Consider the following 72,089-nt stretch of genomic DNA (forward strand, 5'->3'; position numbering starts at 1 on the left):
GAAGTGCTGCCGGATCGAGAACTGATTGAAATCTTTGTCAAATCAATACAGAAATAGTTTAAAGTGATTACGAGCTATTCCTACGTTGATTACTTGTTTTCCGCACCTGTAATTGACGAAAACACCTCTGAACGACTCGTCTAGGTCGAAATACGATCCTACAATTGGTATCAGAGCTTCAGGAGGAGGAGTTTTGCAGAGAATAGCTGAAATTCATCAAAATTTCTGATTTCTACACCTTCTTTCTTCATTTCAGACACTTTTAACGGTCAGAATCAGCTGAAAATTTCACAGATCGTGCGTAATACTACATAGACAAACCCTTGAAAGTTTGGTGCAAAAATTCGAAGAAAAATGAGGTCCGATTGGCGATTCGCTTATTCAACCGAGTTACATCTGGTTCGCTCATTTGACCCATCTGGTCCGCTCATCTGATCATTTTGGTTCGCTCATTTGACCCATCTGGTCCGCTCATCTGATCATTTTGGTTCGCTCATTTGACCCATCCGGTCCGCTCATCTGATCAATCTGGTCCGCTTTTGAGTCCGAATTACTGATTGGTCCGCTTTTGTGTCTGTTTGGTATTCCGGTTCGCTTTTAAGGCTGATTATTGAACTTTTCGAAAATTTTGAAAATGGACGAGGAATTTTTCAACGCGTTCGCTACGCTGGTGACTCCGATTACCTTCGCACAAAATACGATGCTCGAGAACGAAACGGGAACGATGCAAAAACCTCCCAAACTAATGAATATTGAGGAATTTAAAAATTGGGAAGGTCGGTTTGAGAATTGGGTGCAAGCTAATTATCTTGATGCTTGGGAATGCGTCGAGACAAAGTATATTCGACCTTTGAATGATGATGAAGAACCCGTTCCAATCAAAGATCTTACTGCTGATGCTAAGAAAAAGTATAAAGACGAGAAAATGATGCTTAGTCTTCTTCAGCAGGCAGTGAAAGAAGATATCATGGTTCTTCTACAGCATAATGGAACTTCGTACTCGATTTGGAAAGCATTACGGTCGAAGTTTAGAGGAAGTGAGGAGATGGTCAAGAGTAAAAAGTCACTTCTGAAGAAAGAGTTTGATTTATTCAGAGGGTTGAAAAATGAGAGTACGAGAGAAATTGTTGAACGTTATTGTAATCTGCTTGCTAACATGAAAAGGTTGAGTATTGAAAAGAGTACTGATGAACTGATAGAAAAACTTGCTGATGCTTTACCGTATGAGACTTGGGGCACATATCTGATGATGCTCAGAAACAAGAAAGGTTTTAGTAACCTGACGCTTAGTAAATTCATCGAAAAGATAGAGGCTCAAGAGATGGAACAGAGAAAAGTGATCAGGATGAAAGATTTTGATGTTGAACAGGACATCGGGCTGTATTATAAGGCAGGGGTAAATGAGAAGAAGTCTTCAAATTTATCTCCAAAGGTTGAAACTGCCTACAGTGCCAAGAATTCATCCGGAAGTCCATCAACAGGATCCAACAGCAAGACCAATTTTACTTCATTTTCATCATTTGATCCAAACATTTCTGCAACTAAAAATGGGAGAAAATTGCAATGCAACATAGTGTTAAATCTTGAAAATGATCAAGATTATTCTGAGGAAGTTGCTAAAAACCAAATGTCTTTATTAGGAATGGTTTTGGAATCTTACACTTGTTTTGTTGCAGGTCGTATCGGGAATCCAATGTTAACCAAAGAAGATTACGACCAGATAGATGCTGAAGAAAAGGAGCTGATGGACATAAAGTGGTGTCTGGCTAGCGTGTTACGGAGAGCTGAGAAATTCAAACAAATCACAGGGAGAGATGATCTTCGTGATGCAAATGTTTCTACTTTAGGTTTTGACAAATCTAAAGTTACTTGTTTTCGGTGCAGGGAAAAGGGACACTTCAAGAGAGAGTGCACTAACCGAGAATCAAGTGGAGCTCAAAATCCGTTCAACAACAACAACGATTACTATCGCAAAGCCATTTATCACCAAGTTGGTCAATCATCTCAACAATCTAAACATCAAGCTCAAACTGCACATGGAAGGGATGTGATTGAAGATTCAGGAAAGAGAGCATGTGTGGTAAATCAAGACGAAAAGCAGTCGTTTAACTGGGATAAATATATCCCAGATAATGGAAAAGCTTGTTTGATTGATCAAGATGATGAAAAGCTAGCAGAGGGTTTTAGCTGGGCAAATTTCACTTGGGATGATTACATTCCTGATCAAACCACAGCTTACACTGCATTTACAGCAAAGATTGAAGACGATAGTGATGATGATAAAGAGTATTGGGCGAGAAAATACAGAGAAGATATGAAGCTGCTTGCTGAGAGTGATAGCGAAGATGAAAAAGTCAAGAAGGAGAAGAAAAAGAAAAAGATCAAGACACTGGTGAGTAGTGATGATGAAGAAGTGCCAGTGGTGAGAAGAAAAAAGGTGACAGAAGTGCCTAAGTTCAAGGTTGAAGAAGGTGTTGATGCTAAAGAGGTTCCGGTGAAGTGTGAAAACTGTGAAGCTGTAAAAAAGCAGAACAGCACCTTGATTTACAACTTGAACAGTTTGAAGGAGTCTTATGATGTGCTGAATAAGACAATGAATCAGTACAATCAAACGAGTGAAGAACAAGCTGTTGCTATGAAGACACTTCAGGGAGCGTTTATGACAAAACAAAAAGTTGTAAACAATTACATTGAAAAATGTGCCGCTTTAGAACAGAAGCTTGAGTTGCAACGAATTGAAACGGAAAGAGTTAATCGTTTATTAAAAAGTTACTCATGTACTTCCTATGTGATTGACAGGATTTATCCGACTGTTGAGAGCATGAAGGTATGGGAAGAGGATGATGTAACTGAAGAGAATACAGCTGGAGTTTATGCTGGTGAAAAGATTGCTGACAAGAAGAAGAGTGATCAGAAAAAGGACACTGAAAAGGCTTCATCTGGTAAGAAGAAAGGTGTCAGTTACAATAAGTGTCCACCCCCGCTGGAAAATGGATATTTGCCTAGATATCCAAACGATGAAAGAGTCAAAAAGGCTACAAATTTACAGTGGGAGTCAGAGTCGTCGGTCAATCTTCCTGAAAGTATTGATGTTGTGTTTACATCATCTGACACTGATCAACAGTCTCAATTAATGAAGAAAGTCGTGGATCATGTGTTAGAGAGTGATGATGTGGAAGAGTCAAAGTCCGGGTCATGCACACAGAGTCAAACAGAAAAACAGGGCAAATTAGTTTATGATAGAAAGTTTTTGTTGTCAAAATCTAATTTGGATGATGGATTGTTTAAAGTTGCTTATACTTTGAATGATTCTGACAAATTATATTCTGATGAGGAATTTCCAATAAGAGGTGTCAAAACTGAACTGATTAAAAAGGTTTTCATACTCACAGAAATCAATATTTCTGAAATAAAAGGCTTATGTCTTATTGAGAAACCTAAACCTTACACCTCAAGAGTTCAACAGAGATTAAACAAGAAAAGGAATTACAGTTCTGGTTCAGATTTCCAAAAGAGATCGAACCATAACGGTAACTTCAAAAAGAAAGGACTTGGTTTTACTCCAACAGAAAAACAGAAAAATGAAAAATATGTTCGTGACTTTAAATCCAAAATGTCATTTGTTTCAGGTACATCAACTGATGAAGAAGAAAAAACAAGTTTCTGGAGAGAATCAAATAAAGAGTTCCTTGCAAAGAAACAAGACGAACAGAAACGAGATACAAGAACCTGTTTCCGGTGCAACACTGTGGGACATATTGCAAAAGATTGTTCGAATGTGATACAATCAAAACAGGGAGTATTTCGTAAAATCAAAGAGAAAGTGTTTGCGTTCGAATCACCACTTGATAGAACAAAATTGTTCAAAGATTCTATTTTTGAAATTGGTGAGAGTTCGAACAAGTTTTACAAGAAGAGAGCTAAATCTGACAACCAGAAATGGATTGTTAAAAGGGTTGGTGAAAGCTCTAGCGATGATTCTGATAGGTTGAAATCAGAGGAGCTATCTTCGGGCGATGAAACTGATTTCACAAAGTCAGTTGAGCCACAAGTTGTTTCAAAATGTGAAGCTGATGTACAAGTTGAAAAATCAGTTCCGATTGTTAATGATGAGGAGTTTCCATTACTTAGGGCTGAGAATTATAAAAAGAAAATTAGTAAAGTTGAAATTTCTAACCAGTTTTATCATGATGAACAGGAATTTGATGCTGAGAAGGTCTTTAACCCCAAGGTAAAACACATTTTTGGCAAGATGATTGATCGAAAAGTCAAAGGGGTTAAGGAATTTTATGAGAAGAAAACAGAGAAGGAAAAGGTTGAACCATCCCTGGTTTGTGACTGGGAAGGTACATACTTCGAACAATAAGTCTCAGGACTTGCCGGAGATCCCAAGATGGTATCGTGGATCATGAATCGGCATCTTTCTTGAATTTAATTTGGTAACGTCATTCATACAAACGGTAAACGAGGTTTGTTTATGTTTGGTAATTATTTTTGCAAGTGATGAGATACTTTGATTGCATATGGATAATCAATGACATTAATTTGTACTTGTATTTTCCTACATTGGTCGATAGACAAGATGATGAACCACACCCCCGAACATTTGTTTGTTAAATCTACAAATGGTAACCTACAATTGGTAAAATCAATCAAACTTATTTTCCGGAAAAACCATTTTGATTAAAACAAACTTAAGTGTTTTGAAATCTAAATGGGAAAATAGTTTGTTGATAGGGGGAGTTCTGATTGTTTATGTACTTGTGAATGGCGATTTGAGGTGATTTGATATCGGCTGTCATGTTTCTGTACTGTTTGTTTTCATATTTTCGTTAATGTGTTTGCATTTTAGGGGGAGTAAGAAAATTTCAGAAAATCCAAAAACATTAGAAAATTTGAAAAAGCCAAAAACATGATAAAATCAAAAATGAGTTTTGTTGCGAAAAAGAGGAAATGATAGTACATCGGTGGACTATCACAACATGCTAAAGAATTGAAAAGTCAAAATGTGATAAACGATCTTACTGCGGATGTGTCAGTAGATTTTCTCACACTTAGTAAATTGAAACGAGATATAAACGTAAATCAAACTTGCTTGATTCGTGGGTAACTATTCTTGAATATATGGGTAACCCCCGAAATCTTGTTTGAAAGGTCCCGTATTCTGAGATACTGGGTCTTTATACTCAGTGATATCTGGGGTATTATCCCGGGACTTCTGCTGTATGGAAGTACTGACCTAGTCCTCGGATAATACTTTTCGCAAAATGCTTGAAATATAGCATCGCCCTCAGCAAGCTGATGAAACAATAAAATTGATAGTCGTTGCTGTTGTAATCAAAAGATCCTCTAAAGGGGACCCACCAAAAGTCGAAGCCGTCATCTCTCTGCGTATACGGAAGTATCGACCTGAGCTCTCACGGCCCTCGCACATAACCCCTTTACAGATATCATATGTGGTATACTCACCTGTAAGACTGAATATTTGGGATCTGGATACAGGAGTATATTCAAGTGGAGTGATACACAATTAAGTTTAAGTCTCTAAAACATTAATATCGTATCTCGAATCAATTGAAGTCTGTGTGAAAATTTAAGTGGACAAACATACTGACAATCTAGGTAAATTGTTTAGAACTGAGAATGTTTAAAGCTTAACGGTGTTGGTGATATGTCTCATATACTGATATGATCCTCTTGCACAAACTCACAAAAATATTGTCTGTAAATAGTTTATTTCTGCATGTATTTGCTTTCAGAAAATCCAAAAATATTTTTGGTGTGATTTAGCATAAATTTTCTAAAAAAAAGTCAAAAAGATTTTCGACAACTGATGTTGAAAAGCTGATTATCAAAATTCGAAGTGCTAAACATGATGAACAATTGGGTTGGGGTGTTTATGTTTTGAATTGATAAAGAAAAAGGTCAAAATTCCAAGTGGTTCATCAGTATCTGATTGGCAGGTTAGTTTGTTGTTTGGTGATGTTTAAAATTTTAAACGTTTATCATAAAACTCATGGTGTTTTTGAGTTGTTATGCAGACATATTCAACATTTGAGGGGGAGCTCATGTTGAATTGGAGAAACTTAAAAGCTGTCAAATTTCAAAGTGAGAGAGTCTGTTGGTGATGAAGACAGAGAGACGAAGATAGAAAAAAAAAAGCTCAGTGGCTGATCAAGACAGAAGATTGAAGACAGTGTGATATGACTCGATGACACTCCGTTCGATGGCACTCCGTCAACATCTGAGGGGGAGTCTGTTGGTGCATTTCATCTGTTGACTTCGTTTTGGATCGAGTCATAGTATTAGAATGTTAAATCTGGGCATGAAATACGAGAAAATGTGAAACTGTATAGATTTGGGCTAGTTGGTTCGCTTATAGGTCAAATTGTATAGTCGGTTCGCTCGAAAGGACTTTAGTTGTCAGGTCCACTCGAATGTCAAGGTCTGGTTCGCTCGAGTGTCAAATGTATGGTCCGCTTGAGTGGTTCGCTTATTGGGCCTGTCCAATAAGCGAACCCAAACTCCTATATATAGCTGATGAGCGATCCAGTTTGTATGTATGTGTCGAATCTCGTACCGAAGTGCTGCCGGATCGAGAACTGATTGAAATCTTTGTCAAATCAATACAGAAAGAGTTTAAAGTGAATTACGAGCTATTCCTACATTGATTACTTGTTTTCCACACCTGTAATTGACGAAAACACCTCTGAACGACTCGTCTAGGTCGAAATACGATCCTACAATACCCCTACGGGGCTTATATTAAGGTTAAACTCGTTTTGGGCATAATGGAAGGTATCCTACTGATACCACAACATATTTAGGGCATATTAACTTAGGAAACCTGTAAATGACTATCATGGTTACCCGTTACGCTTCCTACGCGTTTGGTTCGGTTTATGTAACTAGTTTACATAAATTAGCCGAAACGGGTCAAACCTTATCGTTTTTATCTCAAAATCCAGAAGGTGTTTAGTTCACCCATATTATACAAGTCTTTAAACTTGTCGGGACTAAAACACATTCTATTCCGGTCTTCGCCTAATCGTGCGTTCGAACCGTATCTTTCGTCAAAACTAATCGGTCTAAGTTTAGGCTTAATAAAAGACCCGTTAGGATTCTAATAGGTTATTATAAACCTTCGTTCCAGAATAGGAGACCCGGTAAAAGCTACACGCACTTGCTATTTGTGATTGATACTTGCAAAGGTAAATACTTTTAACTTAATTTCCCTTATACGGGCTTGGGGTACGGTATATAAATTACCGCTTGGTCCAGCATTGAATCTTTAATCAAATAGAGATTAAATCATTGATATGCTCTGTTTTGAAATGTTTTGTTTGCTTAAAGTCTTTGGGGGGTTAATGACCATGTCCCGGATATCCTTGGCATCATCTTACGAGATGGCCACGACCTGAGCACGGGGTGTAGGCGTACACCCGTCAGTGCATAAATGAATAAATAATGTGGTGTGTCTATTGATCTTTAACCCGGTCTACGGATCGGGCTACTGAACGCATGAGAAACATGTAATTCGTTTACAAGTATTATATTCAAATAATTATCCCAAGTTATAAAAGTTTGTGCCTCGTGCATTCAAATTAATTTTATTAAACCTTTCAAACTGAGTCGGTTGAATGTATTTACCAGTGTAAACTGACGTATTTTCTCAAAAAGGTTAAGTGCAGGTACTACTCGAACTAGGCTGGCTTTCTCCTAGCGTCCACAATAAGTCTCGCAAGCTTGGATGTCAAACTATTGAACATTGTTTCTTATTTATTTTGTTCCCCCTGTGGATTATTTTCAACTGTTGTGATACTTGATATTACAATTTGTTAAAGTTGAAATATATCTATCTTTTGCTTCCGCTGTGCATTTAAATATTGTGTTGTTTGACTGTAATGTTACCAACTACGTCACGATAATCCCCCACCGGGCCCACCGGTGAAACGTGTAAATATCGGAGTGTGACAGGTTGGTATCAGAGCCAACGTTGAGTGAATTAAACACTATCTTTATGTGTTTAATCTCAATGACACAATTGCACATACTCGAGTCTAGACAAGAACTTAGGACGAATCCAAATTGTTGCTTTAGTTTGTCCTTTATTGTTTGTTATTTATTTCAATTGTTTAATCAGGAAATATGCCACCGAGAATTAGAAGAGGAGGAAGAGGCAAAGAGCCAATCACTACCCATAACGATCACGAGGCCGGGCCTTCTCACCTGCGAACTCCTTCCACTACAATGAGTGTCGAACCTCAGAGAAACAGGAGGAACCTTTTTGAGCCCGCTAGACGGTCTATCTCACACAGTTCAACACCTTCTTACCGTCACTCTTTTGGACCGCATTCGGAAAACGAGCCCGATAACCCTCAACCTTCATTCATACCTCTCCAGCGTTCCGTTTTGCACCGTTCCTTTGGCGACCCTACTCCTGTCTTTCAGGGCCGGTTTAACCCGGCAAACTTTGTCCAAGAACCAGTGGGTTTTAACCCATTGGGACCGGAGGACCATTTCTCAGAAGACAATGCAATGGACATGGATGAGGAAACGAATCCCGTCGAGCCTGCAAGAGGTACCCCCAACCATCCCATCGAGATCTCTGATGGATCATCTTTTCACGGAACACCCTATCAGGGTCCAGACAGTTACCAAGCAAGGTTCAACCAGTACGAGTGGTAATTTACACCCTCTCACCATTTATCACCTCATGAGCAGCAACAATAGCAGCAACAGGATCCCTCCGAGGATTCGCGTTTCGTGGCAGTTACGCCACCGCCTCCACTGCCGCCAGTTCATCAAGCACCTCCAGAACCACCAAGGCGTAGGAGAACAGGCGCGCGGATATCCGCACGAAGAGGGGATTTTCACTTTAGCACCCCTCGACACTCCGGTGGCAGTCATTATTCGCTACTGCATGAAGACCCACAAATGGGTGGACCTTCGAACCCAACTGCAGAGGTGAACTCTGCACCAGTTGCACCACCTCTGCCACCATTTGGTTATGATAACCCTATACCTACATACGCCGGTTCCACGGCATATAACCCATTTGAGCAGCCAGCTCACACTCACTACAACTATATTGATGTCGACCCATACCTAGAAGCGGCGGCAAACTACAACGCCCTTCATCCTGAAGGACCTTATGGAACTCCTTGGGGAATGGGATACTCAACTCATGGGTATCCAGTACCTGCTAGACCTCCGGCTCAGCACCTATCGCAGCCGCCATGTTTTTCCCCACCGGAGCAGGAAGAAATCCTCCACCGTTTAAACATGGTGGAATGAGATTTTGAAGAAGAGCGTAAGAACAACCGTGGTTTCCTCAAGGGCCTGGCAAGCTTGTTAAAAGGAAAGAAGAAGAGGGATCATTAATCTCTATATGTATTATTGTATTTCCTATTTCAATCAAGTCCTTGCGTGGACATTTATATGTGTATTTAGTCCCTGCGTGGACTTGTCTTTTAGTCCCTGCGTGGGCCTATCTTTCAGTCCCTGTGAGGACATCTATCCTTGTATTGGTCCCTGCGTGGACTTGTTTTCCAGTTTAACCTCTACGTAGGTAATTCATCTATTAAAAGTCCCGTTTAGGGCAATGTGTAATCCTTTTAATATGTAATGGAATGTTAAGTTATAATTTTTCATCTTTGCCATTATATGCATAAATACGTTATATATGAAATAAATAATTCAAAATCATTCCTTTTAAAATAATCTGCCTACCAAATATTAAATAAGAATCTCAAGGGTATAACCTAGCTTACATGTCTTTATAAGACTTGGCCAAGATGGTAAAACCTGTTTAAAAGATTCGGATCCCTGTTAACATCCGAGAATATGTTAACACTCCTGGCAGACGTGATTCGTTAAAAATCACACACGTCATTCTTATGTAAGGATTCTTCAAAAGATCCCTAACCCTAACCCTAACTTAATGATATATAAATCATGGGTTTAAATCATCAATTAAGATGATCATATGTTAGTAGTATAGTGCCTACGGGCCATACTCATTGTCATATAAGACAAAAGACAGTAGTAGTCTATGACTCCCTGTCAGAAAAGGTAAAGAACTATGTTCAAACCTTAATGCTTCGATTCTCTGAAATCATGGCTTATAACTTAAAATGTCCCTGTGACATGGCCTATTGTGCTAATAATACTTTTACTATTGTGTAATTGAGATATTATAAATAAAAATCCTAAATAAATGTGAGTAATAAATTAACCAAATATGGCTTATGTTTACCATGGTTAATGAATTGCCCAAAAGGGCAATTCCATAATAAACTCCTAAATAAATCTTTGCTGATATCTTATGTAACAGTTCAAGATACAATGGCTGATTCGGATGACATAAACAATCACCCAATGGAGAACCAGAATGATGCTCGGGTTAACATAGCGGGTGCTGAACTGCAAGCATTAATTGACAATGCTGTTGCAAAAGCCTTGGACAGGCAGTATAGCGAATCGAGCGGTACTCGAAGTAAGACCCTATCCGCACCGCATTCAAAGCCCAAGACTCATTCTAAGACGCATAGCAAGCCTCCCTCCAAGAAGGAAGACCCAAAGAAAGATGATGATGATCGTCACTCTTCAAACCATCATAGTGTCCCATCTCACCGTATCGTGCTGAATCAAGGACCCCGTGATAAGGGTTGCTCCTACAAATACTTTGTTTCGTGCAAGCCTCGGGATTTTACGGGGGAGAAAGGAGCAATAGACTGCATGACCTGGTTGGATGAGATAGACATAGTGGTTGATATCAGCGGGTGCGCTGAAAAGGATGTTGTAAAGTTTGTGTCTCAATCATTCAAAGGTGAGGCCTTAGCCTGGTGGAGATCATTGATTCAAGCTACTGGGAAGATTCCACTGTACAGTATGTCATGGGAACAATTTGTTGCCCTCATCCGAGAGAACTACTGCCCTCAGCATGAGGTAGAGAAGATTGAGTCGGATTTTCTGTCATTGGTCATGAAGAATCTAGATTGCCAAGCTTACCTTACGAGCTTTAATACAATGTCAAGGTTGGTTCCCTATCTGGTGACCCCGAAACCCAAAAGGATAGCTCGTTTCATCGGGGGTTTAGCCCCGGAGATCAAGGCAAGTGTAAAAGCCTCTCGGCCAGCTACTTTCAGGTCTGTAGCTGATATATCCTTATCCCTCACACTGGATGCGGGTCAGGCAGAGATCGCTGAGGAACACGGATACCGAGAAAAGAAAGCATGATGATGACAATTCACGTCGATCAAACAAGAAGCACCGTGGTAACAATGACTACAAGAAGGGATTTGGTTCAAAGAAGGATGGGCATCAATCTGGAGATAAGCTCAAGTGTAAGACTTGTCAGAAATACCACTTTGGGAAGTGCAGACTTGACTCAAAATCCCAGTCTCAGTCGAGACATTGTGGGATTTGCAAATCCACGGAACATAAAACCCTAGAGTGCAAGAAGCTGAAAGACGCAACATGCTACAGTTGCAACGAAAAGGGGCACATTAAGACAAATTGCCCAAAATATGCAAAGAAAGCGGATAAAGGAAAGAAGACCAATGCTAGAGTCTTCAGGATGGATGCAAAGGAAGCTGTGCAGGACGATAACGTGATCACAGGTACCTTCCTTATAAATGATGTCTATGCGAGAGTACTATTTGATTCAGGAGCTGATAAATCTTTTGTAGATAATAAGTTTTGCAAATTGCTAAATTTACCTGTTAAAACCTTAAGTATGAAGTATGAGGTGGAATTAGCAGATGGCACCTTAGAAACCGCCTCAACCATATTAGATGGATGTTTCATATCCATTAAGGACCACTCTTTTCCGTTGTCCCTACTTCCTTTGAAGTTAGCCGGTTTCGACATAATTCTGGGTATGGACTGGTTATCTCATAACCAGGCCCAGATTGTCTGCAATAAGAAGCAGGTGGTGATCAAGACTCCGTCTGGTGAATCACTTACCATTCAGGGAGATACCAGGTATGGACTGCCGGAGCAAGTATCTATGCTCAAGGCCTCTCAGTGTCTGAAGAAAGGATGTGTCATCTACATGGCACAAGTAACTATTGATGAGCCGAAACCCAAGATTGAGGATATCCCCGTCATTTCTGAATACCCTGAAGTTTTTCCTGAAGAACTACCTGGTTTACCACCAAATAGACAAGTAGAATTCAGAATTGACATTATCCCTGGAGCAGCACCAGTAGCAAGGGCACCTTATAGGTTGGCACCAACAGAGATGAAAGAATAGAGAACACAACTGGATGAATTGCTAGCCAAAGGTTTCATTAGACCTAGTTCGTCTCCTTGTGGAGCACCAATCTTATTTGTCAAGAAGAAGGATGGATCGATGCGTCTGTGCATCGATTACCGTGAGCTTAACAAGGTCACTATCAAGAATAGGTATCCATTACCCAGGATCGACGATCTGTTCGATCAACTTCAAGGGGCAAGCTACTTCTCTAAGATCGATCTGAGGTCAGGCTATCACCAACTGAAAGTTAGAGATGAAGACATACACAAGACTGCATTTAGGACTCGTTATGGTCATTACGAGTTCCTAGTGATGCCTTTTGGGCTCACTAATGCACCAGCGACATTTATGGATCTCATGAACCGTGTTTACAAACCATACTTGGACAAATTTGTTATCGTCTTCATTGACGACATTCTGATTTATTCAAAGAATCAGGCTGACCATGAGAAACATCTTCGATGTATTCTTTCACTACTTCAATAGGAAAAGCTTTACGCCAAATTCTCTAAATGTGAATTTTGGCTTCGAGAAGTCCAATTCCTTGGACATATGATTAGTGAGCGTGGTATCCAAGTGGATCCCGCTAAGGTGGAAGCTGTCATGAATTGGCAAGAGCCTAAGACGCCCACAGAAATTCGCAGCTTCTTGGGATTGGCAGGATATTACAGGCGTTTTATTGAAAATTTTTCAAGGATTGTTGCACCCCTAACTTCTTTGACTAGAAAGAATGTTAAGTTTAACTGGGGTCCCAAGCAGCAGGAGTCCTTTGATATCCTTAAGCAGAAACTAAGCAATGCGCCTGTGTTGACATTGCCTGATGGAATAGAAGAGTTTGTGGTATACTGTGATGCATCACACACCGGGATGGGGTGTGAGCTTATGCAGAAAGGCAAGGTTATTGCCTACGCTTCACGCCAATTAAAAGTACATGAGAAGAATTACACCACCCATGACTTGGAGTCGGGTGTCGTTGTATTCGCACTGAAGCTATGGAGGCACTATTTATATGGCATCAAGTGTGTGATCTATTCTGATCATAAGAGCCTCCAGCATCTGTTCAACCAAAAGGACTTAAACATGAGGCAGCGGCGATGGATGGAAACTTTGAATGACTATGATTGTGAGATAAGATACCATCCTGGCAAGGCGAATGTAGTCGCTGATGCCTTGAGTCGAAAGGAAAGGGTGAAGCCTATAAGAATCAATGCCAAGAGCATTGAGATAAAGAATAGTTTGAATGAAAGATTGTTAGCGGCACAGAAGGAAGCTGTGCTGGAAGCTAACTACCCTAATGAAAAGCTAGGAGTGACTGAAGAACAGTTATCCTATGGCAAGGACGGAATTCTAAGGTTAAATGGACGAATATGGGTTCCAGTTTATGGAGGACTTCGAGATGTTATTCTCCAGGAAGCCCACAGTTCCAAATACTCCGTTCATCCTGGAGCAGACAAGATGTACCAAGATTTGAAGGGAAACTTTTGGTGGATAGGCTTGAAGAAGTCTATAGCTACCTATGTAGCTAAATGTTTGACATGTGCGCAAGTCAAAGCTGAACATCAGAAGCCGTCAGGTTTGCTGCAACAGCCTGAACTTCCCAAGTGGAAGTGGGAAATGGTGACGATGGATTTCATCACCAAGTTGCCAAAGACAAGGAAAGGAAATGATACTATATGGGTGATAGTTGGTAGACTGACTAAGTCAGCACATTTCCTACCCATTAAGGAGACCTATAGCTCCGACATGTTAGCCCAATTGTACGTAGATAAGATTGTATCTCTACATGGCGTACCTGTGTCTATTATCTCTGACAGAGATACTAGATACACATCTCATTTTTGGAAAAGTTTCCAACAATCTTTGGGCACGCGCTTAAATTTCAGTACGGCTTACCATCCTCAGACGGACGGGCAGAGTGAGCGTACAATCCAAACCTTGGAAGACATGCTTCGTGCATGTGTGATTGACTTAGGTGGTAGTTGGGATAACCACCTGCCATTAATCGAGTTCTCGTACAACCAGTGTTGTAAAAGTCGCTAGGCGGTCCCTAGTCGGCCGACTGGGGAGTTGGGAGTAATCGGAGTACTCGGAGAGTACTCGGGGAGTACGCGGACATGGTAAATATAAATAAAATTAATTGTTATATATTATTTATGTGTTAAAATAAGCATAATTCATGTCAACTGGGTATAATTTAAAATGAAACATGTTTAAAGTTCAAATATTCTGAATACAAGTCCGACTAGTCTGAGTACAAGGCCGAGTAGTCCGAGTACAAGGCCGAGTGGTCCGAGTACAAGGCCGAGTAGGTCGATTTTGACCGAGTTTGACCGATTAAAAGTCAACAAACCATGTTGACCGCCTAGACCGACTAGGCCGACTAGGCTCCGACTAGGCCGACTAGGCTCCGACTAGGCCGACTAGGCGCCGACTAGGACCGAGTACTCCCGAGGCCGACTAGTTGAGACCGCCTAGGAGGAAGTCGCCAAGGTGGAGGTCCGAGGACCGAGTACTCGCCGAGTACTCGGCCGAGGAATCCGACTTTTGCAACACTGCGTACAACAATAGCTACCATACCAGCATTAAGGCTGCGCCTTTTGAGGCCTTGTATGGTAGGAAGTGCAGAACGCCCGTTTGTTGGGCGGAAGTTGGAGATGTCCAACTAACAGGACCGGAAATAGTCTTTGAAACGACGGACAAGATTGTCCAGATTCGTGAACGCCTGAAAGCTGCCAGGGATAGGCAGAAAAGCTACGCAGATCTGAAGCGTAAACCTCTGAAATTCGAGGTAGCTGATAAAGTGTTGCTTAAAGTATCACCCTGGAAAGGAGTGATGCGGTTTGGTCAGAAAGGTAAGTTAAGCCCGAGATACATAGGACCATTCGAGGTCATCGAATGTGTCGGAGCAGTGGCTTACAAGTTAAAATTACCTGAAGAGCTCAGTGGTATTCACAATGTGTTCCACATCTGCAATCTGAAGAAGTGTTTCGCTGATGAATCACTAGTCATACCACATACAAATGTGCGCATAGAAGAAAGCTTGAAGTTTGTTGAAAAACCTGTGTAGATCGAGGATCGACAGGTTAAGAAGCTTCGAAGGAAGCATGTGCCTATTGTAAAGGTAAAATGGGATGCCCGTAGAGGTCCCGAGTACACGTGGGAGGTAGAGTCCACAATGAAAGAGAAATACCCTCAGTTGTTTCAGTAAATCTCGAGGTCAATATTTCTTTTAAGGGGGTGAGGATGTAACACCTCGAAATTTTCGTCAAATAAATAACGACATGTGTCATATACGACAAAAGCATTATAAACCCGGATTTAGTTAAAGATGTATGGCAGGATTTTTGAACATGTCGACATGTTAATTTATACCTCTGAACGACTTCGTTATAAATCCCAAGACCCTAACATGATTAATAAACATCTAAGTATACCTTTAAATCCGGTTATTTTTTTCTATTAATAATGGATTCCAAATTGCAAGAATGGATCCTATGAAATAATGCTCGATAAAACTTTCGTGTATAATTTCTATCATTGTGCAAACCAATAATATTGCAAGATAGGGTAACACAACTGATCAAGCATGGGTTAAAGGCCTCATACTGACAAATTCTGGCTCAAAAATCATACTATGCAAGTTGACTGTTCAAAGCTTGAAAGGTTAATTTGTTTGCCTTCTGGTAAAGGCTTACGGACCGTAAAGGTCCTGCCTTACGGTCCGTAAGGAGTGCCCAGCGACAGCAAGTTGGCTGTTGGCTATTATAAACGTTCTAACCGACTTAAAACGATATTTTCACTCTTATGGGTGACCCCTAACTGTTCCTAGGCACTAGGAACACTTGTAAATGATCTGGGATCAATGCTAGGCTTAGTTGTCATGATCACAAGCCCTCAAGAACACTATATAAAGGCCTCTTGTGCAACCATTTTGATCACACCTCACTTCTGCATTTCTGGAGCTTCGTGGAGCTTAAGAGCAGACCCAAGCCATCTCTATTAGTGCATTAGACTTTAGTAAGTATGCTTAACCTTCCTTAGTTGAGTTTTTACTTAGTTTTAGCTTAAAAGTCAAACCGTCGTAATTAACGGTTGACTTAACGATTAATCATTAATGGTCCAGTGATTAGTCGAATCAAAGGTAGTTATAAGTTGGTAATTATGTAGGCATTAAACCCTTAAAAGGGCACCCTCTGATTCCCACTCTAACTAGATCAAATGTCGGGTCAAAGTTGTTTAGAAAAAGTCAACAGAAGCTTAATTTTCGAATTAACATGTAATTAACAATGTAGAAGGCATGTAACCTATTTTATCACTCATATAACTTGGTAATAAGTAGAACAACTGGTCTAAGCTTGTTTGATCCGACAATTTTCTGTTTAGACCCGGTTCGGAACCGAAAGTCGCAAAACTTTGACTTTTGCTTTGACTTCAGTTCTGACCCGTTTTAGTAGAGTCTAGAAATGCCTTAGGACTTCCTTGGGACCAGGTTACATGACAGTATAACCCTCTGTGGCTGGTTCGTTGATTGTCCGAGTCGTTTGCACATTTCCGTTAAATGCTTAAAAGTTGACCATAATGCCCTTTTGATCATAAAACGAGAAATTTGGGAATGTGAGAGAGCAAAAATCTTTGTTGCCGATTTATAAACATGTCCCTAAAGTTTCGTAACAGTTAGAGGTCTAGAATAGGAGTTATGCTAAATAGCGCAATTAAGGAACTTTTGTTAATTAAACGGCGCACTTAGCATAAAGCCTATCTAAAACCCAATTTCGACACCAAACCTTTTACACATTGATGTAATATAATATTTTGAGATTTTAAAAGATTTTTAATTATTTTTAACCTGCTCATAACCTAAGGTTATGGTATTGATTCGGTAAATACCGATTTTATCCTTTTCGGGCATAAAATGAGTTCTACATAGTATTTTGACACAAATCCAATTGCTACTGATTTTATATAATAAATGAGGTATTTTGAACTATGTAACCTGATCAGAAAACTCAGATTTCCTGTTTAACCCGGAAATCGCTTAAAATGGCTTTTTACGCGTATTAAACGCCTAGTATAGGTTTAAAACCATTTTGTCATATAAAGACTTATTACCTACTGATGTAACTTGTTAAAGTAAGTGGTTTTACTGATCACTTCAGACCCGAACATCAGAATTATAAATAATCTCTTTTATAATCTTTAAAATGACTACAATACCCCTACGGGGCTTATATTAAGGTTAAACTCGTTTTGGGCATAATGGAAGGTATCCTACTGATACCACAACATATTTAGGGCATATTAACTTAGGAAACCTGTAAATGACTATCATGGTTACCCGTTACGCTTCCTACGCGTTCGGTTCGGTTTATGTAACTAGTTTACATAAATTAGCCGAAACGGGTCAAACCTTATCGTTTTTATCTCAAAATCCAGAAGGTGTTTAGTTCACCCATATTATACAAGTCTTTAAACTTGTCGGGACTAAAACACATTCTATTCCGGTCTTCGCCTAATCGTGCGTTCGAACCGTATCTTTCGTCAAAACTAATCGGTCTAAGTTTAGGCTTAATAAAAGACCCGTTAGGATTCTAATAGGTTATTATAAACCTTCGTTCCAGAATAGGAGACCCGGTAAAAGCTACACGCACTTGCTATTTGTGATTGATACTTGCAAAGGTAAATACTTTTAACTTAATTTCCCTTATACGGGCTTGGGGTACGGTATATAAATTACCGCTTGGTCCAGCATTGAATCTTTAATCAAATAGAGATTAAATCATTGATATGCTCTGTTTTGAAATGTTTTGTTTGCTTAAAGCCTTTGGGGGGTTAATGACCATGTCCCGGATATCCTTGGCATCATCTTACGAGATGGCTACGACCTGAGCACGGGGTGTAGGCGTACACCCGTCAGTGCATAAATGAATAAATAATGTGGCGTGTCTATTGATCTTTAACCCGGTCTACGGATCGGGCTACTGAACGCATGAGAAACATGTAATTCGTTTACAAGTATTATATTCAAATAATTATCCCAAGTTATAAAAGTTTGTGCCTCGTGCATTCAAATCAATTTTATTAAACCTTTCAAACTGAGTCGGTTGAATGTATTTACCAGTGTAAACTGACGTATTTTCTCAAAAAGGTTAAGTGCAGGTACTACTCGAACTAGGCTGGCTTTCTCCTAGCGTCCACAATAAGTCTCGCAAGCTTGGATGTCAAACTGTTGAACATTGTTTCTTATTTATTTTGTTCCCCCTGTGGATTATTTTCAACTGTTGTGATACTTGATATTACAATTTGTTAAAGTTGAAATATATCTATCTTTTGCTTCCGCTGTGCATTTAAATATTGTGTTGTTTGACTGTAATGTTACCAACTACGTCACGATAATCCCCCACCGGGCCCACCGGTGAAACGTGTAAATATCGTGGTGTGACAGTTGATTTGTGACAAGTTAAGTTATATATGAATTGATTGATAATTGTCTTACATTTGAACTAAATTTGTGAAATGTCAAGTGATGACAAAATTTGACTTTGCAAAATAAGTTTGTGTATTTATGCCTTATCTTTCAAAAGGATTTACTTGTCCGAGGTAACTAAGTGCATTGCGGTCCGTTATACGCGTTGATAGCAATTGGCATCTGAGCCTCGTGATATCAAAACCGTTAATGACAAATTCATCTAAATCAATCTAAAAATGTGTAGCAACCTTAGGCTTTGTAATTGTTGAACCGGGTGTGAGCCTTGTTTTCTAATTATTGTTACAATCAATTTTTCGTGCAATTGGAAGTGTTTAAGTTTTCTTAGTCAAGTAATTTAGTAACAAACTTGACGGTTCAATCTGACATTTCTTTTCAAACAAACAAACAAATTAATCAATTTCGTAGCAAGCTTCATAAAGTGTGACAACATTAACAATCAATCACGTCCATACGCAAATCAGAAACTCTTCATGGTTCGACCCCTTACTACCACTAACACATTGTTAAAGGTAATTTGGGCATTGTAAATATTATATTTGACCGGGGCGCAACACTCCGATCAATATTCAGAGTTTTCTTCTCTCTGAATAATTCTCTTTCTTCTTATGTCCATGTTAAACACCCACAAAAATTCTTCTTCTTCTTTTCTTTTCCGGTGAAACACAATGGACATCCCAACCTTGGGAAGAATTTCGTAATGTTTTGGCAAGACGGTTGTCTGTTCTTGCCAGAATGTACCTAAAACTCCCATTCGACTTTAGCACTGCCTTTTGCCTTATAGAACCTTCTATGCAGAAGATGAGTGTCTTCATTCTGACTACTACGTCATTTGTTAAAGATCTGGGTGCGCATTTCAGTATTGTTGCGTTTCGTGTCATTATGGAAGCACACCACCAAGCTCCGGACTTTCGTATTGCAAGATGTGTTTTGCATGTGGTGGTGTTGTCTGTTGCCATAGTTTTGTGTCTTGGCTTCATTTCATATTCATTTGGTTGCAGGTAGCCAATAAAGTGAATCATTTAAAACGGTTCTACAGTTTCTGCATACTCTTGATCAGTCAATCTACATCTTTGGTTAACACAGCAAACATCATAGTGTCCATAACTAATTTCCCCAACCACCATGCCCTTGCACTGGCTTTGTAGGTAACACTCACAATTTGTCTGAATATTGTATAATTTGTGTGTGATTTATAATTATAACTTAGTAATCATTTTTTTGTCTAACTAGAGTAGGGTTAATTAATTTCTTGTTAACAATATTGGATAGGTCTTGTTAATTTGTGGGTGATTTAAATTTTTTCACGTTTGTCTGGATAGGATAGGGTTTACTAATTTCTTGTTAATTTGTGTTTTATTTAAATTTATCATTATTTAATTGTGGTTTGTCAAGTTTTATTGATTTGCGCGATTTAATATACAACTAGAAAATAGATCTGGTGCAACTTTTTTAAAGTAACCTTTTTAATTAAGTTGTATTTGACTCTAATGCAACTTCATTGAGTATAAAGGTTGTATTAGAAGATGATCAAATGCAATCTTTTTATTAAAAGGTTGAAAATTTAATTAAAAACCGTAACTTTTATCAGAGAGAGGTTGCACTAAAAAAAATCCAAATTCAACTCTTATTTTAAAAGGTTACCTATTTAAAAGTTGGATGTAACTATTATTCTAAAAGGTTTTATTCAAACCTACGTTGATCCAAGAAATGTTTCAACTTGGGTTGTAATTTCAAGTCTAAGTTTGTTTATATATATATATATATATATATATATATATATATATATATGTATGTATGTATATATATAGGGGAAGGTTCATTTGAGAAGAAATGTATTGTGAGAATAAAAAGAAGAAAGGGTATAATGGTAAAACATTAAATAGTTTATAACTCCTCCCATTAATTATATTATTTCTCATTAATAAAGCAAAAAACATTTTATCCTACACATTTCAAAATTTATCCTACATATATCTTACACTTACCGAAATTTACCTTACGCATATCTAAATTTATCCTACACATTTAAGAATTTATCCTATACATACTAAAATTTATCCTACACATGTCGAAAATTGTCCTTCACCCTAAATTATTTTATCTTCAAAGAGTATATTTAAAAGTGAGTTACAAGTTTTTAATTAGTTAGGTAATTAGTTACAATTAGAAGTTTACCTATATGCTCTTATTAATAACATTAAATACACATATTAAATGAAGTAAAATGGAACATTTCTATTGGTTTAAAACTTATTCTTTTTATTCTTACAAAAATTTTCTTCTCATTTGAACCTTCCACTATATATATATATATTTATAGGTAAAGGATCCTGTAAAAAAGGCCTAAATTGTGAGAAAGGTGAGAAAGAATCTCAGCCATTAGATCATTCCATATTAATTTTATTAGATCAAGGTTATATTAGTAATTATACAAACAAACCTAATTAAGGATCAAATCTTTGTAACCGATTTTTCTGAGTTTTTTAAGGGAATTTGATTTTTTAATATTTTATCAGATCATCTAAATCTTTAAATCATCTCGATCTCTTAACATTATAAATTCGCTTTCAATTTCTTATTTTTGATCACGCATACAGACTGAATTACGCATACAATCGTTAATCTGATTCATACTTTCTTTCTTCATGGAGAACGACGATCAAGGTATTTATGTATCTTTTATTCGTAGCTTATTTATGTAATTGTAATCAATATTCAATTACAATCATCTGTTTAATTGTAATTGTCAATTTTTCAATCATCTGTTTTTTTTTATTGGAATTCTCATGAACACCAGTTATTAACTCTGTATGGTGTGTTTTTTATACGTGCATGGTGTTTTTATGTATGTTATCGAAGTTGAAGCTGGTATGTGTTCTTTATTTAGGTTGATGATGAGTCATGGTGTTTTTTCCTTTGGATGTTCCTTACAGGGTTTTTATAAGTACATGGTGTGTTTTCATATAAATAGAGGTTGGTTTGTTATAACAGTTGTTTGTGGTGTTATTTTAAACATATTATGTTGTATTGTGTTTTTTACTGTAGAATCATTCAGTTGATGATGAGTCATGGTGTTTTGATATAAGCAGAGGGTGTTTTTTATACGTACATGGTGTTGTTTTGTATAAGTAGAGGGTGTTTTTTATACGTACATGGTGTTTTTTCGTATAAGTAGAGGGTGTTTTTTCATAACAGTGTTTTTGTGGTGTTATTTCATACGTATTATGTTGTATTGTTTTTTACTGTAGAATTATTTTCGCAGGATTTCAAACCTATCAGCGGGTTAGGAAACTACAACTGTCTCCAAACTCCGGTAAGAAGACTTATTTACCGGAGGTCGATGAATCGCTTAAGCCGAGGGATAAGATGACCTTTGACACAGTGAACAACGCATTCCTCTTTTATCAGAAGTATGCAATGGCTTCAGGCTTCACTGCCAGGAAGTCTACTCAATACACACATCATGGTGTTATAAAATCTAAATGGTTTGTTTGCTCAAAGGAGGGGACTAAACCTTTTAATGCGATCGATACATCTAAAAAGATCGACACCTCAAATAATGGGTCAAAGAGGAAATCTGTTCGACATGTTCCTTCTATAAGGACTGGGTGCAAAGCACGTATGTGTATAAAGTTAATGCCTTCGAATCTATACGAGGTATCTTCTTTCAATGAGGCATATAATCATTTTTTTGTTGCTGAGGAATATAGGCATCTACTCCCCTCTAACCGAGGTATGAACTATATGCAAGAGCAAGCCGTTAACGCGTTGAGTGCCTTGAACATTGGCCCTGTGAAAGCGTTTAATATCATGAGGACATTGTATGGTGGGTTTGACAAGGTTGGGGCAACCAAAAACGATTTTAAAAATTTCAAGCGAGACCTGAACATGTATATATCGGAGTTTGATGCTGATATGATGATTAAACGACTTTTGAGGAAGAAAGAGTACATGCCTAACCTTTCAATGGAGTACATAACAGACGAGAATGGAGTTTTAAAGGGTTTGTTTTGGGCAGATGAAGATGCCAAAAGGAATTTTTCTGTGTTTGGTGATGTTGTTTCATTTGATGCCACATATCATCGTAACAAGTAAGTTTGTTAATTATTATATTTATTTTGGGTTTTACAGCTTATTTTTCTTAAGTATGTGTAATTCATTTTTATGGTGTTTTTATTACGTATTTGTTTTATAGGTACAACATGATGTTTGTTCCATTTACCGGCATCGACAATCACAATCGCAACGTTACTCTTGGTGCCGCTATAATAGGAAACGAAACTGCTGAAACTTACAGTTGGTTGCTAAATGTGTTTCGTCAAGCATTTGGCCGTGCCCCTCCGGTGATTGTCACCGACCAAGACCCAGCCATGAAGAAGGCTATCAAAGATACATGGCCCGAGAGTAGACATAGGCTATGCATGTGGCACATCATGGACAAGCTTTCTGCTAAGGTGTTTAGTTGTTCGTCCTTTTAACCTTTCTTACTACTTTTTAAATACTTTTTGGTGATTATGGTGTTATATGTTATTCAATGGTGTTTTAGGTTGGTGCTTCAATCTGCAATAATACAGATTTCAAAAAGAGGCTGTGTGCCATTGTGTGGACCGATTCAATTATACCAGTTAAGTTTGAAAGTGAGTGGGCTACCATAATGAACGATTTTAACTTGGTTGATCATGAGTGGCTGCAGTCACTTTACCAAATCAGGGATACTTGGATACCAGCTTATTATCGTGAGGAGGTCATGTCCGGGCTTATGCGTACCTCTTCTCGTTCAGAGAGCGAGAACCATTTCTTTGGACAGTTCTGTAACCCGGGTTGCACACTTGTCGAATTTCTCGGGCATTTTGATTCTGCTATTGAAGCTCAGAGACATGAGCACAGGAAGAATGACCATGACACCAGAAATACAAACGCTGAAATATGGGATGAAGACTTTGTTTTGGAGGATCAAGCGTCCAGGATATACACACGCACTATATTTTTTGACCAGCAGTTGGAGATACAAAACGGTATACACAGATGTGCTATCGGAAAGTGGGAAAACATGGGTGACTTCGTTAACTTTTTTGTGAAGGACTGGGAACAACCATGCACTACTTTCTTCGAGGTATACACATGATGTTTTGTAGTGTTATTCTTGAAAATTGTATAGATCTTGGTGATTTCCAGTTGCATATGGTGTTTTATAGTGTTATTTACGACAACTTTATAATTTCTAATGGTGTTTTATAGGTTATGATGCGGGAGGACGACATGCCTGTGTATTGTACATGCAAAAGATTTGAACAGTTTGGGTTGTTGTGCTCACACATCTTTTGTGTGCTAAGGATGCTTGACATTAGGGAGTTTCCACAACGCTATATATTACGACGTTGGACTCGAGAGGCTGTTCCAAATAGTGCCCCTGGTGCTATTCTAGGTATCAATGAGACTGAGGATCGTTATAATGAAGTTAACCGTGTTGTACGTGAGATCATATATTCTACAGAGTCGGTTATTAATCAGCTTGTCACCAACTTTGATGCGCTATGCTCGTTCAGGGACCATGTTGTTAATTATTTCAAAACTGCGGATGAGTCTGTCGTCAATGCTCCACCTAAGAGCCGTCGTGAAAGGTTTGCAGAAATTACTGGTAACACAAAACCATCAGAAGCAACCGTTCGTGTTCCCATTGGAACAAGATTCAAAGGTATGGGTAAGCCTAAACGGATGAAGTCCAAACGTGAAATTGCATTAAGTCAGTTGGGTAAAAGGAGCCGTCAATGTCAAAAATGTTTTAGACACGGTCATAACAGACGTACTTGCAAAAACCCTACCCGGACTAAAGAACAAGCTATGGCCGAGGATGACGGTGAAGAAGCTGATGAAGTTGACGAGGAGGAAGATGAATGGGAGGAACTTGAAGAAGATATGGATGAACAAGATGAGGATGCATTAGACGAGGAGGATGGGGAAGAGGAGTCGTAAGTTATTTAGAGATGTCTAAAAATTTCGTTATTTTTAACGTACTTCCTTCTTGTTTCGTACATTGCTAGGTTTTTTATCGTTTTTCGGATTCGCATACACTCATGGATTTATTTTGTTTGCTTTTGTTCAAATTTTAATATTACCAGTGACAATGGTTTATATATTGTTTCTGTTAAATATGTTTGTTTTTTGTTAACCAATGCTGTTATTTTTTGTTCAGTGTGTTTTATTATGTATGTTGCAATTTGAATAGTGTTATTTGTCCTCCCTCAGATATTTATTCTAAACCAGTGGTTTTATGTGTTTTTCATGGAGTTATTTTTTTTTGTTAATGGTGTTATTTGTTAATTCAAGTTGAGTAGTGTTATTTGTCCTATCTGAGATATTTCATTGCTAACCAATAGTGTTATTTGTAGTTCAGGGTGTTATTTATTGTTAATGGTGTTATTTGTCTGTATAGAAATTATTTTTTTTAATTTGTTAAACTGTGGTGTTATTAGTTGTTCAGGGTGTTATTATTGGTGTTCATATGTTCAGGTTGCTTATTTATGTATGTGTAGCGTTATTGTGTTATTTACTTGACTATAGTGTCTTAATTGTGCAGGTTGCAAAGGACTTGGTATATTTTTTTACATAATTAGCATGATCATCATTTACTTTGTAAAAAACTATCTGGCCAATACGCGTTCTTTTTTGTGCCAGAAATCGCAATATTAATTCATTAAAACACCAGAATAAAAAGGTGTGTAAAACACAAACAGCTTACGATTGTAATCATACTTTACATAGTCAAACTACACCATAATCACAACTTTGCCAAAACGCTAACACATCATATAATCTATATTTCCCAAAATGTTTGTCTTTTAACAAAAAGTTTAACTTGTTCTGCTGTCCACTTACACTTCAGCTCCCAACCTTTCAGCAATCCGATTGATTGCATTCTCTTCCATTCTCAACCTATCATCCTCGTCCAAAAGTGCATATTCTTGTACTTCTTGTTCCACTTGTCCCCGTTCCGTGTTCACATCGCTTAGGAGCATTTTTGAGAGGTACTTCTTACGCAGATCCTCGATTTCGCGTGCTTGATCAGGCAAAACCAAGCCAGTAACGTCCCTCTCATTCGATAAACCACACATCCAATGTCCAACGTGTGTTCCTATTCAATACCAAACCACCAGAATTGTTCATATTTCGTGTACATTTATTTTAATTATTTTTTAATAAACAGAAATATAAACGCGATTACCATTGTAAGTTTCCATATGCCGCATAAGGAAAATACCACAGTCGATGCCATTGTAAAGTGTTTGCCATGGCAACTCTAGTCGAACTGGTTGTGTATTCCTTAGCTGTGCAGCGATTTTTGGATGCATCGGTCTTAGATACCGACAAAATGTACTTATCTGCAGTTTCAAATTATTGATGTTAACAAATTATTTTTTTTGTTACGGCAGCAGCTGTATAAATATAAACATTCACAAACATACCATCTTCTCCACATTTCCTTGGTATCTTTCTAAGCCTGCAGCACCTTCTATGTTGTCAATAATAAAGACATCTCTTGTTCTCAAGTTGAAAAACAGCAGATAGTAATGTTGCCCGGTCAACATAGGTATAAACACCATCTCAAAGTTGCCTTTAAATACTTTTGGTTCTGTTGAATCAAGCACAGCATTCATGTTGTTCGTAAATTCTGCTAATCGTCCATCTTCAGACAACGCGAAATCTTTTTCCAGCTGTGGTGTTTTTCAGGTAAACAAAAAAAGAAATTATGGTGTTAAGTTAAGAATTCTCAATCACATAATGTGTTATTTAAGTAATACACAAATAAACAATTGTGTTATTTACATAAACATGGTGTTAAGTTAATACATGGTGCTATTAACTATTATCGCATGATACGGTCTGTGTTCACTTAATAATCTGCAGAAATTAAACTTACCAGCATTCCTGCATTGCAGAATAATCTTGGGGATGTCCCCATCCTCCTCTTTTTTTCTTCATGGTTCAACAATGCGGCCCAGGCACTGATGACATTCACGTGCACAGTTACACCAGGCATCATCGATTCAAAAGGCCCCCTCATAACCGACACGTTACCGTTGTCGCTGAACAAAATATCCCTACAAACCGAAACACCATCGACACGAATGTATAATTCAATATATGTTCAAAACTTATAACATATAAGACACCACATAAATACGTTTTTAAGGTCCAATTTGGATTCTTACCATACGTTTCCTACTGCAGAAAATATACATCGAGCAAGTGTTTCTTCAGCCTTATCACGAGCGGTTCTCAACATAACAGGCTGATGCACGTACGGTGACCGCAGTGCCGCCGGAAGCTTGATTGTTTGTTTCGGCCTTGGCGATCTCTGACGCTGAACAGGCTCCGTTACTTCTTTACGTTTTTCATCCGTTGATGCATCGGCCAGTCTTGTTGACAAGTTCACCGTTTCAATTCCTGAAACGTTGAACTTTGTCTCTGGTGTTTTTTCACTTTGAACCCTTTCAACAACTTTGTCCAGTTCTGCGACAAACGAAGCCGTCATTGGTGAAAAGGGAGAAGTGTGTGGTGTTATATGATCTTTTTTTTTCTCGTTCGTAGGAGTTTTATATCCGTCTAATGATACACTACCTTTTTGCGGATCAACTGGTTCAACTTCCTCAGCAACATCATCCTTTTCTGCCTCAACGTTTTGATCTCCCTTTTCCACTTCATCTCCATCCTTTTTTTCCTCATCGTCAACGACAAGCAGCACTTTCATTAACTCCTTCCACTCCAATCCTTTCTGTTTCAGCAGATCACTATCCGGGAACATCAGACACGATTCTGTTATGGTGTTATTGATCTTGTGAACGCATATCTCAAATTCACTAAACAAGTTATCCAACAAATTGGCTCGAACCTGTACGAAACCCCGGTTTAAAGTGTTATCATTAGAAATAACATATACTTTCAAGTCTAGTACAAATCATAAGATGTTTACCAGCTCAAAATCGTCCTGAACTGATGTTCCTGATGCTGATGGAGTGTCACCATACTGAGAGACCATCAGAATGCGGACTTCGCCATCCGGACCTACAAATAATGCACATGTTTGGGTGTCAGTTTGTGACAGGAGGTAATCAGCACAGTGTCTGTATATACCCAAGTGCGCATCATCATCTTCGATCTCGATTCCCTTTTTCTGGCCTTGTTTTTGCTTCTTGAATTTTTTTCTAGCACACTCAACCCCTTCTGCTCGTTTGTGTTTTTTATCTTCCCTTGTCTTTGTCTTCTTATTTTGTTCAGTATGCATCCTTTCTATATCACATTCGAGATTGTCCAGAAGATCATCATCTACAAGTTCAATAATATTTGAACTGTGTGATGAAGGTATCTTCTTTAACACAATTCCATAAGCAATCTGCGACAATATTTTGCAATAAGTTCCCAGATTAAGTTTCAAAATAATTGTAAACCAGATAACAATATTGATGTTATTCAGTTATATAGTGTTATTAAGTAAAATAGGGTGTTATGCAGGTATATAGTGTTTTTAAACCATATGTGTTGTTATTTAGAAATATAAAGTGTTATTAAGTAAAATAAGGTGTTATACAGTTTTATAGTGTTATTAAACCATACGTGGTGTTATTTAGAAATATAAAGTTTTATTAAGTAAAATGTGGTGTTATTTAGAAATATAAAGTGTTATTAACTAACGATGTTTCACAATAATTTTTTAAAACTAAAAGTTAATTACTTACCGCAAGTAATAACATAGGCCCTCGAAAAGCATCATCGCCACCATGCCACGCTGTTTTCGTTCTTTTGAGACACGAGATCATGTACGCACACCAATTGAAGCTTTTGATATCCACGTCCGGCTGAATATTTGAAATGAATCGCACATTGACGGAGTTGTTCGTCGTGGTTTCTCCTAGGAGTGAGAAGTAAAGAATCAAGAAGTTCAGTACAAACAGTCTTCCATTATCAGACTGCCAATCCAATATGTATTTCATCAGCTGAACTGGCGACAAGCGGGTGATATCCATATGCTTAAACTGATCTCTGAACGCTTGGACAACAACATCCTTCCTTTTGCTCGCTTTCTTTTTTTCAGCAAGATCCGTTGGACCCATAGGCAGTCCGAAAACACTCCTAACAAGCTCCGACGATATGTTTACAGAGCGCCCACCGTCCACGTTTAAAATACCATTGTCTGGGTCGTAATTTATAACCAACCAGTTTGCCAAAGCAGTAGGCACACCTGTCACCTTATAACCAAATATCGACCCAAACCCAATTTCATCCACTTTCTGACGTTGTTCCTCATTTAGGCCGGATGCTAGTGTTATCAGATTGTCGATACCTACTTTTGGCCTGATCCGTGCACCCGTGAATGGCTTATATGGCTGTCTCACTTGTTGATGCATTCCACAAGACGTTCCTCTTTTGGCAGCCGATTTCCGTCGTTTACCCGGTGGTGGGGTGTCGACAAAATCGTCATCCGGGTCTCGCAGCCGATCTACAACAATTTTTAATATTTGTTTTAGTAAACAACTACTTCAAAATATTAACACTTCAACATAATACCTTTTTCTGATGTTATATTGACGGATGGGTGTACGACAAGTTGACTATCATTAACATCCTGGTCTGCAAACAAAAATCAATTTTTAATCCTTTCTTATAAGCAAACAACTTACAATTAAAACATCATTTTTTTTCAAAACGTACATTGTGTGTTTTTTATCGACGGCGGAACATCTTCTCTTGTTTTCGCATTTCCCACATCATTCATCCCATCATCACCATCTGTTTAATTCAAAGCGAACATCGTCAAAAACATCACTCAACAACTAACATAAACACATATGGCTACTGGGTAATCATACTTTGTTGTTTTTGATTTCTTTATAATTTAAACTACATTTGGATTACCTTTTTCGTCCTTATTTGACGTTTCTGAGTCACTACATACCAATGGTCTGTCAATCGTGTTTTTGAAACGTGATTTGTACATTTTGCCCCTAAGCCGATGGCTTGACCTGACTATAGAAATAATTAAAAACTATATTTAAAATACTGCATCACCTAATTCATATACATAATACCATTGTTGCAATGACCATAATAACACTCTTCTTATAGATCAGCATGATAAATAACACCCTTCATATGTAATCGTAGAGAAATAACACACTAAAGCTAAATCAGCATGTAAATTAACACATCCTAGATAAATAGCACCCTACATAACACCATAGTAGCAATGACACTCTATTAAATAACACCCTTCATATAAATCGGCAAGATAAATAACACCCCATATGAAATTGCAGTATAAATAACACCATACCTATTTATAACACCATTCAAAAAACACCTGATAAAAACTCCATAAAACACCAAATATAACTACACAACATGTTTATAACACCATTTAAGATTTATAACACCATTTTAGACAAACACCCTGACCAAATACCAAAAGTAAGCAAACTAAACACCCTAAACCTATATAACACCAAATAAAACTAAACATGAACTACATATAACACCATTTGAAAAAAAAAACCCCACCTTGGTGTTATAACACCATTACAGTGTTATAACACCATTATAACACCATTATTCAAATGAACACTAGTTTTAACACCATGATAAAAACACCATGAACAAATACCAAAACAAACCCAAACTAAAAACCTTAACTGATATAACACCAAGGTAACACCAAAATCAAAATAAAGATGAACTACATAACACCATTGAAATACGCCCTTATTCAATGAAACCCTAGTTTTAACACCATTCGACAATGAATCAGTACCTATTTTGGTCTTGATTAACATAAACTACCTTACATTATAAACAACACCATTAATCTTCAAAAGTATCAAAGAATACAGACGAACCTTTTTTAAGAGGTTGATTTCTTAATTTTTGGTAGTATAAGCCGCCGATTTGTAGTGTCTTCTACAGTTGAATGATCCATCTTCTTCTTCGTCCTTCGTTCCATTGTATCAGACGACGTCCTTCGCTTCTTTCGATTGTATACGATTTCGATTTTAGGGCTCATTGTATCTGCTTAATCTTATAATCTTTGGTGGGAAGAATCACCCTGTTTCTTCGAGCGTAAAAATCGTAATGGAGAGAGAAATCAGGTATAATAGATACGGTTATTGATTTGAAAGTATATGAAAGCCCTATTTTACCCCTATGAAATCAAATCAGTATTTAAAAAACACTATTTTAATTACAATATTGCCACTCTAATCTTAACCATTAGATCAATGATCTAATAGTTTATATTCTTTCCTATCTTTCTCACAAAAACTACCTTTTTTACAATAACCTTACCCTATATATATATATATATATATATATACTTTTACGGTGTTTTACAAAATCTATTTGGTTGTAAAAAAAGTTAATAATAATAATTCTAAGCTAACTATATTATATTATATTATATAATAAATAAAAAGTTAAACAGTTCCCCACCATTGAAAAAAAGATTATTGGATTTTATCATTTTTAACTATTGGGTATTTGCCGTTGACACCCCCAACTATCATTTTGACTTCCATCACTTCCAACTTAACACTTTGTGTGTTGTGTCACCCCATAGGTGAACATTTCTTAGTGTTTGACTAGTGTTATAGTGATATTAGGTTAACATTTTGTGAATTACTAATGACTACAGGTGCATCTGCTCCTAAAAAACAAAAGGGGAGCCAAAAAACCACTCAATCTGAGTGACAAAACACACAAAGTATTAAGTTGGGAGTGGTGGGAGCCGAAGTGATAGTTTGGAGTAACGGCAGCCAATACCTAATAGTTAATGGTAATAAAATCCAATAACCCTTAAAAAAAGCTAATATGTTGCCTTGTTTCAAGGTAGCAGTTTATCACGAAGTAAATTCCCAACTCGCGTACAACTCTTAGTCTTCTGCTAAGATCAACCTTGAACCAACTAGCAACTCGATTCTATGACTTAGAAAAAAGGGAACAAAGGGATACTTTGAAAGCTAGAGAACTTTGTGTACAAGGGAACTTTTGTTACCACTTTGGAGGTGATTCGCAAATGAGGCAATATCATCTATTTATACTTGTTGCCTAGTATTCTAGATCATTCATGATCTAGAGAATTCCAAGTATAGAATATTACAAATATCTATGATATCTATAAGGAACATTCTAGTAATTATGTCCTTAATATCTTGGATATTTTGATGGAATTCTCTAGGCCTTCCTTGATGTTTTTAGGGCTGGCCGAATTTTCTAAGCCAAAATCAGCGTTGAAATAAGTTTAGAAGCTTGTAGAATTTTCCAGAATCTCCGAGCAAGAGATTTGAAATTTAGCAGGCTATGACATTTTCCCTAACCTAATCCATCGATATCCTCGTGGAGCCTTCATGGTACTTCTTGATCTCTTCTCGGAACGGTCATAATGCATATTCAGTTTCCCAACTAGCTTCGTCATATAGCAAGTTCTTCCACTTAATTAAGTACTCTTTGTAACTGAGAAGTGTATGACATTGGATGGTTCAGCCGGATATGATCTCGGCAACCTCTCGATTAAATTTTGTCACAACTAATGTTGGTGCTCGTTTAGACACCTCACGATCTAAGTCTTCCATGTCGACATGATAAGGCCTGAACCAGGTGGTTCTTCAACTTGGGCGGAATTTGAAGTCGATATGAGACTTTGCCAACTCAAGCAATCACCAAGAATGGGCCTTCAAATTTTTCTTTACAAGTCCCTTATGTACACCCCTTAAGGACTTGAATTGTTGAGGCAAAAGTTTTACCATAAGTTGGCCCCCGACTTGAAATTCAACATGTCACCTCTTATTGTCCGCCATTTCTTTTTCTTTTTAGTCGTCTTATCCAAGGATGTTCGCGCCAAGTCTGCATGTTCATGCGTATCATTTAACATAAAAACCAAATATATAGAGAGAATAAAAGAAAACAAAGAAAACTAAGGTGAGTCGTGAACTCACACTAATAAATTCTAATAATAACATAGTCCAATATGTATAATATCAACCTTGATAAACTTAGGCTTTTGTTTGTGTAGATGTGGGACCAAATTTTGCTACGAGTGCGGAAAACAGTTATGTACCCATTGCCCATGGCAAAGGACTACATATATATTCGTAGGTATATTTGCAGAATTTGCAGTTTTTTATGGTTATAAGGCCATGTATAGTGATAACACCACATAACCCCTAATGGGGGTTATGTGACAAATGGCCAAACAAATTCAAGATAGGGGTTTTGTGGAGGGGGGGGGGTATATCACTAGTGTGTGTACCCATCATTACTCAATTTTCTTAATTTTTTTTATTTTTCATTTAGTCTCTATTTTTTTTACAAATAACATTTCATTACATTTAAAAACATTACAATAAAATATATTTAATACTACTCGTCTTCATCGTTGTTGTCGCCTTCTTCTTCGTGATTTCCGTCATCCAAAACCCTCATCTTCAAAGCCTCCAACTTCGAAATTTTATTCTTCTTCTTCGCCATCGCCATCGCGTCGAATGTGGCGAATGGCCAAGCATGCTCAACCAAATCCGCCTTTAACGCGTTATGTAATTCCTTTGAACGAATTTGATGAGATTTTAAGATTCTCTCCATCATTGTTGCTTGCATTCCTTCAACAAGATCGTATGGAAGATAGTTTTGGCATATTGCTTTCCCTTCGTCTTCTAAAATCATATTATGCATTATGATAGAAGCATACATCACCATTCTAATTTTTTCTTTATCCCATATACGACAAGGATTTCTAATAAAATGTCATCGTTGTTGAAGAACCCCAAAACACCTCTCGATGTCCTTTCGCGAAGACTCTTGCAATTTCTTAAAATATTGTCTTTTTATATCGAGCGTTTCAGAAAATGATATTCAAAAAATTGTTCGACCGCATGGCGAGGTCAACACACATGAGGTGATCAGGACGGACCAACTGTTATTCTTCAAGCGGTTGCTTCACATGACCTTTGGGTATGGTCGGCTTACTTTGGGGTTGCAGGGTCATGCAATGATTTAAACATTTTCGAGCAGTCTCCATTGGTAGAAGACTACATATCTGGTCGAGCTGCCAAAGCATCTTTTTATGCAAACGGGAATTACTACCTGCATGGATACTATTTATGCGATGAAATTTATCCGAAGGATTCAATTGTCGTAAATACGTTCAGGGACCTGTACAATAAAAAAAGAGCTCACTTTAAAAAGGTTGAAGAGTCTTCGCAGAAGGATATTGAGAGATGCTTTGGGGTTCTTCAACAACGGTGGCATTATTTGAGAAAAACTTGTCGTGCATAGAGCAAAGAAAAAATGAGAGATGCTATGTACGCTTATATAATAATGCATAATATGATTTTGGAAAACGAATGAAAAACAATATGCTAGAACTATGTATCGGAAGACGTTCAGGAGTATCCACAAGCAACAATGGAAGAAAGAGTGAAGAATGCACATGAATTGCGGTCTGAAGCGACACACAGTGAGTTAGCGCTTGATATGGCCGAACACGCGTTGTCGGTTTGTTATATTCCAAACGAGGGAGAGCAAGAGTCAGATGATGAAGAAGACGAAGATGACGAGAATGGCGAAAACGAAGACGAGAATTAAAAAAAATATTTTATTAGTTTTAAAAATTTTATGTGTATTTGTTTTATTATTTATATAATTTTTATTTAATTAATAGAATATTATTTGTTTTAAAAATAAAAAATTGGGTAATCATGGAAGTAACACGTGGAGTACAACGCCAAAGGATGGGACATTATCCCACTACGCCCATTTCTTCATAATGCCCCTTTGCTGACAAGAATGCCACGTGGCGGACAACGCCCAAGGGTGAGGCATTATTCACCTAAACCACTACCCATGGTCTAATGGAATTAAATTAAAAAAACCCATAAAAATGTTATTGGACAAATGGAGCGTGGAAACAAGTGATTTACCAAAAAAATTGAAGCGGGGTGTTGAAAAGAAACGCCAAAACCATTTTTTTTTTTTTTTTTTTTTTTTGAAAAAAAGCTCAAGGGATGGTTTTTGGACGTGAAAGGTCGTGGATTTTGAAAAAAAAAAAAAAAAGGCCCAAAAATTATACCAATTACGGTTGGTCTTAAAATGAACTCAAAAAGGAAACACAAAGTAAACATACAAATACTCAAAGGACCAAAAGTGTACACAACATCATCCAAAATTACAACAAAAACAAAAAATAGCTAAAACACCTCTTTTAGAGAGAGAAAACAAAAGATATCAACAAAACAAACAAGAAGATAGAGAGAGAAACGGAAACAGAAACCGGCCATGGGTAAAGCAGGCGGAGGCAACGGCGGAGCTACGGCGGCGAACAAGAAGAAGAAGAAAGGCCGGCCATCTCTTCTAGATCTCCAAAAACGAGCTCTCGAACAACAACAACAGCAACAATTGCACCGGAGATCCAGTCGCCGGAACCCTAGCTCCACCTCCGATGACGACGACGATGAACGGAAGGAGAAGAAAGTGAAGCTCGTTGTTCGTTTGCCTCAATCGTCTGATTTGATTAGATCTTCTTCTGTTAATTCGGCTTCTTGTGGCTCTGATTCCAATGCTGATGTGGATAATCGGAAACCTAAATCTGGATCTGGAACTATTGTTGCTGATCATCAGGTGAAATTGACGAAATTCAAAACTTAGGGTTCATATTATTAAAATTAGGGTTTTTTTGTGAGTTTGTTGATGAATTGGTTGTTTATAGTTTGAAATTGGGGAAATTGAGGGAAAAAGGGGAATTAAGAGCATAAAAAATATCGAAGATTTTAAAAATAGCAAAATTGATATCATTCTATATTTATTTAATTTTAAAACAAATTAGGGTTTTTGTGAGTTTGTTAATGAATTCGTTGTTAGTGGTTTGAAATAGGGGAAATTTGAGGGAAAAGTGGAATTTAGAGGATAAGAAGTATCAGAAATTATTTAAAAATAGGAGATTTGAGGGGAAAGGAAATATCTTTATTTATATCTTTGAAAATTTATTTGGATTTTCGCGGGTACTTCAACAGCTTTTTTTCTTTGTTGCGAGACCAGGTCACAGTTTTGTTTTTAGTGAACATATTCATATCTACAAAACCTGTAATTATATAGATACATGTGTTGATATATAAGATGCACTTATATTGAGTTATTTATTTACATATAAGGCTTTACTTTTGTTTCTTTGTTAGTATCCTGTTCTTTACTTAAATTCTGCTATTATATTAATATTTGTTGATTTATTGTTCTTTGTAATTCTATCTGACAATATATTATATATATAAAAGTATATGTATATGTGTATATGTGTATGTATGAGTGTGCATACTCTGACTTAAAGGAACATTCACCTACCATCATGTCTCTGGGGAAAAGCTCAAATTTGTCTTTTTTTAATATCTATAATAATAATAATTGTTATTCACTTATTCTTTCACTTCATGAATCTTGTATATGTGTTCTGTTAAATTATGCTTCTTTACTGTAACGATTGGTGATGGATTTGTGTTTGTAGGGTGAAAAGGTTATGAAAGCGATGGACTCTCTACATGGTCTTAATCATAAGCCCTTTTGTTATATTCTTGAATACGAGACCATTTTACGGGGTTTTTGTTTACTAATGTTTGAATTTAATTTCTGTGCAGGGTCACCATTGGAGTCTGGACCCACAACACCCCTGCCAGATAGAAAGATATTGTTGTTCATTCTTGATAGGCTTCAAAAGTGAGTCTTTTTTTTTGTTTTTGCTTTTACTGTTTCTTGATTTAGAGAGCTTTATTTATGATTATTTACTGTTTTAAACTGTTCTGCAGGAAGGATACTCATGCCGTTTTCTCTGAACCTGTTGATCCGAATGAGGTGCGTTGTTTCGATAGTTTCCAAGTGTCATACATTGTTTTTGTTTTAGTTAACTTATATATGAAGAGGTTTGTTTGTATGCAGCTCCCTGATTACCATGATATTATTAAGCACCCTATGGATTTTGGTACTGTTAGGAGCAAACTTGATGGGGGACTTTACTCAAATTTGGAAGACTTGGAGGTGCGTAATGTGTGTTGGTTTGTTTTGCTTCAATTGTTGAATGTTTGTGTATATGTTTCTCTTGTTCAGTATGATGTGGTTGTTTTTACGATAAATGGGTCTAATTGTATGCTCATTAATAGAAATTGTCGTATGATGACTCTATACGATAGATACTGCAAGATCTTGTTTTTTCTTTTTCTAAATGGCATAACATAAATGTTGGGTTCTTGCGTAACCTTTTAAATTTGGCATGTTGATTCTACACTATCTATTTCTTGCAATATTGCGTGCACACGCAGCCACGCTCTTATCTTTACATATATGTATGTATACATTGCTATTGCTAGGCATTTGTATATTTTAATTAATCTGCGTATTTATTCTTGATATTTTTTTTTGTGTTTGCAGTCGGATGTGTATTTGATTTGCTCCAATGCAATGCAGTATAATTCATCTGATACTGTCTACTTCCGGCAGGTAGGGTTCACTTTGTTTACAACTTGATACATATAATAATAGGAGTTGTAAAATGCCATTTTCGTCCCTTAGGTTTGGTCAGTTTTGCAACTTTTGTCCAAAGGTTTGTTTTTCTGCATCTGGATCCAAAAGGTTTGAAATCTTGCCATTTTTATCCGGCTCCTTAACTCCATCCATTTTCTCAGTTAAGTCAGGGGTATTTCTGTCTTTTTAGTTCCATTAAAGGGCAATTTGGTGTAACGGATTCGGTCAGGGGTATTTTAAATGCTTGTATATAAAGTGAGAGAAAGACCGAATTGCCTTTTAAGTTACAAAAAAGATGAAAATACCCTTGAGTTAACGAAGAAAAATGGATGGAGTTAACGGGCCGAATGAAAATGGCAAGATTTTAAACCTTTTGGATCCAGATGCAGAAAAACAAACCTTTGGATGAAAGTCACAAAACTGGCCAAACCTCAGGGACGAAAATGACATTTTATACTACTAATAATAATTCAATTATATCTTCTTCTAAACTTATCCTATTATTTATTCTCTTAGGCGAGGTCTATACAAGAGTTGGCAAAACGGGACTTTGAAAATCTGAGGCTAGAGGGCGAAGATGGTGAATTACAACCAAAAGTGGTGAAAAGAGGCCGGCCACCTGGCAAGCTGGTAAAGAAGACACCTGGCAGGCCTCCGTTGGACCGTGTTGGTCCTGAGTCTACCTCAGGTGCCACCCTGGCAACCCCTGAAGACAATACCAACGACTCGACTCCTTACAATTTAAGAAAAGCACCACCCATGCTTTATAGATTTCAAGCTGATGGTTTACTTGGCTCACACCGTTCTCGCAATGGTGAACATTATTCAGAATTTATGTCTGATTGGAATGAAGAATTTCCAGGTTATTTTCTACGTTTATTTAAGTGTAAAGTACACGGATGGTCCCTGTGGTTAACAAAAAATTTGGATATAGTCTCTAGCTTTTTAAAGTACATGGATAGTCCCTGTGGTTTGCATTTTGTAACACATTCAGTCCCTAACTTTTGCCAAAAATACATAGATGGTCCTTGTGGTATGCAGTTATGTACTTTGTAACACATTTAGTCACTAAACGTTGGGGACTAAATGCGTTACAAAATGCAAACAACAGGGACCATCCGTGTACTTTTGACGAAAGTTAGGGACTAAATATGTTACAAAGTGCAAACCATAGGGAGCATCGTGTACTTTTGAAAAACTAGGGACTAAATTCAAAATTTTGGTTAACCACAGGGACCATCTGTGTACTTTACTCTTTATTTAATTTTCTTACCACTTCATACTTTGTATGGTCTTGTGTTGTTTTTGTTGATTGCAACAATCATGCGCTACAATGTTGGCTTCGGTTTCAATTTTATGTTTCTTATTGAATATTCTAATTCTTCAGAACGCATTCGGAAAGCCGACATGAAGTATGGGAATAAGAATCTTATTATTGACGAGACAAGACGTGACACCTACAAGCAGTTTCATCCTTCAGCTTATGCTTACGAGTCTTCTCTTTTATCCAACTTTGGTGGTGAAAGGAAGCAGTTAATGCCGGTATGTTTAGATGGAACATAATCACGTAACATTACATAATCACTTAACTTTATAGCTTGTAAAATATATATATTTTTTTTAAATTAAGAAAACTATAGCAATAGCCTACTCGAATTAAAGAGAATGAAACGCTCGTTGATACGATATACTTTTTTTAAAATATAATATCTTATGAAAAAGTTATAGCTGTTTGAAAATCGGGGGTGAAGTAGGTCACACGATGAAAAGACCATAATACCCTTCCCCTTAAATTAAAAAGGACGTGTCGCGCCGAGGTTGTCCCCTACTTATTATATGATATATTAATTATTCTTTGTTCTCAATTCAGGTGGGGTTACATGCGGAGCATGGGTATGCTAGAAGTCTAGCTCGTTTTGCTGCAAATCTCGGGCCCGTTGTGTGGAAAATTGCTTCAAAGAAAATAGAAAAAGCGTTGCCACCTGGCACAAAGTTTGGTCCAGGAGTAGTGGGTGAAGACCCTTCTCCGCCCTCAACGTTTATCCCACCTGGAAACCCGAGACCCATACCCGGTTTGGTGCCAGACGGTTTTTCAAACAGACCTCAAACTCCAACCACTTCAGGACAAAATCCTTCCACCTCAAACCACCCGAAAGTCGAGATGATCGAGCACGATTCCGGCATTAGAATGGGCTTGTCGTCTAACCATGTTAGAAACGGTTTCAATAGCGGTTTTGGGAGTATGACAGTGGAACAAGAGAGAGTAGGTGAAGCGGGTGGTGGACCCGCGTAGCCTACTTTTCGGCAGCAGGTATCGTCCGTCCGTCATCAACCCCTAGCCCGTTTGTGGTTTAACCCGATTTAAAATTGCAGCTTGAATTTCTAAACTGATATTTGTTGTGTTTGGCAGTCTAATGACAGTAATGGAGATGATATTTGACTGATGGATCGCCAATGTACGACATTCAAAGCATAATGTACAAGCGGTTGAAGCCAGCAGCAGGAGGAGGTAATTCTATAGGGTAGGAATGATTCTGTACAGATGAAAACATAACTATCTTTGTAACATTGGACTGGTAATTAATCAGATAATCAAGATTATGATGACAAACCTGGATTAGAAATAAGAAAAAGAAAGAGGGGTTATTTTGGGTTGTAAATTTAATTATATTATTTGGAGAAAACAAACAGTTTATTTAGTAGTAGTTTTGAGTTATTATTGTTTTAGCTTTAAATGTATACGTTGATCAAGTTGAATGTTGTACTTAAAATCTTTAGATGTAATTGTTAATTGGATATGCCATTTGAACTGAGATTTTGTATTTTTATTATGTTACTAGCAAAATCGCAGATCTCTATATTTGGTATATGGTTACAAGTTTTGCCCTTTATCTTTATCCAACTTTTCAGGCGGTGTCCTTTTTAATGAATGTTGATAGGCGGTGTCATTTACTAGGTATTTTGTTGCAAGTTTAGTCCTTTACACCCAACCCAGTTAAAAAACCCTGTTAATTGTAGACAGACGGTGTCCTTTACTAGGTAATTTGTTGCAAGTTTAGTCCTTTACCTAGGTATTTTGTTGCAAGTTTAGTCATTTACACCTAATAATTAACAGGGTTTTTTAACTGGGTTGGGTGTAAAGGACTAAACTTGCAACAAAATACCTAGTAAAGGACACCGCCTGTCAACATTTGTTAAAAAGGACACCGCCTGAAAAGTGGTATAAAGATAAAGGACAAAACTTGTAATTTTCATATAATCTATTATAATTAGCAAGCCTACAAACAACTGAACAAGAAACACAAGAAAAGACAACCACTACACCCAAACAAAAGCCAACACAAGGCAACCACCTCGAAACAGAAACAACTAACCAAAATCTAACCCCCAAACCTGCTTCAGTTATGAAGAGTCACCCCTGTCATCTTGGACACATTAAGCACCCACCGATAAGTAGTCTCCTTGATATCTTCAACAAGTTTAAACGAAGGCGGTGTAGTACCCTTGGAACAGGTTTTTCGTTCCGAACCTATCACAGTGATATGGATCGATCGGGATTCAATGGCCAGATAAGAAAATAGAAAGAAATCAAGAAAGAATATTAGATAAAAGATTGATATTAAACTTTCTGCATGTTTATTAAAACTAAAGGCAGTGCTTTTTATAGGGAAATAAATAAACAAGAATAATTTCAAAACTACTTCCTAACTAATGGGAAATAGACTTCACAGTTTGTTCATGGGCTCCTCCTTATACATGGGCTTCGATCCATAACAATCCACCCCCTTAAACTTGCCTTGTCCGCAAGGCTGAACACAGGAGATGGCTTTCTGACCCGCGTTCCTTTGACCCGCTCGTGTTGCAATTCATCCAAATTGGAGCGTTTCAAACCGTATAATTTATGTGACGAAATTGGTGATACGAAACCCAATAGGAAGATCCTGAAAATCAAACTCAACCGGACCTAAGGTCTTAAGCCATTGAATCCCTAAGACGATCGGGTGGGCAACGATGGGTGAAACGAACAGATCCGTGGTGACATTATATCACGAAAACATAATTGTGAGGTTCCGAATCCTACCTGCACATACTAGTGTGTCTTCATTAGCGACCAATACTTCAAAGTTCACATCCTTTTCAATTGTGAGTCCTAATTGATCAACCAACGTCTCTGATATGAAATTATGTGTGCTTCCACCATCTACCAACACCACATCTTTGTTTTTGATATTTCCCAACAATCTTAAGGGGACCCGGGGTGGGCACGTTATGGCCCCTTTTCACGCGTGGAAAAAATTAGCACACCGCCGCCACCTGCAAAGATCACGCGTTCTTTTTGAAACACGTTAATATTATCACACGTTGAACAAGGAGAAAAGTTACCGTTGGGCATGAATTTTTGACCGTTTGGGCATGATTTTTTGAAGGGTTTTTTTTATATAAATCCATCAAAACATTCTTCCCACTCAATCCAAAAAATCAAAAAATTCTCCAACTCAATTCAAAAAATTTGTCCAACTCAATCTAAATAATTTTCCAACAAAGATGGATGGTTCAAGCAAGAGAGGTTCTGGTTCTAGCAAAAGAGGATCGAGTTCGAGGAAAAATCCCGTACGACCCAAGGTTCGAGTGAATCTTGGCGAGTCGGCGCGCTTTAGGTTGCAAGACGAACCCGACCAAAACGCACATTGACGAACCCAATCAACCGGTTGACGAACCCGTTCAAGAAGATACACCTACAAGGCCGCGCCGCAAGAAAAGTGGTGAATCGTCAAGTAAAGGAAAGGAAGCGGTGGCGGAGTCGATCTTCAAAATCGAAGAGGCGAAATTGGCGGAAATAAGCGAATCCAAAGAAAGAAGAGAAAAACTTGTGTCCGCAAAACTTCAACGCGAGCATGCGTATATGGGACACTTGAAAGCAATAGAAAGACAAAATGATTTAAAAATCTTGTGTGAGCCGCAGACTCATCTCAAAGAACTGTTTAAGTCGGTCGTAATTCAACAAAAACGTGAGATTTGTGAAAGGTGGGGGTGGGAGATGCCATCTGTTTAAGTTGGTCTTTTTAGTTTTTTTTTTTTTATTTCCAATGTTTAGTTTTTTTAGGTTTTATTTAAATGAATTTTATAATTTATAATTTTAGTGTTTTATTGTTAATTTATAATTTAAAAAAAATAAAAAAAAGTTGTGAGTGATGGAATTTGTACAGGTGATGACCATTTCCACTAAAAAAAGGGTTGTGAGTGATGGAATAATGGTTGATGACATGGCGGAACTTGATTGGATGTTATGAGTGATGGAATTTTTGCAAGTGATAACCACCCTACCTCCTAAGGTTTGGGGAAGGATGGCACCCGAAAGTCCGAAACTACAAGAAATGAAATCTCAGCTTGAGGATCACGCGGCGCAAGATCGACGTTTTCGGCTACGTGGACCTTGTGGTCAACCTCATGTACCTCGCTAATCTAAATAGTTGAGGCTTACTACACTTATGCCCCGACGTATAATTGTCGGGCCGGGTTAGGAGCGGGAGTGCAAGCGGCGGAGTTGGTCCTGCGCCTTGTAATCCGTTGCTTGATTGCATGCTGCTAGAATTATTAACATGGGAAGAACTATAAATTTCCTCCAAACTTGGGTTAGCAACAACCATACCTTGAACAACCAAATTTTCTTCCACTGTCCTCGCATTCCCTATCGCTTCCACCAATCTTCTTGGATTTTTGAGTTTGACTTCTAAACGGATCTCTTCCTTTAAGCCACCAATGAAACTACTTACAAGGAATGGTTCCGATAACCCATCAGCGCGGTGAGATAACCGTTCAAAGGCTTCGACGTACACGGCGACGGTCGTGAGTTGTTTTAAACAGTGAAGGGACTCTGCGGGAGCGTCATAATCACTCAGTCCGAACCGACTCAACAACGCAGTAGTGAATTCGAACTCGATACCTAAAAAGGCAACCCCAATCACTAAGTGGCCAAACAAAGATAAGACATGCCCACCTATGAGAACTAAGGTACCTAGGGTCATTAGCCACGGTCGTCCTAATCCATAAAATCTATTTAGACAATCACTCATATACCTGAAACCTAAACCTCCAACATAACAACTAACGCTCCAAAGAGATAACGAGTAGTCTATTTGCAAGTCCGTCAAGCTTAAGGTTTCGGAAAAAAGGTTCATGTTGTTAAATAACGAGTTTGTGGAACCTATCGCAAACCCATACGCAAAAGCGAGTATCCAAAATGTGGGGTTCCGCAAAACATCCCCGAACCCACTTTCACCATCCACATCATCATGTGCAGGAGTAGCAGGAGCAGCCTGCACAACAACAGGAGCACGAGCAACATTCCGGATTCTAACCAATATGGGCAATGCAATGAGAACAACCACTAAAATATCAACGACCATTACTATCCTAAGATTTGTGGATTCTATGAAGTGAAATATGTTCTCGGTTAAAGCCATAAAGAAGAATGCAATTGTTGGAACCTGAAGGTTTATTCATGTAGGTTAACAATGTTTAGGGGTTGATCTTGTAATTAGTTTGTTTATGTTTTGGGTTAAACACTTGTGGGTTGGGCTAGAATGATAGTGACATGGGTCTAGGTTTCGGCTTGCATGATTAGTATTTAAACACCCTTAATCTATTGATTAAGGGTCGTTGTTCACGTGTAGCAGGCAGACAACATAAGCAGTCGCAACCGGGTTCCCATCCGATCTTGTATCAGTCATCGTTTAAGTTGAATGCAAGTTTCGGTTTGTTTGATTCATCTTTATTATTTGTTATTTGATCTTTATATTGTTTCTTGAATCGCCTTGTGATTGGTTTCCGCACTCTCACAAGGTTAGATTGATATCATTGTGATCCTCACGGGTTTTACAATTGGTATCAGAGCCATTGAAGCCATTCAAGGGCTCGGTTTTGATATCAATCGGATTCAAGAAGTTTCATATATTACTGATCCGGTTTGTTGAAGTGTTTGTGCAGATCTGTTCATCGACTGTTCTTAAAAAATTCATTGAAAAATCACTGATTTTGGTTCTGTTGATTTCAGCATTGGTGTTTGCTGATTTTTCGGGATTTCGGTGCAACAGATTCAAAGATTACAATATCTTTGAATTTTGGAATTTGCTGAAAAGTCGGGATTGCGAGTAAACAGTTCTTATCACTTTTGTTTTGCAGGTTACGACTCGCAATCTCTTAGTTGCGGTTCATCACGTTTCAGTTACGACTCGCAACAGTTGCTGGTTTCGGTTCATCCTGCCCAGTTACGACTCGCAATCAGTCTTGGTTTCGGTTCATCTTGCCCAGTTACGACTCGCAACCGGATTCTTTGATCTTCACTCGCAATCGTGGTTTCGGCTCATCCCGTCTTGTTACGACTCGCAACCATTCCGGTTACGACTCGCATCCAAGGTTGACTTGACTCGCAACCGTCTTCAATCACGACTCGCAAGCTTGACTCGCAACCTCGTTTCGACTCGCAACGACACATTGTGACGGACATTTGGACTGTTGACTTTGGACTAAATAAACTTAATTAATTAATTAACTGATTAATTAACAATGTCAACCACCAACAGTGAATTGTCTACCCTAACTCAGCAACAAGAACTTGATTCAAAGCTTGGGACCACATCACGCATTCCTAGGCTAACTGATGCCAACGACTTTCCCGAGTGGAAGTGGCGCTTTGAACAGCATCTTAAGGTTAAAGATTACAAGCTATGGCGCAGCATCTTGAGGGGACCTAGGGAAATTATGATGGAAAGTCCTACTGAACCTGATGTTAAAGTAAAGAAGCCTCGAGAACAATACACTGAAGATGATTTGCTTATTGTTGAAGAAGATGATCGAGCTTTCTCTTACTTGACCATGGGTTTGGGTCCTAATATTGCTATGGGCTTTCGCACCTGCAAATCTGCCAAGGAACTGTGGGACTCTCTGGTAGAAGTGTATGAAGGTAACGAAGATATGAAAGAAAGTCGAAGGAACTTGCTGCAACAAAATTTCAACAATTTCAACCATATTTATGGTGAAACAGTAGATAATCAGATCCAAAGGTTTGTCAAGCTGGTGACTCAAATGCAGATGGAAGAAATTCATACCTCAAACGCCTCCACCAACAGACAACTTCTCAATGCTTTGCCCAAGAGTTGGGATCATCATGTTGCTATGATCAAGAAGACTAAGGATCTTGCAAGATGCACCCTGTCTGAGATGATCTCGCACATCAAAGCTTGTGAATTGGATGACAAGCAGAGAGAGACTAACTACAAGAACAGCATGCTGGCTGCCGGTTTCTCAATAGCTCCAACCACGTCTAGCGACAGCAACACAGCTCTTCTATCACAAGGAGGATTTCAGATGTTTCGCAATAATTCCTCTGTCTCTCAATCTGGATCCTCAAATCAAATCGTCTCTCCAGCTTCTCCAGCTTCAGTTCAAAATGCTGGAAAGGCTTCTGCTGCTGCCTCTGCTTCTGCTCACTCTACGAACAATGAGATGATGGCATTTTTCGCAAGTCAGTCAAAGGAAAAGCTAGACATAGCAGCTTCTGTAATCAACTGTTTGAATGCTTTTCTTGCAGGGAAGCTTGATCCACCAAAGTGGAGTCAAGATGATTTGTCACAGATTCATCCAGATGATGTTGAAGAAATGGATATCACCTGGCAAATGGCAATGGCGGCATTCAGAGCTCAAAAGTTTGTGAAGAAAACGGGTAAAAACAGGTGGGGTAACGCTTGGAATGGAGCTTCTAAAGTGCCCTTCAATCTTCGCTGTTTCAACTGTCATGAGGAAGGACACTATGCTAGGAACTGCCCGAAGCCACCCATGAACAGAGATCAGAATCCCACTACTCCTGCACAACCAGCTACTCCTAATCGAGAAAGGGCTCTTGTGTCTACTACAAGTATAGCAGATGCAGCTGCCTCTGGAAGTCCACAGCCGGGATTAGCACAAGCGCTGGTGGTGCAGCCAAATGTCAACTTTGACTGGTCTTCTGAGATTGAGCGTCTGAACATATCAGCTCCAGATAATCAAGCTGCAACTTCTAACATTGCTTTCATGACCTCAAACGAGCATGACCCTGAGCCACAGGAAGAGACTGCTGCTGACGATTTCGCTTTCATGACTCAAATCCTGTCAGCACCTGTCAAAGGTCTCACCAAAGAAGAGGTACTTTCAGTTTTCTGCACTCCTGAATGTAGGGAACGTGTTGAGGCTTATAGAATACACAACGCTGAGCTAATCGAAGATTACAATGAAATTAAAAGAAAAAATTTCACTTTAACGAAAAATGAAAAACTTTTCAAAGAAAAAGTCGAAGCTCAGCGTAAGGACATCGTTCAACTAAAGGACGATGTCAGTGTAGCTAAAGCCCAACTCATGATAGTCAAAGAAAAATTATGTGAGCTGTGTATAATTCCGGGATTTGATTAGTATTTGTTTGGGTGCTCATTATTAAAATATCAAAACATGATAAAAGAGATACAGGCAGTTATATGGAAAAGATCTAAGGAGATGAGTTTAAGAGGACAAATATACTGGCAATCGTCTAGATCATCCTCTAGTAGATCAGTGTTGATAAGTGAAGTCATGCCCGAGACCCTGTGATTTGATCCCTGAGCATCTATGCAAATTTCCTGATTTATTTTTGTAAATAATATTTTATTATTTATTTTTGTTTTAGGTTTTGTTTTGCAAAATAATGCTCAATGGGTTTGATGGGTTATTATTATTTAAAAAATTCGGTTTCTTAATTGGGTTGTTTAAATCAGTTGCTGAAAATATTTATTGAGCCCAAGTCCATCAGGTCCAAGCCCAATAGACTTGGCCCATGAGAAACAGTGGTCATATATAAGGTGATTACGAGTCATTATTTCATTATTCACTCGCAATCTTTACTGAATTCTCTCTCGAAATTCCGGCCGTAATCAGTTTCCGACTCATATTCCGGTTGCGACTCGCAATCAAGTTAGATCATCAACAGGTAAATGTGACGTCATTCTTCAAGATTTTGCAGGATTGTTGAAGATTCCGGCGAATCTATGAAGATTCCGATGAAGATTTGATGTTTCCGATGAATTTTCCGATGACATGTTGAAGTTTCCGATGAAGTTTCCAGTCGCAATCAAGAACAGCAGGACTCGAAATCAATGATTACGACTCGCAACCTCGAGATTGCGACTCATGGTTGCGACTCATTTTGGCCTGTTGCGACTCATGGTTGCGACTCGCAATCTCGTGGTTGCGACTCAGTTATCCTGGTTGCGACTCATGGTTTCGACTTGAAACTTGGGTTGCGACTTATGGTTACGAGTGAACAGTAACAGTGTTTGTTTTATTTTTAATTTTTATCACTGTGCTATTGGAAACTTATAAGTTTTGTGTGATGTGCAGAAAATGGACCTAAAGTTTATTGCTTCTCACAATCAAGTTGCGTATTTGGCACCTCCACCTGTAAAGCACAAGCAGTTGTACACGTCTTTGATTAAAGGCTTAAATACTTGCCGTATTGTTCACGCTCTTCGAGACAATCCGGTTGTGTATGAAAGTCTTATACGAGATTTCTGGAAGACTGCAAAGGTGGAAATTGTTGAAGGAAAGGGAGCAATAACTGCTGAGATCGACGGAACGAAGATTATCGTGACAGAGCAGGTTATCAGGGAAGCGTTGCAGTTTAATGATCAAGAAACGGATCCAATCAAGCTTGCTGCTGGAGCAATTGAAGCTATCTTGCCACGTCTAAGCTATGAAGGAAGATTTCCTCCCCTGGTCAAAAAGTTTGTTCATCCATACTGGCGTTTGTTATTGCACATGTTCCTATTGTGCATGACAGAGAACAGAGGGGGAATTGATCAACTAAACACAACGCAGACGGCTGCATTGATTTGCGTGATTACAAATGAGCCGTTCAACTATTCACGATACGTTCTAGAGGCAATGAAAAGGAATGCTATTGGGCTACGAAAGGATAAGTTTTTGATGTATCCTAGATTTGTGCAGATGATTCTGAATGCTCGTTATCCTGAATTGAGGAGATCGGGTAACACGCTGGAGTTAAAGCCCATGGGTCCTTCCTGTTTTGGCACCCTTACAACAAAGAAAGGAACAGAGAAGAAGTTTGAGGGTTTGATTGAGTTAGAGAAGTTCGGTCAGTTTGCAGAGACCGAAGATGTTGTTGAGAATCCAGTCAGGGCACAAGCCGTACCTGCACGTGCCATAGTTGCTGAAGAACATGACATTCAAAGGAGTACTGAAAATGAGCCAGAGCCAGAGCGTATCACTATTAACTCTGACGATGAAGGTGTTGAGATTGCATGTGATTCTGATGATGATGACTTTGAACTTCCTCCTGAAGTCAATGCTGATGCTGTTTCTACTGTTAATCCGGTGATTTCTGCAGAGAATTTGGCTCTGTTGTTAAAGAAAGTGGCTGACTCGATGGGTAATCCTCCTACCAATCTGTCAGTGTCTACTGAAGAGCCTGAAGAAAGCCCAAGGGATTCCGATGATATTCCGCTAAAAAGGAAAAGACGGGATCCGAGACCCGGAATGTTTATCGAACAAAGCAAAGATCAATCCGTAACTGTTGCTGATGATGCTGAAGGTTTATATAAGTTTGATTTCGAAACAAATGTTGATGACACCACCACTACTACAGATAGTTTCTTTGAGTCTGATGCTGGAATTCAAGGTGATGGTACAGTTATGGCAAATGTTGAAGCTCAAAATGAAGCTGTGCCTCATGTTGAAGTTCAAACTGAGGCTGTACCTAATGTTGAAGCTCACACTGAAGCTGGGCCTTCTGAAACTGTTAGTGCTGGACCTTCTGGTACTATTCATGAAGAACCGGGCAGTTCAAGTGGTAAAAGGCCTATTGAACCACTCAGAATGCCTTTCGACAGTGATTCCAGTGATGATGATGAATTTATAAGTATGAGAGATATGAAGAAACGCTTGGTTGTGCTCGAACAAGATTCTATTCATAAAGATGCGAAGATCATACAACTTGAAGACACCATTGTGAAGAAAGATCAACAGATTGAGCAACTGCAGGGAGATGTTGGTCTATTGTTTAACATTGTTTATGATCTGCGAGGCAAGCTTGAAAAGAAATTTGGTCAAGAGTTTTCTGATCCCACTGATGTAGAGAACAGAAAGAAAGCTTTTGAGAAAGATAATGCTGAAAAGGCTGCTGCTATGGAAAAGTACTTTGAAAGGGTTACTGATCCAAAAGCAGAGAAAGCGAAAGCAGAGAGGTTGAAGAAGAAGAGAGAGTTTGTAATTCTGAAGAACAAAAATGCAAATCCTGATGATGAAGATGCACGTGCTACACATCATTTGATGGATGTTGGTGAAACTCTCTACGACAAGAAAGGGAATCGATCTGGTGTTGTTAGCTGGGGTTATGATCATGATCGTAACAGGTGGTGGATTAAGAGAAAAGTTGGACCGGTCGAATGGTACAAGCGTTCAGGGCAATTTCAGTCATTCACTAAGGTAGATTTAACAGATTTGGTAAATAAACCTTATGTGGATGATAAGCTTAATGGACCTGGTCATATGTTCTTCGAGAGATTGAAAAGGGAAGTTGCAAAAGGTTTTCCCTCGATGCGTACAGCAGATACCACTGTTAAACCAGCAAAAGGGATCAGGGATCCATATACAAACAAGCGGATGAAGATAGTGCATTGGCCCGCTACTGACAAGGAAAAGACGATTCCGTTGGTGAGAAAGATTCCTAAAGGGGCGCTGAAGACTATGCACTTTTGGGCGTATAATGAACGTCTAGGTCAAGCTGTAATTGTTTGTGATGGAGATGAAAGCTACTGTTTGGTTGATCAGATTGATTTGCTGAATCTTGCAGTTGAAGATATTGAAGTACTGGCGAGCAACCAAATCCGAGCCACTGAAAAGTATGAAGAAATTGCTAAGGGGTGGACGTCTGCAGTAGCCTCTGTTATGCATATTCACAAGCGGGGATTTGGTGGATACAAGGATAATATGAGTGGTGGTCATCAAGGCAGCTGAAGACAGAAGAACCTGCATGCATAAACCTAGGGGGAGATTGTTGGAACCTGAAGGTTTATTCATGTAGGTTAACAATGTTTAGGGGTTGATCTTATAATTAGTTTGTTTATGTTTTGGGTTAAACACTTGTGGGTTGGGCTAGAATGATAGTGACATGGGCCTAGGTTTCGGCTTGCATGATTAGTATTTAAACACCCTTAATCTATTGATTAAGGGTCGTTGTTCACGTGTAGCAGGCAGACAACATAAGCAGTCGCAACCGGGTTCCCATCCGATCTTGTATCAGTCATCGTTTAAGTTGAATGCAAGTTTCGGTTTGTTTGATTCATCTTTATTATTTGTTATTTGATCTTTATATTGTTTCTTGAATCGCCTTGTGATTGGTTTCCGCACTCTCACAAGGTTAGATTGATATCATTGTGATCCTCACTTGTTGATCCGAAAATAATATCATCAACGTAGATTTGAACCAAGATTTGATCACTGCCTACCCTCTTGATGAACAGAGTCTGGTCAATAGTGCCACGTGTATATCCATGAGCCAACAGATGTTCTGTTAGGGTGGCATACCAAGCTCGAGGAGCCTGGTGTAACCCATACAGTGCCTTGTCTAACTTGTAGGCATAATCAGGATGATCTGGATGCACGAATCCTGGCGGTTGCTCAACAAAAATTTCCTCCTTCACATCTCCATAGAGAAACGCGGTCTTGACATCCATCTGATAAACAGTGAATCCCATGTATGACGCGTACGCCAAAAAGATCCGGATGGCTTCAAGTCGTGCAACCGGAGCATATACTTCATCATAATCCAGTCCTTCGATTTGCCTAAATCCCTGAACCACCAGTCTTGCTTTGTTTCATCTTTATTATTTGTTATTTGATCTTTATATTGTTTCTTGAATCGCCTTGTGATTGGTTTCCGCACTCTCACAAGGTTAGATTGATATCATTGTGATCCTCACGGGTTTTACAGCAATGCTGATAACAATACCACAACTAAAGAAACCTCTAAACATGGTGTTGTCATAATCTTGATCAGCATTTTGTGCAGGTTTGAACTTTATGAGAGGGCAACACAGGCAAGCAATAATAGCTGGTGCAATTGCCATGAATATAATGAAACCATGAACATTTTTACCAAAAAGATCCTCGTTAATATCCGTGACTAAGGAGCCACTAAGCACCCAAAAAGCCTGCAAAGATACTTACCTTAGTTAAATTCCTAGTAAAACAAAAATTCGTCTGTACATGGTCAATATTCCTATTCAAATCAAAGAAAACACATATTCTAAGTCTTAACTACACCCTACAGTCACGCCCCGCTAAAATTCAGCTAAAAAAATTAGCATTCTAGAACCTTCCGGGGCTATCTACATGCTTCAAGAGCCGCCTGGAAGACTCCGGAACAGCTTGTACTCTTCCAGCAACGTAAGGGGCACAAAACACATAAACTTCCAGCAAAAAAGACTCTAGAACCCGCTAGAAATGGCTGGACAAAACAACCATATAAATCTGCCATGGAAGGATCTAGATTTCAACAAATATCATGATATTTAGTAGGAAATATCTTAGATATTTAAGCATGATATTTTGTAAGGAGTGTTCTAGATATAGAACACTCTAGATGGTGATCAGTATAGTATAAATAGGGATCATGGGGGCTCATTTGAAGCATCCCCAAACACTTTTAAACATCATCACTCTTGTAAGCTTCCTTTGTATAATACAAAGCATTTCTCTTGTATACTTGTGCTCAAGTATTACAAGCAACTTCCTTGCGATCCAATGTTCCCTTTAGCAACTTTCATAACCAAAACCCAACGACACTAAGTCGGCTAGGATTACTTAGACCATGTTCTAAGGCCGCACGCGAGTTGAAAGACTAACTCCGTGACAAGTGGTATCAGAGCAGCGTTTCGATCCATCCAAGATGGCTGATGATAAGACTCAACTTACAACCACGGCTACTGGAGAAGAGACCCATGGGCGTGATGACACTCGCAAAGGAGGAAGAAAGAATCGAGACATGTCCAAGGACTTGGTCGCAAGCTTAGATAAACGCATGGAAGACGTGGAGACATCGATAGCTGAATTCAAGAAACAAGTTAAAGAATTCAAGGTCGAAGTCGACATCTTCCAAACAAACGCTAACGAGTCCCTGGAACAAGTAGGTAGCGAGTTAAGAGATGACATCAAACTTGCTATGCAGGTCATGCAAGCTGAATTAAAGGGGATGTTTATGAAGGAGCTGGGGGCAAGTACAAAGCAATATAGAGAGCAAGTTTGTTGAAAAATTCAATGAGTTGCAAATGGAGCTAAACATTTGCGAACAAGCACTAGCAAATCGAGGCGACACCATCATTTCTTCAAAGACTGAAGCCCCAAAGCCATCTCCGTTTGTTGGAGTACGGGAGGCACGAGCCGTTAACGACTTCATTTGGGAGATCGAGCAATACTTTGAAGCTGTAGACATCGTTGACGATGGCAAGAAAATCAAGACGGTGACCTTATATTTAAAGGAAACCGCGGCTCTATGGTGGCGACGAAAGCACATGGAGATCAAAAAAGGTATGTGCACCATCAACACTTGGGCAGATTTTGTAAAAGAAATTAAGAAGCAATTTTATCCGGAAAACGCCGAAAACAGGACGCAAAGATTCGGCTATGAAACCTTAGGAAAAAGGGTAGCATCAAAGATTATATCAATGAATTTACTACCCTTGTGCTTGAGATTCCGGACTTGTCGCCCAAGGATGCTCTCATTGTCACACCCCCAAAATCCACCATGCGGAGTATCACCGCTTGGAGGCGTGACATGACCAGGATCAAGCCACCAATCATATTGAACAACGTAATTAAGTAAATAAGATCAACCACAATACAATTGGTGACCAAAGCTAGTTAACTAAGTTTAAACTAAACAGCGGAAGCATAAACGTAAATCCAAAAACATAAGTCCATGGTTTATAAGTTTAAAGTCTAAAGCGTGAGTTTAATAAGTTCATAAGGATTTAAGTATTAAGCACGGAACATAACAGTCCATATCCCACAACGACTCCTTCCTCGTGCAAGCTCCAAGCATTCAACGACCTGTAAGGCATGTAACAACGAGTCAACAACAAAGTTGAGTGAGTTCACGGTTGGTTGATTAGTTTTAAGTTGTTTCTGAAAACATGGTTTGTCTTTCGTTGGCGTAATTGCCGTGGGGGTTACCCCGTAGTTGAAAGCATGATTAACCAGTTTATTCTTTATTACCCAAACCATATCCATGATCAGTGGGGGCTTCCCCATGTGAACCACTAGACCTTACCATATCGACTACTAACGCAAATAAGTTGTGCCCTACATCAGTAACTATCATCACTGACAGTTTGCCATAGTCCATTAGTACACGCCCGTTCGACTGGCACGGTGTGAGGTTTGTTAAACCTAATAGCGCTATTAACTAATGACCCGCTCGCCATTGGCCTCGGCGATTAAGTCGATATAAATTGAGGGACTTCATGATAGAGTTTTGTCTAGTAAGTTTAAGGTTGTTGTCCTACCCAAGGAGGACGAACGTACGTAGTTCTACCCAAGGAGAATACGCAGGATTAATATTGGCATCCTACCCTGTCACACCCCGACCCGCAGCGGAGTAGGTGATCGGGGCATGATTGGGTTGAACCGAGAGCTTATGACTTGCTATTGCGTGTTTTAAATAATCATTAATTCATAACAAATGTTTCATGAAACAAATAATTCAAATACACAATTACAAATACAAGATCATAACAAATAAACTACACTAATCCGTTTCTTGTTAACTAAGGCCCATCCTATGTCCAATCTTCTCTTCGTACCTGTTCACCTGTATCATGTGTAAAAATGGTTTTTGGGTCAACAAAAGTTGGCGAGTGAAGCTTATTGTTTTTGGAAAAAAAATAATATGTTTAAGTTTGATTTATTGTGAAAACGTGCGTTAACCAATGTAAGTAAATATGTTGTATGTCATATATCATAACTCATAACACAATCTCAAACAATAAACAAACCAACTGAAATGATTCAATAAATGCACGCATGTTGCACGGTATTATGGTGTGCCAATGAATGAATGTATGTTGCACGGTATTATGGTGTGCTGCAAGGTCTAAGCTCAATCAAACGGAGCCGACCTCGTATGAGTGGCAACGTCAAGTTCCGCCCATAGGTAATGGGGAACCGACGAGCCTATAATGATGTGATATCCAAAATGAATGAAATGCACCAACATGAATAACAATCAAACAATACATAACATAGATACTCCACATAATGGTAATTGCACGGACTTGAACTTGTAAAGTGCGATAAAAACATTGCGACACATGATACACCCCAAAACGTATAAATAAAATGGAAAAAGGGGGAGTTGTAAGATTCACTCACAGTGGTTGCGTTTGCGATTCCTTGTAAAATAACGTACGAGTAAGAATAAGGATTTCCGAACGAATGAAGACGGTTACCCTATATTTTTAAAGTATCACATAACGATCTCGTTAATATTTGTAGGTTAAATATAACTCCTAATGTTTTATTTTTTTATAAATTAATTACATCCCGATTTGTTAGAATTTTAACTAAATGTTTTTGATATTATAAAAAGAGATCTTGCCATTTAAATTTTTATTTGTTACATTTGAAAATATTAATATAAGAACATTTTAAGGGTTTTAATTAATACCTTTAATCCTAAAATTCTTTTAACCGTTGTCTAACTGTCATCACCTTCACATTTTAAGGGTTTTAATTAAATAAAACTACTAATTAATTAATTATGTTTTCTAAACAGAAAAGAAAAGAAAAACATGGTGGATCAAAAGTTCACTAGTTTAAATCATGACTAATTTAGACCACTAGTTTAATACTAATTAAATAAATCTATACAAGTTTTATCTCTAGTCAATCAACAGCACTATACTATGCTTGTTTTTGATAAGTTTACAAACTGTAACATATTTAAACAAGCAACGATTATGTCATCTTCTTTATTGTTCTTAAACAAAGAACAACGAACTGAAACATGAAACGACCGCTTTTATTACATCTCGTTTTCGGATTAAATATAGTTGCAGTTTTACTTGATACATATATATATAAAGAAGGTAAAGCAAATGGATTTAAGGTAGAGGGTATACCAAGAACGAGTGAAGCGATCTTGGTCGTAACTTCGGACGGCTCCGGTGAGTTCTTCGAGTTCTTCGGTAGGTCTCCGTGAACTCCGGGGAGGTGCAGAGGCTGCCTTTTAACGTAGAGAAATAAGGTTTCGTCAAAGCTTTAACCAGAAAGCAAAAGGGTGCGATGTAGCAAACTTCGGCTAGTTGTGGGTATTTCTCCGGCGGTTTGTTTATCGAAACAAAAGAGGGTGAGAGGTGTTGTGATGGATGAGAGGGTGTCGAGAGAGTGTAAGAGGTTACGATGAATTTATACGCGTTCTAGTTCTTCTGTTTTGGAAGGTGATAACGTTTTCGAAAACGCGGTCTAGCGGATGTGTGGAAACTTGATTGATAAAAACGTATAGGTTCGTGATCGTGTATTTGGAAACCATAATCATCGACAATCATGACTAAAATAACATCAACTAATCACAATAGGAGACAGCAAAATGCTTCGTTGAATTGCCAGCTCTTTGGGCGCCAAAAGTTTCAATTGGATTCAAAATTAACGGTTTTATATACTTTCCAAAATTCACAAAATTAGTCCCTTAATTATATGAACATTATTATATTAGTCTTTTTATAAGAAAGATATATCTGTGTACATGATACATGTTTATTTCATAAATTTTGTTTCTCTAGAAATACTTCTATATATACATACATACATACATGCATGCATACATACATACATACATACATATATATATATATATTTTTTATATGTGTGTAAATGTATACGCATAAAGGTGTATTATACGACAATTTCGATCGAGATGGTTATATAAAATAAAACTCGAAAATTTCAAAACGGGTCGGATTTTGGGAGCCCATTTTTGACGAATGTTACATACCCATGGAGGATGGCCGTACATATCCTACCCAAGGAGGATATGTAGATTCTATTTTAAATTCTTTTACCCATTCCCAACCACCGGGAATCCCATGCCTTAGAAAGTGTGTGAACTCACCTCGGTTTGCTCGGTTAGATTCTCAAATATAGCTAACAGTCAAGGTCGGTCAATCACGTCCTAATATGATTACCAGTTAGTCATTTAGTGGTTTTCAAATAGAGCACAAAGTTCCTACACGTATCTATCACATAACATGCATTACTTTAACGGTTTATGCCCATATAAACTCCCCATCTATTCCCATTCACAAATAAACATACGATACTGCACATAACACTTTTATTGACACATAACATGTTAGATCATTCACAGATAACATACTCGACATTTAGACACGAAATTACCACTTATGTCATTTCAACTTAAATGTCCAAAACTGTGCTCTTTTCGAGCATTTTAATAAAATAGTTAACTTATTTCAAAAATTCCCAAATTTTTACAGAATATCTTAAACGATCCAAATATTATTGTGTAAAAATCTCGGGATCCAATTCATCACCAATATTTTATAAAAAAAATTCATTTTCCGGACTGCAATCAGATTCATTACTTTCTGACTGCAGTCAACGGAATAATTCATTAAAAATTCATTGTAAGTCAGATTGACGAAATTCCAGTGGGAAAATTACTACGACATCAGTGTCCATCTACAGTACCAATTTCGTGACCTAGTTCTACTCAGGTTTCAAGTTATGATGAAGAATATAACACATATTTTCAGCAGCAAAAATGCAGCTTTAGCTGCTGTTACAAAACGACACTTTAAAAATAGTAAACGAAGTCCAAATTATGATTCCAGTGCCATTAGAACCGTATTTCATAATACATAAATTTAGACTTCAGAAAATACATTTTTCGTTAAGTTACGGTCTGGTTACAGCCAACTAAGTTGGCTGTAAACACCAACCAGCTTTCTATTTTAGTTCCCTACCTTCTAACGCATGTTCGATTGATTCCGTTAACATGTTTAGTGATCACAACAACATCAAACATCAATATTAACCAGCAAATCATCATGAAATCAACAAGAATCATAACAACATCATATTAACATCATGTTTTCATCTTACTTCATCATCATGTTACTTTATATTCAAGACTTTGTTTATGACCCTATAGTGTTCATGGATTCTCATCATCAAATAACTATTAACCACTTAAATAACATGAAAGAATGGATCTAAGTTCTTACCACTACTTCAAGACTAGGGAAGTTCAAGTGTAGAAATGTGGTGGTTAATAGCGAATGGAGAAGGTCCTTCCACTTCCGAGAGCACCAAGCTTCGTTGTGCACCTTCTAACACCTTTGTATGCTTGTAGAATGCTTGGAAGTGATCAAGTGGTGGTGGTGGTGGTGCTACTAGGGGCGACCAAACAAGGGGGAAGAAGGGAGTTTTTGTGGTGTGTTGTTGAAGTGTGGATGAAGAAGTGATGGACTCATGGTTTATATAGAAGTCTTCCAACATTTCTGAATCTAATGGGTAATGTGTTTGGTATCTAGACTACAAACCAACTTATTTAATCAAAAGAAATCACCATGTGGGTCCTTGTGTTGGTAACCATAAGTGGGGGGGGGGGGGTTGCTTGGTTGGGTTGTAATGGATGATTAGTGATCTTGGTTGGAAATCAAAGGTTTAGTTAGTGTCTTATGGTGTGTTGTGTAATGTATAGTGTGTTAGGGTGTTCGGGGACCCTAACTAGCTTCGAAAAATAAAAACAATGCTTCTAGCATTATTTTGGTGTTCCGGGTAAAGTCCGGTTGCTCGGTTCGGTGTTGTTCCGTTAAAGTGCTTAATTAATCCGTAAAGTGTCCTACATATATATTTTTGTAACGTTTTTACTTTTCAACACTCAGGAAAGCACACAAGACTATTTAGTAACTTTTCTGTATACTACTAGTATGTTAACAAGCACATGTAAGTATAACACAGTAATCAGAGAGCAGTTAAGTAATTCCACACAGTCGTCAAGCACTTTAATTTTCATTAATAAGTTGTACGGAATACATGGAATTACGAGGGTTGTCACACTCATATACTTTGTCGATGGCTTGCAACAATGGGCCAAAACCGAACTTTAACGAAGAAATGTTCAAGACTTATCATCGGCAATCTCTATTGCTGAAAACTTGCACGACCGTAATGAAAATCGTTCGACAAGATCAGCAACTACAGAGACTGGCGATGCAAAAGGTGGGGGAGCAAAACCCACCAACCAAAATCAATACCAGAAGAATGATGACCGGGAATTAACATTATCTAACAAAGGAAAAGCCGTAAACAAAGGCCGCTTCCTTTGCGATGGGCCTCATGATGCACGAGACTGCCCAATGAAAGCCAAACTAACGGCCCTTATAAGGACCGGCGACGATGAACCTGAGGAAACCAAAGAGGTTCGCCTAGGTGCAATGCAAGTTCAAGTTTTAAATGCTATGACCGAAATGAAAGGAAAACCATTGGCGATGGCAAATCAAGCTAACCCGACAACAGTCACGGGCAATTCGAAGGGAAAAGGTGTCCGCTTTGTCAATCTAGAAATCAAAAGAGAAACCTTAGAAGCATTGGTTGATACCGGTGCTAGTCACAACTTTGTGTCAACAAACAAGGCGAGACGACTCATCTTAAGAATCACAACTCAAGAAGGTTGGATTAAACCCGCTAACTGTCACACCCCAACCAATGGCGGAAACATCGGGATGAGACGAAGTGTGAAGATTGCTCGAGACATCATAACGCTATTTGTGACAATAATTTAATAATCCAAATTTCATTTCCAAAATAAATTGTCAAAACATTACAAGAAAAGCAAATAACAACATTGTTCAACATAACATAAACAAAATTGATACAACACTTTAAACCTAAACGTCTAAGTGAGTATCTAGGCATCTTTGCTATCCGTTTTCATTTCATCATCATCAACCTGTAACATGTTTAAAAATACAATTCAATGCAAAAGCAAAGGCGAGTATACAAGTTTGGTACGTACATAGCATAAGATAAAAAGTGTGAACAATTCCTCATGGCAAGCATATGATTCAAGATAACATTAAATATGGCATGTGTCTAACATATCAAACCAAGAAAACGCAATATGCTCAAGACATAACCTCAAGTTTACGGGCGGGTCGTTAATCCTATAGCGCTACATATGTCAAGGTTTGGCTCGTACGAAGTTAATGATAAGTTCAACACATAAGAATAACCCAAGTTTAAAGTATCAAGCCATCACGTATACAAGCATGTTATAGGAACGTTCATGTGTTTAACAAAGTGTTCATGTGTAAGTTTTCAATAGGTAAACATGTTACACCCCAAAAGTGGTAAAAGTAAAAAGGGGAAATACGAGTATACTCACAAAGTTTGCATACGTTTTCCGATTATCCAATTGTTGACGAGTAGAGATTTAGAGTCCGAATGTATAAGGGTTAAAGTTCAAGTATGTTTAGAGTCGAGATTCGGTGTTTAAAACAACATAAAAATAAGATATGAGAATAACATGGAAAATAATCATTTAGTACATATGATGCTTGTTCTTGACACTAGGAAACTCGAAGGAGTTTAGATGTTTTCATGGAACAAGGTTCCATTAGAATCGTGACAAGTTATCATAGTCTAGGATGATGTAATCTAGTACCCCGACATATGAACACTAGTTCATCATCAAAGATTCGATTATTCGAATAATATATTTAGGTTATATAATATATGTCCAATAGTTCAAGCATGAGGTAGAAGATTAAAATCTTCATTTTGGTACCTCTAAATGTCATAGAAGTCATGTAGGAGGTAGGAAGATCAAGTCTTCCATTTAGGCACCTCTATGTGTTCACCACTACACTTGATGTAAAAAAAACAACCAAGGAGGGTCATGAACATACAATAAAGAATAAGAAATATACACACTAACTAAGAGAAATCATCAAATCATGTGAGGATTGTATGTTTGGACAACCCAAGTTGTTCCATAATCACTCATGTATCAAAGACAAAGTTTGACATGACTTGTGGGTTAAAAACCCTAAACAAAACACCAAGTTTATGAGGTTTAATCCTCTGATTTTAAATGTCTCAACCTTGTTTTTAAGCTTAACCAACCATGGGATAAGTTGTAAGCATTAGGACATAGGTATGAGATGTGTTGGACACAAGTTGCATAGGTTTAAACAAGTTTTTGATGAACATAAAAACAAACAGAAAGTTTATGGACTATTTCGGGGCATTTCCAGGTCTGATTTCTCCAAGGAGAAGTCTAGGAATCGAACCCCATGATTATACAAGCAAGTAGGAAAAAGAATCGAGTGAATCGGATAAGAATTGAGTGAGTTATGCTCATTTTCGTGAAGGGGTGTCAATCTACTCGAACCTTTGCTTTCAGCTACGGTTTGGAGGATGTTTTGAGAGTTTTTAGTGTTGCAAAAGTGGTAGGGAGGCTGGTTATAAGTGGTATTTATAGGGGGAAGGATTAGGGTTTCAATGGGTTGGGCTTTAGAAGTGTTTAGAAGGGGTTACACCTTGAAACTAGCCCACAAAACCCAACTATATGGGCTGAATTTTGCTGAATTGGGGCTGCCATATTTCTTTATTTTTTTATTTTTTTAAAACATTATAATGAGTAATTTTGTTAATTAAGTTGTGTAATAATATGCAACAATGTTTCCCCTAACTTGTAACAAGGTGAAATATGAAATAAAGCATGATTTAACTAGGTAAAAAGTGTAATGTACAAGTTTTATTTACGAAGCAAGTTCCGTATTTTACAACGATTACGATGAAAGAATGGTTATAAGAACACAAGATTTCCAAAGATAGAATTTCACGTAAGGTTTCTAAATGTAGGATGTTTGAAAACGCAGGGCGTTACAGTCTCCCCTCCTTTAGGAAATTTCGTCCCGAAATTTATTTAAGAGGAAGGCTTGAAAGAGTTTTTGGCATAAAGGTGATCATTAAGAATTGAAACTTGGGAAGTTTGAAAGTTTTGAAAAGTACCAAATTTTGGAGAACATCAAGGTAGATTTGCAAGGGGAAGTTTTTAAGGATAGTATAAAAAATCATACTTTCGTAAAACCTGTTTATTGAGAGGAACGAAAAGGTTTGTTACTTTAAATAAAGCAATAGAGAGATACTAAGTATAGTTACACAAGAATCAAGAATAGGGAGGCTATTTTATAGGTAATGAGGTAAGTTAGGACTCAAATGTTTAAACAAGCTGGATTGCGAACGAGTTTTGTATAAAATAATACGAGTATAGAATGAACGAATGGCTCTTAAAGAGTACAAGTATGTGAATAGCATAAGTGTTGGATAGATGAACGTAGTGTGTTAAGGATGAAGTCTCGTCATGAATAATCGGATATAATGCGTTTGTGAGTTGCGTGAAGTTGTATTAGGTCCAAAAGGTCTGCAACACACTGAATTTCTCATGGCACGTTTTACGAAAGTTTGGTAACATGGTGAAAACCCTTATATATAGGAAGTACCAGCGGCGTATCCACCATGTTTTGACCACGTTACGTCCGTTTTGTCTTCGGTGTCATGTTACGTTTCGTGTATTACCATACGCAGTAGCACACTCTATGGTTCTCATACGCCTATCACTATAATCCCGTGTGCACCCGTGATTATTTTGATCGTCGCATGGTCCGCATAGCTTGTACTAGTTGTGTATGAATCAGGGTATACATAAAAAGTTTAGAATGTGTACGTACAAGAATATAGTATATAAGCAAGTCCATGTTTAAGTATGTGTGGGACCCACGCAAGCGAATCCCTCAGGTTACGCTCGCGTATAGGTACGAATGTATGAACCATGAGTAAGGATGAAAGTATGAGCATAAGTTTAAGTATGAATACGCATGTATGTATGAGCATAAACATAAAACGTGTAAGTAGTATGTGTATAAGCAGAAGCGTAAAACGTATAAGTAGTATGCGTATAAGTACAAGCATAAAACGTATGAACATAGGTGTAGTTATAAAAAAATAAATATTGCGTATATAGTGTACGTTGAGGCATTGCGGATTAGAAAGGCTAAGTATGTAGATACGAACGATATAAATGGTGTTATCGCGAGATATCGACTAAAACGTGTATGACGATGTGCATGTATAGTTGTTCCAACAAAACGTTGAGTTTATCGAATCAAAATTAGATTGAGCCTGGTTTGAAAGGTAGAATATAGTTTGTATATGTAAAGGAACATAAAGTACTCGTTGGTTATGCAAAACGTATTTTGTAACAAATAGAAATGCTAATTTTGTTTAAAAGGGTTTACGTAATCCGAAAAAAAAAGGTCGGTCCCTATGAAGTCTTCTTGCGCACGTGTTTTGTAAATTGGTGTAGGAAAAAGGTTTTCGTTAAAAAGTAAGTTCGTTTCCTCAAAGAAGAAATTATGAATTTAGGAGGTTCTTGTGAAAACTAGGATCCTTAGAAGAGAAATTTAGCAAAAGGACTTAGTGATTAAAAAAATTAACAAATGATTTGTTGATGTTGAAAAGGGTATTTGGTAAAACAATCATATAACTTCTATAAGATCTTATAAGTATTTGAGAAAGGTTGGTTGGATTTTGATTAAAAGTAGAAGGTGAGCATGTTTTAGTGATTAAGTCGAATATGAAGTTCATGGGCAAGAGTTTCATTGAGCCGATTAAATTGATAGGTAGCATTTCGTAAGGTTTTGAAGTTCGAGCAATAAAACGTTTTAAGACATGATTATGAATTTCGTGTATATGATTTGAGTGAAAATGGATGGTAGAATAAGAAGTACGTTTGATAAACAATGTATTTTGAAATCGGTATAAGTAGGTATTTTGAATAATGATAAATGATTTAGGTATAAAACATGATCGGGTTTGCATAATAAAATATTTTGAAAGAGGAGTTTTGGTAACGGTCACCTAAGTAAGGGAATCACCCCTAACTCGTTGGTGAGGTCGTTTTAGGGGAAGAGGGGTGGAGTCAATCGTCAAGGTAAGGAAGTCACTCCAATCTCGATGATACATCTCCACTAGTTGTTACAAGGAATATGAATTTAAATTATATGAAAATCATGCATATATAAGTGTATCGAAAAGGTTCGATATGTTGTGCGTGTGAAAAGAGAAATCAAAGGTAAACTCGAGGTTGAAAGATTGCATCGTATAAAATGAACAATAGAAACACATGTTTGACCAAAGTTTGGAGTGTTCCAAACGGAACTTTGACTAACCAAAGTGGTCGAAAAGTCTTCTAAATTTGAGGAGCATGCTTTGGCCTAATAGGTAAAATACTCTCGCCGACAAGTCGGTTAACGGTATTTACCCTTCCGGTTACTACATGTCCCAAATCAATCGAAATTTCGAGACTTGGCGGGATTTATGAAAAAAAATGCAAGGAGTGGAACTAGTCGACAAGGTGCGGGTTTCACCCCTAACTTGACGATTTCGTATCCTAAGTGTGGTTGGTACTCGTCGGGTCAAAATTTAATTTCGACGTGTTGACGAGGGTCCACTAGAACTTGAAATTTGAGATTTACCATTAAGATGTGGATTTCACTCCTAGCTTAATCGCGATATCTCGTGTAAGAAAAAGAATAGGTAGATTGAGAGTCGTTCACCAAATTGTGGGTTTCACGCCTATTTTGGTGAATTCGTCTCGAGTGTTTACGGATTTAGAATAGTCGAGTAAAATGCACGAGGGAAAGAGTATGTTAAAGGAATAAACAAACAAATTTAAACGCACAATGAAGCATATTAAGAATAGCACATAATGAATGGGACAATAAAACATGTATTAGCACATAATAAAGCAAATATAGCATGCCAAGTGTTAACACATAAGCGACATATATGCTTAAAAGATAAAAAAAAGGAATAAATAAGAACAAATAAGGTAGCATGCAAGTAGTTTCAAGCAAAACATAAGAATAAATCTCTAAAACTATAGACTAGGCTAAAGCATTCCTACTTTCCCTAATTCCCTATAGTTATGGCTCTGATACCAATCTGTCACACCCCAACCAATGGCGGAAACATCGGGATGAGACGAAGTGTGAAGATTGCTCGAGACATCATAACGCTATTTGTGACAATAATTTAATAATCCAAATTTCATTTCCAAAATAAATTGTCAAAACATTACAAGAAAAGCAAATAACAACATTGTTCAACATAACATAAACAAAATTGATACAACACTTTAAACCTAAACGTCTAAGTGAGTATCTAGGCATCTTTGCTATCCGTTTTCATTTCATCATCATCAACCTGTAACATGTTTAAAAATACAATTCAATGCAAAAGCAAAGGCGAGTATACAAGTTTGGTACGTACATAGCATAAGATAAAAAGTGTGAACAATTCCTCATGGCAAGCATATGATTCAAGATAACATTAAATATGGCATGTGTCTAACATATCAAACCAAGAAAACGCAATATGCTCAAGACATAACCTCAAGTTTACGGGCGGGTCGTTAATCCTATAGCGCTACATATGTCAAGGTTTGGCTCGTACGAAGTTAATGATAAGTTCAACACATAAGAATAACCCAAGTTTAAAGTATCAAGCCATCACGTATACAAGCATGTTATAGGAACGTTCATGTGTTTAACAAAGTGTTCATGTGTAAGTTTTCAATAGGTAAACATGTTACACCCCAAAAGTGGTAAAAGTAAAAAGGGGAAATACGAGTATACTCACAAAGTTTGCATACGTTTTCCGATTATCCAATTGTTGACGAGTAGAGATTTAGAGTCCGAATGTATAAGGGTTAAAGTTCAAGTATGTTTAGAGTCGAGATTCGGTGTTTAAAACAACATAAAAATAAGATATGAGAATAACATGGAAAATAATCATTTAGTACATATGATGCTTGTTCTTGACACTAGGAAACTCGAAGGAGTTTAGATGTTTTCATGGAACAAGGTTCCATTAGAATCGTGACAAGTTATCATAGTCTAGGATGATGTAATCTAGTACCCCGACATATGAACACTAGTTCATCATCAAAGATTCGATTATTCGAATAATATATTTAGGTTATATAATATATGTCCAATAGTTCAAGCATGAGGTAGAAGATTAAAATCTTCATTTTGGTACCTCTAAATGTCATAGAAGTCATGTAGGAGGTAGGAAGATCAAGTCTTCCATTTAGGCACCTCTATGTGTTCACCACTACACTTGATGTAAAAAAAACAACCAAGGAGGGTCATGAACATACAATAAAGAATAAGAAATATACACACTAACTAAGAGAAATCATCAAATCATGTGAGGATTGTATGTTTGGACAACCCAAGTTGTTCCATAATCACTCATGTATCAAAGACAAAGTTTGACATGACTTGTGGGTTAAAAACCCTAAACAAAACACCAAGTTTATGAGGTTTAATCCTCTGATTTTAAATGTCTCAACCTTGTTTTTAAGCTTAACCAACCATGGGATAAGTTGTAAGCATTAGGACATAGGTATGAGATGTGTTGGACACAAGTTGCATAGGTTTAAACAAGTTTTTGATGAACATAAAAACAAACAGAAAGTTTATGGACTATTTCGGGGCATTTCCAGGTCTGATTTCTCCAAGGAGAAGTCTAGGAATCGAACCCCATGATTATACAAGCAAGTAGGAAAAAGAATCGAGTGAATCGGATAAGAATTGAGTGAGTTATGCTCATTTTCGTGAAGGGGTGTCAATCTACTCGAACCTTTGCTTTCAGCTACGGTTTGGAGGATGTTTTGAGAGTTTTTAGTGTTGCAAAAGTGGTAGGGAGGCTGGTTATAAGTGGTATTTATAGGGGGAAGGATTAGGGTTTCAATGGGTTGGGCTTTAGAAGTGTTTAGAAGGGGTTACACCTTGAAACTAGCCCACAAAACCCAACTATATGGGCTGAATTTTGCTGAATTGGGGCTGCCATATTTCTTTATTTTTTTATTTTTTTAAAACATTATAATGAGTAATTTTGTTAATTAAGTTGTGTAATAATATGCAACAATGTTTCCCCTAACTTGTAACAAGGTGAAATATGAAATAAAGCATGATTTAACTAGGTAAAAAGTGTAATGTACAAGTTTTATTTACGAAGCAAGTTCCGTATTTTACAACGATTACGATGAAAGAATGGTTATAAGAACACAAGATTTCCAAAGATAGAATTTCACGTAAGGTTTCTAAATGTAGGATGTTTGAAAACGCAGGGCGTTACACTAACAGAGATCCCATACTGATCGAAGGCGTCGCTTGGGGAGTAAAAACCAAAATCGGGACATGGGCATGCAAGTTACACTTCTCGATTGTTCCAATCGAAGACTACAATATTGTGCTCGGGGTGGATTTTTTCGAGAAAAAAAGGCCATGCCGGCACCGTTCATGAACACACTCTACATCATCAAAGGCGATAAAGTGCACACCGCACCATTGAAGTCCAAGAATCGAGGCAATATATTATCCGCAATACAACGCATGAAAACTCATGAGGATTCGGGCATCGCAATGAGGACGTTGTGAATTTAGGTGGGGGAGGATGTCACGCCCCGCTAAAATTCAGCCAAAAAATTCAGCATTCTAGAACCTTCCGGAGCCATCTACACGCTTCAAGAGCCGCACGAAAGACTCCTGAACAGCCCGTATATGACAACCGGTAATTAACGGCTTCTAATTACGCGATTAACGAAATTTAAGGCGATAATTAATAGTGTTTAAGGTACGAGTTAACCCAGTTAGGCTTTTGTAATGCCTAGGAACGCCTATTTGACTTTACAGTACGCGAATGTTGAATTGCGGAAAAGCTGCGTAACGATAAGCGGTAACGAGCGGACACCGTACGAAATGACGACAATGCCGACAAATACGAACCTTGTACATATATTTTATATATATGAATTTGGTTTTACGGATTTTTTGTGCTCTCGAATGGCACAAAATGCAAACGTGAACGAAAAACGCGGAATCAATAACACAACGACAAATCAACAACGAAACGAAAGCACCGGATTCAAGATGCATCGATATTATTCTATTATGATATATTTAGCTTCGTTTTTAAATTTTAATACCCGCTGTCATCAGATCGAAAAACGGAAAAGAAACGACAACCGTCATATCCAAACTAACACCTGTCACTACTAGAAAAGTGGTCATTTTGCTACAAAAATTTCCTACGCAAAATATTGTGTTACAAATTCTGACACATTTGTGACGCAATTCTGATAGAAAGTAAAATCATAATTTTCTAAACAGAATTGTAACAGAATCGTGACACAAATATTAATAACCCAGTGCGTTAGAGATGAACATGCATTTGTCAGGGAACTAGTATTCTTAAAAGCCCTAAAGTAAAAAATTGCCACGATCTCATAAGTGCCCAAAGTAACCACCATTTGCAACCATAATTACACTTCTGCCATTACCTTTTAAACTATTAAACCCCAATACGCCATATCTTCAATCACAATAGGTTTGCCAGATTGAAATTGAAAACCCTAAATCCCCAAATTTCATCAGTTTGTTCTAAATCCTCAAATTCATCCATCAATTCATCAATATTCCGATCATGTGGTCGGAAAGATACAAATCCGGTGGATCGTCACGCATCTCCGACGAGAATCACCGGCGAGATTCACATCTCCGACGCGAATCACTGTCACACGCAGCTCTAATGTACTCACCGGAGCTCCGTCTGCCGGATAAATCTACCGATCTAATTGTCTTTGCATAATCGTTCCGGTACCGTCCGTCAAAACTCAACAGCTTGATGACTTCAAACAATTCGTCATCGAAATCACCAGCCGCAGAGACGTTATTTGAATATATCATCAGTCGAAATCCGCATCTATAACTCCACTGGTCAATTTCGTTTCGACAAATTCCTCCGGCTACAGGTACCTTACATTCAGTATCAGTTCGTACACTAAAACAGAGCTTAAACGATTGGAAAAACGGTTAATTTTGGATCTAGAATGGATTTGGATCCTCAAGCAATTTGTGTGTTCAAACTCCGATACTTAAGAATTAGTCGATCTGTACGTACGAATGATTAGGTTTTGTTGATTGAGTACCTGTTGTTGATTATTATTCCACTGAGGCTTCGTGAGCTCTACTAGCACTGTTATGTTACTGTGTTTGAACAATTTATGAATGAATTTCTTTGCTCAATTAAAGACTTGTTTATGATCTGATTGTTGAATTGAGAATTTGAAGAACAAGGAATAGGTTGTCAATAGGTTCGTAGTCTAGTTAGGTTTTGTTTATTGAGTTACCTATTGTTCTTGATTGTTGTTATAATTTAGGATTTGTGAATTACGCTAGTATTGTTTAAAGCATGTGTTTATGATTATGTTATCGTGTTTGAATAATTAAGTACTTATTATTGCCGAATCGAAGGCTTGTTATTGACCTGGCTGTTGAATTGAGACTTTGAAGAACGATGAGTGAGTATTAGGCTTATGTAATTTGATGCAGCTCTATCTGGTACATTGGTTCCACAAATCGGGCTGCTAAAGAATCTGCAGTACTTGTAAGTCATTTTAATCAACTAATAATCTGATTAGGTTATAATTATATGATTATCTAATTATTTGATATTTATGCATACCTGCAGGGAGTTATACAGCAATAACATAAGTGGCCCGATTCCTAACGATCTTGGAAATTTGACGAATTTAGTGAGTTTAGATCTTTATCTCAACGGTTTCTCCGGGCCCATCCCGGTTACATTGGGGAAGCTATCAAAGTTGAGAATCCTGTATGTTTGCTTTTCTAATCATTTGAGTTTTGTTATTAATGGTAACAATTATTATCCAATATTTATCTGTAAAACTATATGTCTGATAACAAAAAGTAAGTGCTGTGTTATTTTATAGAATGATTAGTGTTTTCGTTATGTTTATAGGCGGCTTAACAATAATAGTTTGACTGGTCCAATCCCTATGCAGTTGACCAACATCACATCGCTGCAAGTGCTGTGAGTATTATTTATTCTCTTGATATCATGTTGCCAGGCTGGGTGGTCAGACGGGTTGGGTAATGAGGCGTTCTTTTGGTAAGGTCGAACTGAGTTGGGTTCACCCGAAACACTTTTGGTCCTTTTTTAGAGTAAAAGGCCATTTTCGTCCTTGAGGTTTGGCTAGTTTTGCAACTTTCATTCAAAGGTTTGTTTTTTTGCATCTGGATCCAAAAGGTTTGAAATCTTGCCATTTCCATCCGGTTCGTTAACTCCATCCACTTTTCTCCGTTAAGTCGGGGGCATTTTCATACATAAAGTGAAAAAGACCGAATTTCCCTTTAAGTTAATACTTGTACATTATGCTAAATGGTTGTACATAAAGTGAAAATGACTGAATTGCCTTTTAAGTTAACAAAAAAGACGGAAATACCCTTGACTTAACAGAGAAAAATGGATGGAGTTAACGAGCCGGATGAAAATGGCAGGATTTCAAACCTTTTGGATCCAGATGCGAAAAAACAAACTTTTGGACGAAAGTCGCAAACCTGGCCAAACCTCATAGACGAAAATGGCATTTTACTCTTTTTTTATAAACAATTAATAGAATGTTATAGGAGGTTTTATGCATGAAAAATACGGTGACCAACTTTTGACCCGTTTTGTTTTCTTAACCTCCCCTGTTGACCCATTGGAGGTAAAAATAACCCGAGTCAACCCAATTATAAGTAAACGGGTCGAGATTGCCACCTCTACTCATTTGTTAGCCGTGCAATATTGCAATCACATTAAAATAGTTTTTAATACAGGGATCTATCAAACAATCATATTTCAGGATCGGCATTGATTATGTTGATGAATCATATTAAGGATAATTTCAACACTGCTTTAGTGATTTTATTATATTTGCATTGCTTTTATACGTCAAATTACTAACGGGAGGTCACTTACTGCAGGTTGTAAACCTTAAGGAAGCGAGGGACTTCTCAAATGACAAGAAGTTTATTTGTGCTCAAGGTAAGTTTAATCAATAATCTGATGTCATAAGGCTAAGGCTGTGCAAATGAAGCGTAAGCCGGTTCCAGCGACCTAGCAGCCATCACAGACGTAGGACGAATTATGTTTGGCAACCTTCACAATTGAAACTGATGATGTTTACTTATCATATGGGGGTAAAAAATAGGAACTGTTATTTACTCGTTTTTTCCGCATTTCCAGTTACCTAAATAAAAAAGATCATTCTGTGCAGGAAGCAAGTAGTCGGGTTAGCAAAATTCTTCACGGGTAGTTCTATTCGGGTTCTGGCAAATGAGGATTCACATACGTTCCTACATTTGGGTTAAAGCTTATGCAAACTCTTGTGTATTTTACTTCAAGAACTTTTAGCTAGGTTTATGACACGTTATCTTAATTCGTGTGTTGATATGAAAAGGTGTTGGTTGTGCAGGTTTACATAGTTGTTGTTCGAAAAGGCACTTCGCGCTAATGCAAACTCGATATATCAAAGTGTTCAGCAAGATGTCCTGCAAGGTTTACTTTCATCTCTTTTGATACCTTTAACTCGCAAGATGGGGTGGGTTGGGTAACCTGTCAAAATGGGTCCATTTTTATTACGGGACGAGTGACTTGCAAACCTTTTTTGTCCATTTAGTGTACAAAAACCAACAAAAACCATTCCTAACCCATGTCTCGGGTAAAATTTCACAGGGTACGTACAAGAATTCTTGCGGACGCTGACTGGATCGACAACTCTCCTTCAAGAACATTCACCAAGAAAGTTAACTTATGTAAACATGCCACAATGGTGTGTCAATGGTGTGTATTCAGAAGAAGACTGATGATTTTTGACGTGGTTTAAACATATTCGAAGTATATTGGATTTAAAATAGTTTTTGTAATTCTTTTGATGCATTTTCTTGTAATATTTTAGCAAATAAAAAAAACCGGATTTTTTTTGTTTTTTTTTAATTTTTTTTAATTTTTTCAGTATTCCGTCACAAATGCGTTGCAAAACTTAAAATTTTTAAACTAAAAGGCGTAGGAAATGCGTCACAAATTTCTGACGCCATATTTTTGTTGGAAATGCGTTGAAAATTGCGTAGTAAATGCGTAGTAAATAGTTTCCGACGGGGCTTTTTCCAACATCAAGATTTTGTTGCAAATGCGTAGCAAACTTGAGTTTACTACGCATTTGTAACGAAAAAGCTTGTTAGAAAATGTCAAATTTCTAGTAGTGTGTACAAACCCGAATCTCGCACACATCGTGATATTACGTTTTGAACTTAATTTTTATTAATTAGGCCTTCATATGCATAGCAATTTTTATTCTTGTCACATTTTACATGTGGTTATTTTTAGAAATTACCGGGTCACACGCAAGTTAACCCAACATACCCAAATGTTGATGAGAATTTTGATAAATCCAATAATTTCTTAAAATTATAATTATTAGACAATTCCATTATGCATGGATTTGAGACTTATGCGTTTATAGTCAAGAACTTGGATAGTTATACATTTAACCATCTTTAGAGTTTTTAGAGTTTAGAGGTTTATCTTGTAATTTTTAAATATGTATATATGTACACATATATATATTAGACACTTAAATGTGTGTGACTATACACTAGTTAATCCTTTCATAGCTATACGAGCCTACATATTTTAATAGAATTCTAGATTATGAAACACATGTATATATATCATTATACATATATACATGTATGTCAGTACGTATATACACAA

General features: G+C 37.8%; 3 protein-coding genes across 5 annotated transcripts; 2 read left to right on the top strand and 1 right to left on the bottom strand.

The window, feature by feature from the left end:
* Positions 1–2,821: 2,821 nt before the first annotated feature.
* Positions 2,822–24,722, top strand: LOC110906330 (protein FAR1-RELATED SEQUENCE 5-like). Its single transcript, XM_022151480.1, has 6 exons — positions 2,822–2,942; positions 10,337–10,784; positions 21,998–22,840; positions 22,945–23,203; positions 23,296–23,862; positions 23,988–24,722. The coding sequence occupies exons 1-6, from the start codon at positions 2,822–2,824 to the stop codon at positions 24,720–24,722; spliced, it is 2,973 nt and encodes a 990-aa protein (XP_022007172.1).
* A 727-nt stretch (positions 24,723–25,449) lies between these two features.
* Positions 25,450–30,981, bottom strand: LOC110907962. 3 transcript variants are annotated; one of them, XM_022152877.2, is made up of 12 exons: positions 30,638–30,981; positions 29,661–29,771; positions 29,457–29,534; positions 29,313–29,375; positions 28,484–29,244; positions 27,882–28,140; positions 27,721–27,812; positions 26,960–27,639; positions 26,668–26,848; positions 26,213–26,461; positions 25,972–26,128; positions 25,450–25,881 (listed from the first exon to the last, which is right to left on the bottom strand). In XM_022152877.2, exons 2-12 carry the CDS (start codon positions 29,740–29,742, stop codon positions 25,622–25,624), a joined length of 2,862 nt encoding a protein of 953 aa, XP_022008569.1. In that variant the 5' UTR covers positions 29,743–29,771; positions 30,638–30,981; the 3' UTR covers positions 25,450–25,621. The 3 variants fall into 3 exon arrangements, with proteins under 3 accessions (XP_022008569.1, XP_035838644.1, XP_035838643.1); XM_035982751.1 differs by having other exon boundaries at positions 26,960–27,260; positions 27,369–27,639; positions 27,721–28,140; positions 30,638–30,980; XM_035982750.1 differs by having other exon boundaries at positions 27,721–28,140.
* Positions 30,982–34,970: 3,989 nt separating this feature from the next.
* LOC110907961 lies at positions 34,971–40,095 on the top strand. The gene is made up of 10 exons (XM_022152876.2): positions 34,971–35,405; positions 36,283–36,319; positions 36,413–36,491; positions 36,581–36,626; positions 36,711–36,809; positions 37,200–37,268; positions 37,809–38,154; positions 38,680–38,834; positions 39,163–39,603; positions 39,703–40,095. Exons 1-9 carry the CDS (start codon positions 35,064–35,066, stop codon positions 39,583–39,585), a joined length of 1,596 nt encoding a protein of 531 aa, XP_022008568.1. The 5' UTR covers positions 34,971–35,063; the 3' UTR covers positions 39,586–39,603; positions 39,703–40,095.
* The last annotated feature ends 31,994 nt before the right edge of the window (positions 40,096–72,089 follow it).

This window comes from Helianthus annuus, chromosome 14 (assembly GCF_002127325.2).
Source record: "Helianthus annuus cultivar XRQ/B chromosome 14, HanXRQr2.0-SUNRISE, whole genome shotgun sequence".
NCBI lineage: Eukaryota > Viridiplantae > Streptophyta > Magnoliopsida > Asterales > Asteraceae > Helianthus > Helianthus annuus.

Coding starts and splice junctions, on each gene's coding strand:
- LOC110906330 (XM_022151480.1), top strand. CDS start 2,822: ATGAAGGTATGGGAAGAGGATGATGTAACTGAAGAGAATACAGCTGGA. Junction 10,785..21,997: donor ATAGTGGTTGATATCAGCGG/GTGCGCTGAAAA, acceptor TTTTTACTGTAG/AATTATTTTCGCAGGATTTC. Junction 23,204..23,295: donor TGGACAAGCTTTCTGCTAAG/GTGTTTAGTTGT, acceptor ATGGTGTTTTAG/GTTGGTGCTTCAATCTGCAA.
- LOC110907962 (XM_035982750.1), bottom strand. CDS start 29,742: ATGTACAAATCACGTTTCAAAAACACGATTGACAGACCATTGGTATGT. Junction 26,849..26,959: donor TCTGCAGTAGGAAACGTATG/GTAAGAATCCAA, acceptor TTCGGTTTGTAG/GGATATTTTGTTCAGCGACA. Junction 26,129..26,212: donor AAGGAAATGTGGAGAAGATG/GTATGTTTGTGA, acceptor TTGAAACTGCAG/ATAAGTACATTTTGTCGGTA.
- LOC110907961 (XM_022152876.2), top strand. CDS start 35,064: ATGGGTAAAGCAGGCGGAGGCAACGGCGGAGCTACGGCGGCGAACAAG. Junction 36,492..36,580: donor ATTCTTGATAGGCTTCAAAA/GTGAGTCTTTTT, acceptor ACTGTTCTGCAG/GAAGGATACTCATGCCGTTT. Junction 38,155..38,679: donor TTGGAATGAAGAATTTCCAG/GTTATTTTCTAC, acceptor CTAATTCTTCAG/AACGCATTCGGAAAGCCGAC.